The sequence below is a fragment of the Phoca vitulina genome, unplaced genomic scaffold, assembly GCF_004348235.1.
Source record: "Phoca vitulina isolate PV1807 unplaced genomic scaffold, GSC_HSeal_1.0 scaffold27, whole genome shotgun sequence".
NCBI lineage: Eukaryota > Metazoa > Chordata > Mammalia > Carnivora > Phocidae > Phoca > Phoca vitulina.
In genome coordinates this window covers 13,044,810-13,109,282 of record NW_022589730.1, presented here as the reverse complement: position 1 = coordinate 13,109,282, position 64,473 = coordinate 13,044,810, and the positions used below count along the sequence as shown (strand labels likewise).

The following is a 64,473-nucleotide window of genomic DNA, read 5'->3' as shown; positions in this document are numbered from 1 at the left end:
CCGGGACGCCTCCGCCCGCCCGCTCGGCCCGCCCGCCCGCCGGGCCCGGCCGGTGGGTGGCGCGGGCGGCGCAGGCCTCCCGCGCGGCCGCGGCGCGGTGGGTGTGCGAGGGGCCTCCTCGGGCCTGCGGCGGGCCTGGCGCGCGCTCGGGGGGCCCGAGTGGGGCCGGGGGCGCCCGGGGGACTGCACGCGGCCTGCCGGGCGGCTGCGGCAAGGGCGCAACCGCCGGGAATCAATTCGACCCTTTTAACCGAGTGTGTGTGTGTGTGTGTGTGTGTGTGTGTGCGCGTGTGCTTCGGCCCCTTTAACCGAGTGTGTGTGTGTACGTACGTGTACACAGCGTGTTGCCGGCTCTTGGCAGCTGCCAGGGAGAAGACCCAGGCCCACGCTGACCCCAGCAGTGGGACCTCGGCTGCCCTCCGGCGAAGGGTGGCAAGGGAAGCCCCAAGCGAGGTGTTTACTTTCAAGTCGCTTCCTAGGTGTGCAGGCGCAACGCACACCCTGGGGACACCGTCCTGACCAGGGCCGGACGTAGCTCTCAGCGGGCCAGTGAGTGGCGAGTCGAGGATATCAAGGGCTCTAAAATGGCTAAGTAAATGTTTTTCCTCTGCCTCTGGCAGGACTGGCGCTAGGTTGGGGCTGGACGCTGCACGGGATTACAGAGTAACTTTGGGGCCCCCGGTCCTAACCCCAGGGTGGGTGGGTGTCCCGAGGCCTGTGGGGTCGCCTAGCAGCCAGTGCTAGATGGCTGCACCTTCTCAAGTTATCTACACACACACACACACATATATTGTACACGCAAGCGCACAGTCTTTCATTCATCAGCCTGAATAGCCCCTAGGAGAAAAACACAAGAGGGCAAACAAGTTGTGCGTGTTTAACTATTTTTTATCTCAGAAAGTCTTTGACAAATAAAGCGCCAAGAAAAAGAAACGTTTACTAAAAGTACAGCAGCTTACCTAATAGGGCCAAATACAAATATATAGGATGCTGGATTATAGTGCTCATAGAAACGCGCTGCAATGTATACAAACATGTTCTGACAGCATCTTTATTTTGTCTCGTTCCTAGTCTAAAATCAAAGCATGTATTCGTGAGCAAAATAAGCACAAATTATTTTCACTTCATTTATCATACCCAATCAACCAACGTGCCAACCTCTTGCATATAGGGATGGGCGCCTCGTACAAACTTATCCCTGCAAGGAATGAAGGAAGATGCTCCTTCCTGCTTTCTAATGGCTGTGACATGGCCCTGGGGGGTGGGAGGCTCTGGCCTGGAGATGGACACTGGGTATAAGACTGACCTGGGATATATGTTCTCACAGAGAGAGTAGAAACCTATACTAATGCCTCCACAGGATAGTTTAAGGATCTTCTCAGAAGCTTGTCTTAGACCCCCAAAATTACTTAAGAGGAATTGAAAACCTTAGTGCTGAGACCCAGCATGTGAGTGAGGAAATGAGAGGACAGAGCTGGAAAAGAGATTGTACTTCTGCAAAGGGGGCCCCCAGAAGGAAATGGATCCCCCATTCCCAGAGAAAGAAAAGCCTCCTTATTTTTTCCCCCTCCTTTGCTCCCACAGAGCCTCGCCTGACCGATTTTCTCAGACTTACTCCTTCGGTGGCATCTTGGCCATCACCAGCCATTCTCAGGACCGGTCTGCGTTCCGGTCCTTGACTAAGATTATATATTCCCCAGGAATGTTCTGAATTCTCTTTATATCGAAAAAGTGAAACCATTCCTCCATTCAGACTTGGTTATTAGATCCCACCTTCAAGTGTGAGGGCAGGTATTTAGGAAGTGTGTGGATTCACTGTCTCTGGGTATTGGGGAGGGAGTGGAGGGAGCCCTGGCCTGAGTCAGGAGTCCTGGGTTTGAATCCTAGATCTGTGCCGGAGACCTTCCAACAACCTTCCACCCGTATGCACTATGGGCTTTTCACTTCCCAAGATGCCTTCCACTTTTCAGAGCCAATGGACTACCCTGCCTGCAGCTTTGCCTGGGTGGATTCTAGGAGTAGGGTAGCACCAGGAAGAGAAAAGAACAAGATGCAAGGAAGGGAGATTGTATCAAGAGCCTGAAAGGCCTGTGTTTTCCTTCTTTATTCTCCAGTCTGCCAAACAAAAAGCTTTTTATTGCCAGTTTTCGCCACCTACTGGTTGATGTTTAATAGTATCATTCAGAAAGTTCTCTTCATCCATCACCAATATAAACACTTCCAAAGTTTATGAAATTCAAAAAGGACATTATTCTAATCTGGGCATACATGTTTTATATATAGGCATGTAGTAAGTCTTACTATTAAACTCTTATTTAAAATGAGGATACAAAAACCCCATTCATTAACTGAGAAGGAATTGACAACTAATAGATAAGAGTTAAAAATATAAAACACGACCCCAAACCATTTAGGCAAACTAAAGTGGAAATAAATCCGTAAAGGAAATGAACTGACCAGAGGGAGTAAGAACAAAGGGTTCACATAACCTGCATTAAAAAAAAAAAAAAAAAAAAAAAAAAAAACACTGCTTAAAAAACAGTATCTCCCAGACAAGCAATCCAAGAACACTAATTTCCAGTTTCAAGTATCTTCTATATTATCATTTCCAGCTTTACGGAGATATAATTGACATAGCTTATATATTATGAACTCTTACACTAAATAGTGTCACGTGTGTTCAGATGGGTTGCATTTGTTGTTGGTCATTATTATAGAATAATATTATAATACTAATTCCCAATTAGCATTAGGTACTAATACTAACAGTAATACTGTTCCCAGTGCGTTAATGCTCCAGAGCCTGTCTTCTGCAATAGGACTGATTGAATCTGATTTGTCCACTATGTGCTCTCAAACCATCCTTGTCATTACAAGCAAACACTTCTGCCAAATCTAAACCAACAGGCCTTGGTTTAACTGAGAAACCTAGTTAACTAATTTATGGTGGGTTCTAAACCTCAAAAAATGTTTAGAGTAACTAAGCAACAACCTTTGAAGCTAGGCAATGAACTGCAGATGAATCATTCTGTTGTGTGAGTTTAATAGCAGGCAAGTCATGTTTCCTTCTGGTTCACAAAGGCAAGTACAGGAAATTTACTCGTGGCAATTTTTTCCTTTCAAATCCATGACTTGGCATTTAAAGTGAAATAAAATAAGAGCAGGGAATTAAATTTTTCAAATGGCTACTGCTCTCGTTGGATCAAAACTGCAGTAATAGGCCCAAACAATGTGATAACACCATAGTATGGAGGGGAAATAGGCAAAGAATTTACATTCTTCTGTGCAATGACTTTTATTCTCTTATGTGATTTAGCACACAGCACAGTGTCTCCCGGATATTACTTACTGATGAACATGTTTAGAGAAATCAAGGTTAATGTTTTTGTTTCCTAGGGCTGCCATAACAAAGTACCACAAGCTAGGTGGCTTCAAACAGAAATTTATTCCCCCACAGTTCGGGAGGTGTGAAGTCCAAAATCAAGGTGTCAGCCGGGCCAGGCTCCCTCTGAAGGCTCTAGGGAAAAATCTTTCCTGGCCTCTTCCTAGCTTCTGGTGGCGGCGGGCAGTCCTTGGGGTGCCTGGGCAGGCATCTGCGTGACTCTGATCTGCCTCTGTTGTCATGTGCCCTTCTCCGTGTCTCTCTGTGTTCTATTCTTGTAAGGTCGCCAGCATACTGGATCAGGAACCGAATAACCTCATCTTAACTCAGTTATCTGTAAAGACCCTATTTCCAAGTAAGGTCACATTCACAGGTACTGGGGGTTAAGACGTTGACAAAATCTTTTAAGGGCACACAATTCAACCCATAGCAATATATATCTAATATGGGATCTTCCAAACTAATGAGAATGGTTTACTCCAAGGCTCAGGGCTCAGCAACTCCTGAATTTCAAGGGGCAGCATGATCTTTTTAAAGCTCAAATCTGGCCACTTTATATTTCTGCTCAGAGTTCTTCAGAGGCTAAAATCACAACTCCTCTACATGGCATGATCTGGTGCAAATCTACCACCTGGGCACCACCCTTTACTTATGCGTTCCCTTCTTGCAGCCACATTAACTCTGTGCTTTCTGGAATACACCAAGATCTCTCGTGCCTTTTGCCTTTGCACATCTGCTCATCTCCCTGAAATGCACCCAACCTTCTCAGAGTGAATTCATACTCATGCCTCGAGTTTCATCTTCAGACCTTGCCCCCAGTGAGACCACGCCTGACTTGCCTGGGCAGTCCTAGGAGCCCACTTGTGCCACACGGGATAGGAGCATAAAAGGCAGAAAACGGGTTTGAATGTGGGCTCCATCACTTAGTAGCTGCTACCGTGGACTAGTTACTTAACCTCGCTGTGCCTGTGCCCCTCTCTGTGAGGGGATATGGAGAGTACTACTTGCGGGTTAGCATATGATTGAGATGAATTAAATGTGATGTGCTCACAACAGTGACCGCCACGGGCTAGGTTTTTAATGTTAATTATGGTATCTTCATCATAGCTATTGTCAGATTCACAGGGTAATTTCTGGCATATGTTTTTCTCTGTAGATTATGAACTATTTGAGGACAGGGACTGTATTTTTCCTTTGGGCTTTCCCAGCCTAGAACAGTGTCTGACATTCAAACATTTGTGGCATAAAATTCAGAGGCCCCCAAGCTGAAGAAAGGAAGTCCAGGAAGACTTGTAAGAGCCTTGAGAGAGATGAAGGAGTGGGGAGGGAAGAAATAAGAAATGTAATCACCACCAGGGAGGGATGAACTGTTTACGCAGAGTAGTATCCCCAGGGGACTGGATGCCGGGCTCAGTAAATATATGTTGAATGAGGGGAAATCGAGGGTATAAAATCAGGAGTGGAACACAAGAAAATTTTTTTTCCTTTTTAAACACCCAAACGTAAAAACTATAGAAGGGATATCATATGCCATTTAAGGTATATACACTGCTCAAATTTAGAGAAAGCTCAAGCTTGCAAACCAAGATGTCCAAGCAATCTCTTCACGATGGACACCAAATTTTCCCATTTAAAGATTGAGGAATATTAAGGTGTGTTATTTCATCTATCGGTCTTCCGTGTCCTTCAGAACCTAAGAAATATTTCATTGTTAGTATATGCAGGTTTAAAGTGTGGGAAATCTATTTGTTTTTATATGAAATGTAATTACATTAAGAAATTTTACTAAAGGGGCGCCTGGGTGGCTCAGATGGTTAGGCGTCTGCCTTCGGCTCAGGTCATGATCCCGGTGTCCTGGGATCGAGCCCCACATCGGGCTCCCTGCTCAGCGGGGAGTCTGCTTCTCCCTCTCCCTCTGCCTGCCGCTTCCCCTGCTTGTGCTCTCTCTTTCTAATAAAAAATAAAAAATCTTAAAAAAAAAAAAAAAAGAAATTTTACTAAATTCCACTTTTCTTACCCTTTTACTCATGTATCCCATATCTGAGTCACACAGACACAGAGCATATTTGAAACAAGAGCTCAGAATGCCAAGTACTTACTCTGAAAATATTAGTTCCTAAAAAATGATCAAAATCAAGCCCTGTCAATGTTTAGGATGCGAGGTTAGGATAATGTTATGAAAGAGGTTTGTGTTTTGCTTAAATGACTCTTAAGGAACTCAAATTTCTAAGGGAAAAAAATACATTTTCACATCTGTAAAACTTGTTCCCCATTTTATTTTTTGTTGTGATTCAGAAATACAAGATATGAAAATCAGGTTACAATTTTGCCACAAAAGCTTCTAAAGTAGCAAACACAAGTTCTAATATATATCAAAATAGCCATGTGCATTCTTACAGTTTAAAAATGTCTTTAGAGTTGTCCCATCAAACATGTAAAATATAATAGCTATTATCTCCTCTTCAAAATCTCAAATCTGCCATCACAGCACTGAACTAAACAAGACTGAGTCCAGAATATGGAAGGTTATGGTTAGGAGGTACTTTTTAAAGCTAAGTTACTAACAACTAAGGACATGAGAAAGATACAAAGCATCGTATGTCAAAAACTATGAATATTTAAAAGTGTCCTCATGTGAGTGAGACATGTTTAAATTAGAACATGAGGTAATAAAATTAAATCTGTTGATGATATAACTCAGTAAAAAAAATTATCATGGTATTGCCTTCTTCTAGAAAGACAAAGACATACAATTCTTTGAATTGAAGCAACTATTCCCAAATGCTTTTGTCATCTAAATATTAGAAACGCTCTCCCAGTGTTCACTTCCAAGAATCAACGATATATGGTTTAACCAACAGATTTATAACTGGACATATGTAAGTATTAATGCAGAGGCCATTATTAACAGCATTTTTCATTTTTTCTTTTCAGCCATGAAAATTAAATTTTAAAAAATAACAGAAAAGAATAATTCCCTTGACTTGGTTTTTGTAAAAAGAAATGGGGATTGTTTCTTATACCTTTTTCAATTATGAAGGGTCCTTGAACATATTTTGGAATGTCTATGGATGAACGACATTCAGTATTTTTTGAATAAATATACTCACAAATACGCTATAATTAAACAGTAAAACCAAACCCAGCAGAGGCAAGCACTTCGGAACCGATACTCAAACAAGAAACTGTTGTTGGTCACAAACAGAAAGCCAACATTTCAACAGAACTGTCATTAAACTCCTTCTGCCATGGGTAAGACATACCCACTTCTGGGTACAGTACAAAGTGTTGAATCAATGACCCCTTAAAAAAAAACAAACAACAACAACAAAAAAAAACCCAACAGTTTCCTGAACAATCTGACTCAGGGTTTTTTTGCGTTTTTTTTTTTTTCATTCCCCTGAGCAAAAAAAAAAAAAAAGGCAAGTCAGTGTAAAAAATGTACAAAAACTGAGCCAAAAAAGATAAAAAATAGAATTTGCCTTTGTAATATTTTCATGTTTTGGATGAAGTTGGATCTTTGTGTGGTGCTGCTGAATGTCTATAATAATCCCTTATCTAAACCATTCAGGCCAGACGTGTTTCAGAATTCTTAATTTTTCAGATTTGGAAAAAGGTGATATGGGGCATGTACTGGATATTACAAAACATCTCCATAGAATCTGGGGCAATACCTATAATCAAACCCATTGGTGTTTCTTTGGGAAAAATTAATGAAGAGTTGATGAAATGGACAAATCAAAACTATAATACATCAGTTCAAGTCAGGTTTTGCTATCAAATGAATAATGGCACCAAATTTAGGAAAAGAGGGGGGAAAAAAAACACAACAACTTAGTTTTCAAAGCTTTTTGGATACGGAGCTTTGGCCCTTTAACATGTCTGACAAAGAAGCCCATTCCCTGATGGTATGATCTCCACAAAATCTGTCTCATGCCTGAGCTGCAACTGGGTTGGGGAAAGTATCTCCCACCACAGAACGGGGGCTCTTAAATTTGTTCAGGTAGCAGATTACCTGGGGGTGACAGTACAATCTGTGAGGAAACCGTGAAAAATGTCTGTTGCAATAACTGTGGTGAAATAGTTAATTGGACTAAACGAGACACCATCTTGGGCTAGACTTTCATCTAGACCAGCAGTTGGAGGTGCCAACATTCAAGGAACATTCATGAGAAAAAAATAAAAAATAAAAGTGAGAAACATCCAGATATTAATGTGTAACTGTTTTCTGCGAATTAGGGAAATAGAGCCATTACTCTATCTTAAGAGGCTGCGAGATGTGACCTAATGTAGTTTGCAAACAATGGCTATAGAAGATGGAGAGATTCATGAAACTATTATGGCATCAACCACCCCCATAAACTGCAATGAAGTAATTCCAAGCAACTTATATATTAAATAATTTCTTCTTTGTCAGTGTTAAAATATGCCATTCTCAGATCCTCATTAAAAGGATGCCAAAGATTAAAGCCATTAAATATCTTACTTCAAAAAAAAAATTAAGTCATTTTAAAGTCAAGAGGTTCCAAAACTCAAGAGCAAAAAAAGGTTTGCTATAGTTTTCAGGTCTTTAATCTTTTGTAGGCATGGTATATGCATACTGTGTGTGCAAGAAGGAGGGGCATAACATTACTATGACGGGGACTGTCCCTAAGTCGGGAGCACATACAGTGACAGGATGAAGCAGGGAACATTGGCCAAAACCCATCAGAGGCACTTAAATTGTGGAAATCCACTAACTGAGCCACAGAGCCTGTGATGTGAAAACAACATTCACGGGGCTGAGAGGATTCGAGGGCTTGTTTTGTGGGAGCGATGACTGGGCTTCCTTAACATGTGGCACGGAGAGAAGGTTCACTGGTTAAGTGGGAATCACAGAGAGCATGGGTGATCATTTTCTTTCAAAAATGAGTATCTTCAAAATCGGCCTTGTCCTATCTTCTTTTTCTTAATGAGGAAAATGTAAATATATGATCATTGGCCTTTCTTAAAAGCTACATATATGCTACCAGAAGAATGTCACACTTCTTAATTTTTTTTCACCTGTTTTAATTCATGAGTTAGTTTAAAAAGTCAAGTCAAAAAATTTTAACTGGTCTTTTTTTTTTTTTATAAAAATATTATAGCAGTATCAGCAAAATAGGAGGGAGAGATGAGAAGAATGACAAGACACTAATGGGATGGGTGAGCTCCGTGTCATCATGGCTGTTGAAGAAATTGTAAACTTTTAAGCTTTTAAGATTTTATTTCTCTTCAGAAAACATTTTAGGAGGCTGCCTCTCCCCAGGAATGAGTAACAAAAAGTGCTCTACGCATTCGAGTCTAAAGAAGACAAGAAAGCATTATTTTTCCTACTGGAAAATCTCTCTCTCCTGTCCTTCCCCTGCATTGCTCTCTCTCATCCCCCTGTATTTTTATGGGATCAAAGAGAGAGAGAAGCCGCGAGTGTCCACCAGAAGCACAGTGAGTTATCATGCATTCAGACTCCAGCAATGTGTAAAACTCCTCTTGAATAAAATACACCATGTTAAAAAGAAAAAAAAAAAGGCCCCAGAAACCCATACACTGCCTTTCGTGGAAGGTTAAAGAAAGTCCCCAAGGCCCTGGACTTAATGAAGAAAAAAAAAAAGAATAAATAGAAAAATGTAAATGATCATTCTGGAATAATGTTCTTTACCCTGCTCACATGCTATTTGTTCCCATAGGGTCCTCACCTCTCCGCCCCAGAGAATCAAAGGTCTCCTGTTCCATATTTGCATAGTATTAATAACATCGCCTAGAGCTGAACGTCTATCCCCTCGCCCTGCAGCCAGGTTTCTGAAGAGCACTGGTCCAATCTCACATAGTCAAAAGCAATACATACGTGTCTGTAGGCCAAAAACTGGGTCCCTTTTAGCAGCAAGCTGTTCAGATTATTTAGAAACAGTCTTTTCCCAAGGGTAAGGATTAGGCAGTTTTGTCTGCAATTTCCGATTTTGCTCTCTGCATCATGCAGCGACGCACTATGCTGTCGAAACTTCCGAGGTAAAACAGTGCGATGGTGCGGAAAAGGCCCATGGTGACCACCTGCAAGACACAGACAGACCCCTGAGCTCGTCCGACAGCACGACACCGTAGCTCACTTCAAGGGGTTTTAATATACTCTCTAATAAAGGGTTTCTAAGGCACATCTTCTAATCTGCTCCAAGGATAAACATGATGAAAACTCCCTAAGTGGGGCCCTGGGTGGCTCAGTTGGTTAGGTGTCTGCCTTCAGCTCAGGTCATGATCCCGGGGTCCTGGGATCGAGTCCCATGTCCCCTGAGTCGGGCCCCCTGCTCAGTGGGGAGTCTGCGTCTCCCTCTCCCGCTGCCCCTCCTCCCTGCTCGTGCTCTCTCTCTTCTTTCTCTCTCAAATAAAATCTTTAAAATAAAATTTAAAAACTCCATAAGCATCAGGAGAGCACCAAGGACAGAAGCTGTCCGCTCTGCGCCCTGGCATGTGCCTGTCAGAGCTGCATCAGCAGAATATTTGCCCAATTAATAAATTCAAATTATACAAAGGACAAAATAGTAGTCCTTGGATTCTAATAGCTAGAGAAGATCCACTCCAGCATCCCAAATATCCAAACTCCCATCAAGGCTTTTTGGTTTAAGACTTACGTTCTGATCAGAAAAGTCAGACCCTATGCTAGGTGCTAGCACCATGGTGAGAAAGACACAGTGCCTGCCTGCCATGAGCTTCGCCAATAATTAGAAAGACAACCAACCGGAGGAAGGCAATTACTGTGTAAGGTTGAGACAGTGGATGTCCATTAACCGTCAGGATTCCTGCCAACACGCTCTCAATGCAACACCTCTGAGTGGAATTGTTTTCACAGCACAGAACTACAAAGAAAAGCATTTTCAAATACACTAGTTCTCAAATGTTGCCTCCCATGGGCCCTTTTTCAGAAAAGCACTAGAAGAAAGGCCACATTAAGGGGTCAACGAAGAAAGGCAATGTCATGTGACACAGGAGACAGGGGACCCAAAGCAGATGAGAGGCAGAGGGGACCCGGACGTGGGACAATCAGTCCCGATGGGTGGCTTGGAAGGCTCCAGAAGGATTGCTTCCAGAAGGGGAAACTGATAGAGTGATATTTCTGAGAGGAAATGAAGGCTGTCATTATTAATAATACATAGAAAAAAGCCAGTAACTGTTTCAGGAAAAACAAAAGGTTGTACAAAAAGGAAAATTAATTATGTATAATACAGAGTTCAGCTGTGAAGAGCATTTACATAGCCATAATAATGATGATCTCAAATACAGATCTAACCAAAATCACAATATAAGTAAAAAGGGAGGGCAGGACCGGAGGAGAGGTGGCCGTAAGCAGAAGGGGGAGGGTGTGAGGAAGAGCTAAATCCTCCTCTTTCTTGGTGGAAGCCCATGCCTGACCCCAAGCTGAGAAATCTGTGGAGGCGGCCACGTAAGTCTACACTCCGGACGCACTCTAGATGGAGGTGTGGAGGTGCCCATGTAAGTCTACCTTCTGGACGCACTCTAGATGGAGGCGTGGAGGTGCCCACGTAAGTCTACCTTCTGGACGGACTCTAGATGGAGACGTGGAGGTGCCCACGTAAGTCTACATTCCAGACGCGCTCTAGATGGAGGCGTGGAGGTGCCCACGTAAGTCTACACTCTGGATGCGCTCTAGACGGAGGCGTGGAGGTGCCCACGTAAGTCTACACTCCAGACACACTCTAGATGGAGACGTGGAGGTGCCCATGTAAGTCTACACTCTGGATGCGCTCTAGATGGAGGCGTGGGGGTGCCCACGTAAGTCTACAATCCGGACACACTCTAGATGGAGATGTGGAGGTGCCCACGTAAGTCTACACTCTGGACGTGCTCTAGATGGAGATGTGGAGGTGCCCACGTAAGTCTACACTCTGGATGCACTCTAGATGGAGGCGTGGAGGTGCCCACATAAGTCTACACTCCGGACGCACTCTAGATGGAGATGTGGAGGCCCAGTCCACAGAACAGTGCAGCTACATCTGAGAAAGGCGAAGGGGGGGCAAGTGGCATTGGGGCCGCTGTTGTTCCCACAGAGCCTTGAAAACACTGGTTCTCTGAAGAGTACGCAAGGATCACTTTGAAAAACGAAAGAACCAAAGGGAAGCTGGAATAAGGCAAAACGACGGGGACAGCGAAGAGATCAGTGGTTGCCAGGGGGCTGGGAAAAGGAGGGAGGGATGAGCAGGAGGAGCATGGGTGAATGTTCGGGCTGGGGAACGACTCCGTGTGACAACGTCACAGTGGACACGTGTCAGCAGACATACATGTCAGCATACACTTGTCAAAACCCATGGGAAAGATGTGTGACACCAAGAGTCAACACCAATGTAAACCATGGACTTCAGTCAATAATGGCGTCTGCACATTGGCTCACAACTGTGCCAACGCACCGTGCTAATGCATGCTGGTAACGGGGGAGTCTGGTGGGGACTGGGAGAGGGTGTATGGGAACTCTGTAATTTCAACTCACATTTTCTATCAACATAAAACTGCCTTAAAAAATAAAGTCTATTATTTAAGAAAAAAATCAAGAAAAAGCAATTAGAACACAGCATACCAAAATGCTAAAATAGTTCAGTCTAAGCAATTTAACGGTCTTGGAGTTTTCTGGAAAAAGCAACACTTAAGGTGAGACCTGAAGGAAGACTGGAAGTTGGTCAGACAGAGGAAGGCTGGGGATGGAGGGACAGAGACGAAGTCGTGGAAAGAGGATGAGGGGCAGGAAGGTGAGTGAGGTCGAAGGTCAGAGGGTTATATCATGTGATGAAGTGGAAGCCTTACTGGGGAGGCACTGATGGTTGCCCTGCAAGGTGGACTTGCAGTTCAGAAAGCCCGCATGCAAATGTGATGGCAGTCACTGCACCCGGGCCTGGGGCAGGTGCTGTGAGCCCCTGGGATGGGGGGCCGTGGCCCGTAGAACAGAGCGGCTGCCCACTGCCCCAGCTGATTACTGCCAGCTGAGAATGCAGACCCTGTACTGTCGGGCCTCTGATTTCCCACAAAAAGTCCGAAATCTGGACTTTTTGTGAAAATCTAATTTTAAAACCATTTTATTTCAACACACACACTCATATACCAGATGAACCAAACAAAACATTCTATAGGCCCATGGGCCCCCAGGTGACCTCCTCTGAATCACAGAGCGTGAGACCCAGGCAGGGAGCTGACTGCAGTGTCCCGGGCCTGAACAGGGGGAACAGCAGTGGGGCTGGGAAAGGAGGGGAGCCAGGACTGGAGGGAGGGGAGATGAACCTGACCCCTCACATGAGGGGCAGGAGGGGGTCCAGGATGACACCCTCTTCCTCGTTGGGCTCTTGAGTGGACATGAACATGGATCCCGATAGTGGAGACAATACAGACTCGGTGATGGGGAGGTCGGGACGGGATGCTGGGAAACACAGCTTTATTGCAGGCATGTGGAACTGGAGATGTGAGGTCACAGCCCTGGGAAAACACCTTAGAGAAATTTATACAGAACTGGAGTGGAGGAAATAGCTATGGGCTGAAGTTTTATGTCGGGCATCACTCATGTGGAAACGGGAGAAGGGACAAGATGGCCACACAGAATGCGTGGACTTAATGCATTTGCTCTACTCGGGCACCTGAGGTTCCCACTACGTGCCAGCCACGGGCTGTGAGGGGCCGTCCTCAGAGAGCTTACATGGAATACAGCATCTACCTCTAAGAGAGAGTCAACAGAGTCATGGAAGAGAAGAGTGAAGGAAGTCCACACACAAGTCATTCGGGTTTTTAGTCTGGACACGGTCTACTGCACACAGCTTAGTACTTGGTTATAAACTACCCACCAGGGTAGACAGCCCCTTTTCAGGCAGCCTCCCAGCCCTCCCCCTACACTCCACCACCCATCACCAGGTCTGTGCAGAGCCAGCCCTCTATTATTACTTGTTCTATTACACTGCATTAGTACCACCTCTCTGTCCGTCTCTCCCACTAGCCTGTGAGCCCCTGGGGGGCTGGAGAGGTTGCTCCCCCCCGATTCTCCAGCAGCAAACATAGCACCCAGCGCATCAACCAGCAGTTAACTTCCGTGTGGCCTGGAGGAACCAGAGCTCACCTAAGAGCAGGGTCTGCATTGAATCCTGGACTTGGACCTCCCTAAGCATAGTTGCCCGTGACCTGACTCACCTAGAAGAGGGGTTCTGGTCTGATGCCCGGTACCCTACATCACTCTACCGCAAATCCTCGGACCAGTGTCCCTCACATAAGAACCTGAGTGAACACCCCGACAGCAGAGACAACATTCCCCCTCTATATCCACGGTGCCCAGAGCGCAGAAGACTACTTCCCTCGCTGAACGCCCCAGGTGCTGTCTTTCACCCATGTCCTAGTTTCTTATCGCTGCCACTGCAGTAAAAGTCCTTCACATCCCCAGATAAAGTTACCAAGTCTTCTGTTAACCTTTTCTCATTGGGTTTTAATGAGAGGCACTGTCTGTCTGTCAGCCCGTCTGTCTGGTGGTGTAAGCATAGCTCACCTGCTGGAGCCCTTCAGTAATAGAAGTTACAGGTGCCATTCCACAGGTCAGGGATGACAGCATGTACCCGTCTGAGCCAATGGAACTGTTAAAATTCCCTTGCTAAAATAGAAGGAGGAGAAAAGAGGCAACAGTAGTAACCAGAAAAGGAATCAACACATCAAGACAATGAAGTGTGCGGGGCGCCTGGCTGGCTCAGTCGGTTAAGTGTCCAACTTTTGATGTGAGATCAGGTCATGATCTCAGGGTCCTGAGATCGAGCCCCATGTGGGGCTACACAACGGGTAAGAAGCCTGCTTAAGGTTCTCTCTCACTTCCTCTCCCTCTGCCCCTCCCCTGCTTGCTCACACGCTCTCTCTCAAAAAAAAAAAAAAATTAAATTAAAAAAAAGAAACAATGAAGTGCGTCCACTTTAGGTGGCATACGAGCGTAACAGCTTACGTCAAAGCTGAGCCAACAAACATGGCCTTGGGAGATGGGCCGGAATGGCTACACAGGAGGTTCTCACAATGTGGGTCCATGAACACTGGGGGTCCTGAGACCCTTTCAGAGGATCCAGGAGGACAAAATGATTGTCATAATAATACTAAGACCTTAACTGCCTTTTCACTGACATTTGCGTTGATGGACAAAACTGCTGGCTCATTAGCACAAATCGCAGTAGCGATGTCTCTCCACGGCCACCCACACTTGCAGCAATAAGTAAACGGAAATTTTAAAATCTTTCAAAGATTTTAAAAGGTCAGTTTTACTTTAAAATGCCCTTGATAAAGCTATAAAATTAATCATTTTATTAAATCTCAACCCTTACAGGCAAGTCTTTATACTCTAGGTGACAAAAAGAGAATACACACCCAGTGCCTTCTGCTGTGTTCTGCACCCAAGGGGGACGGCTGCCCTGCAGAAAGGCCCTCCTCCAACTGTTTAAGTCATGAAACTTAATCTATGTTATTCAGACTTGGGTATTTGGAAGACATTTTGTGGAAAATGAATAAAATGAGCCTGTCACTTCAAGGAGAATTGGCAGCTTTTATGGTCAATGTTAAAATCTGAGCTTTCAAGGAAAAATTAAGATTTGTGAAAACCTATCTACCATTGTGAGATTGTCAGCTTCCCAATATGTAGACTTTTATGATCAGACCAGCAGTGTTATGAATGGATGTAATTTTTCTGATAACTCAGTGAACCCATATTTTCCAAATGACTAATGCATAATGTTACAAAATCATGAATGGGTACAAAACATGAGAAGTGCAAAGACCAACGGAATTTAATGTAACAGAGAACAAAAAGTTCATTAATGTAGTTTCCAACTCCACGCTGTAATTAACCTTTAAGAAACTACTATTCATCCAGTTTGGGTTTAATATCAAAAAAGAATGTCCACAATTATCTGAAAAGTCCATTAAATATTCCTCCCTTTCCTAACTACATATCTAAGGGCAGATTTTCTTTATATCCTTCACTCCAAAAAACATATTACAGCAGACTGAATATGGAAGCAGCCGTGAGAATCCAGCTGTCTTCTATCAACACCAACATTAAAGAGATTGGTGAAACGTAAAACAAAGGCACTCTTCACACTAATGTTTTATTTTGGAAAATTATCATGGTAGAAAGATTCCATTAAAATGTAATGGGTTTACTGTGGCTACTTTAAATGGATTAATAAATAAGTATTTTTTAGATTATGCAGTTTTGGAGCACCTGGGAGGCTCAGTTGGTTGAGCGTCTGCCCTTGGCTTGGGTCATGATCCCAGGATCCTGGGATCGAGTCCTGCATGGGGCTCCCTGTTCAGCAGGGAGCCTGCTTCTCCCTCTGCTTTTGCCGCTCCCCCTGCTTGTGCTCTCTCTCTCTCTTTCTCTCAAATAAATAAAATCTTTAAAAAAAAAAAAAAGACTATGCAGTTTTAATTTCTAATATGGCAACTATGGATAAATACAAACATGTAAAGAAGTCTCTGGGACTGTCAACAGTTTCGTGTGCAAAGTGGTCAAGAAATGAAGTTTGAAGACCACCAGACTAAATGAATACTACCGAAACACAAAGAGCTATTTCAGATCATTGAAAACACTGAGTGTGTTTGCTGTGACTTGAGGAGAGCAGGAAACACCATCCTAATCCACCAGGACCATCTTTCTAGGCCTCCAAACACAGTCAGGGCACAGCGCTTCCAACGTCTGTGTGGATCTTCAGAGAGTTGGGTGGTCGGGTGTTTCTTGTATTCTGCTCAGTCTGGGCTCGTGCTCACAGTGCATGCGGCCCTCAGGGCAGCTGCACGGCTTGCTGACACCTCATTCTGAGGGTCCTCAAATTTCCTACATGCGGTGGAGGCCTAAAGCTTACCGACACCCCTCATTAGTGCATGTTGTTCTACGTGTGGGTCAACAGGATGTCATCAAAAGTCTGTGGGGCATGTATATGGGTTCTACAAAATGGCAGGCACATGGTTTCCACTTTTGACTCCAAATAAACTCAGTAGCCCGGACACACGTCCTTATTAGTGAACATTTGGGAAAATGATATTGGGAAGCAAGAAGGTGGAAGAAAAAAGTCCTTAATCAACGAGTCCGGCATTTAATAAAGTACCTAAACTCATCTACAATGGCAAGTACTGCGGGAAAGCAGAAAGAAGGCGGCGGGCCATCGACAGGATATAGGACACATCATTTACACACAACAGGGAAGTCTCGTGTTCTTCTGAAAGAACCAAAGTTCCCAGGCATCCTTACTCATCAATCTGTTCCTAGGGTTAAGATATATAATTAGTTTCCAGGAGCCTATGAATTAACATGGAATCAATAAAGTATCTCAGGGGAAAAAACAGTCCAATATTAGATATGAATCTGACCAAAAAGACACAGTAATTTATGTTTTGAAATAAGCCCTGGGACAAATATAGTATTTCTTTTCAGAAATCTAGTACTAAAACTATTAAGAAAGAAAATAAGGATTGTACTTACTATGGCGTCTTTAACAATTTGTTTGGCCACTTGCTCTGGTTTGCAAACAGATACGGTCTCTGAAATCAGACGAGTCTCCAAAGGCTAAAGGTGGGAAAAAACAGACGTATCAATACCATTATCAGCCATTAAATTCAAGAACAAATAATTCTCACAACCGTCTCTCCCCTACTTTATAAAGAATTCCAGCTTTCTACCTTTGAGCAGATTCCTACTTTTAGGAATCAGGTCTGTCCAGATTCTAAATCAGTTTCTACCTGGTCCCTGTATAAAATTCAATCCAGTGGCTGGAGTGAGACAAGGAGGCCCCTGCCGCTCTCCGTGGGACAATGTGTGGTCTCGGCTCCAGCGATGACCACCAAAGCTAGAATGAGACCACATCACGGGTCCAAGTCTGGGGGAATCCTCACTGCGGGCCACCTGACCAGCTGTGTTTATGCAGAGCCTAGACCATGCGCCCTGAGCAAGTTTGCCTTACGACCAGCATCTCCGTTCTGACCAAATATTCCCAGGCCAGCAGAGACAGAGCTGAGGCCCTGGGCAGAGAGAGCCCCAGCCCAGCCCCTGTTCAACAACACAGCTGTTTCTTAGAAGACCCGCAGAGGCGGCAACAAGAAGGAGGATGGGACAGAAAACACTGAGAGGCCCTGGGCATGGCTGGGTGCTCATTATCGCGCTGGTGCATCAGAATCCCAAATCCGAGGTGGCTAAAGGTCCCTCTCAACGGCCACCTAGTTCAAAAAGCCTTTCCTGAATTCTCACCTGGCAGTACTTTCTCATCTCTGCATATTTCTGCCTTAATAGATATTACAGCTATGTGTATATTTGCATTTTACCTCCTAAGTCCCTTGTGGGCCAGGGCTTTTCTTTTTCTTTTTTCTTTTTTAATCTTCTTTACAGTGACATGAACATGTGCTCAGAAATTCTTTAAAAGGGAGTTTCAATTAGAAGTTCTAAAAATAAAGCCTTAAACTGCATGAAACTGTAAATTTTATTTACCATGTAGGCTTGAGAATATTAAAATAAAAACACAGAATGTATTTTCTTAAATTAGAAAAGCATAGCACTTCATAAAAGTAAAACATTTCTTGATGAACCTGAATTAAGAGCAAGGCTCTTCTGAAGGGGCCGTTCCTTCTTCCAGACCACCAGGCAGGCAAAACGGGGTCAGACACACGTTAGATTTAAAAGCACTATGGCGCCCCCTAAAGGGCTTACACACCAACACAGAATTTGATTTATCCAAAGAAGTCGGGTCAACACTGTACTACTGGAGGGAAAAAACCCAACTTAACATCAAAATCAAATCTTCACGGGGAAATCACCACTCGTTGTCAGCTTTGGCTTCCAACGAAAAGACTGTTAACAAATGTTGCAAATCCGCTTAGCAGACCCCTGCTTATTCTAAGACAGGGCATTTGGCTTAAATTTACTTCTTTGCAATAGTGGTAATCTTAAGAGGCAGAGCCAAAGAGAAATGAATAGGGAAAAAAAAACTTCTAAATCATAACATCTTTTTGCAAATATACAGTCCGTGGAGCGTAAGGGCCAATTTTCATGCCGCAGAGCCTCACACTTACTATAAAGGAGAAGAAAACCAATCAACACCCATTCAAGGTAGTAAGTTCGGATCGATTCCTTTCTTCTCCACTTGATTCATTTGCTCGCAGGGTGCCCCACTACACATCAAGGCAAAGAAGAGGCTCCTTGGAACAAAGCGCAAAGCTTGCATTCAGCTCAGCATGACTGTCATTATATATAATGTAAATGTCCAGTGGTGATAAGCATTATAAAGAAAAATAAAGCCAGAGGAAAGGATGGTGAATATTCCAAGGGAGTGATGTATGAGATACAGAGGGTCAGGGAAGGCCTCTCAGGGTGAAGTCTGTAGAGAGACAAAGAAGCAAGGGGGGAACACCTGGGGGGCTCAGTCAGCTAAGTGTCTGCCTTCGGCTCAGGTCATGATCCCAGAGTCCTGGGATCGAGCCCTGCCTTGGGCTCCCTGCTCAGCGGGGAGCCTGCTTCTCCCTCTGCCTGCCACTCCCCCTGCTTGTGCTCTCTCTCTGACAAATAAATAAATAAAATCTATAAAAAAACAAAAAGAAGAAGCAGCAGCAAGGAATTAAGCCACTTGAACATCCAGAGAGAGAGGAAAGCAAGAGCAAAGCAAGACCAAAGGCTGGGCAAGCTCAAGGAACAGACGGGGCTCTGGTATGGCTGAAGCCAAGAAGAGGAGACAACGCTGTGGACAGGTGGCCAAGGTCCAGACAGTGCAGGACCCAGTAAGCCTCAAGACCTCTGGATTCTACTGTAGGCATGATGGGAACCAGCGAAACCACACTCACCAATACATAACATATTCCAACGTGTGCTTTGTAATGCTAATTTTAAATGAGTCAAAATTACATTAAATTACATTAAAAATTCAGTTTTATTTTTTATTTTTATTTTTTAAAGATTTTATTTATTTATTTGAGAGAGAGAGAATGAGAGAGAGCAAGCACATGAGAGGGGGGAGGGTCAGAGGGAGAAGCAGACTCCCTGCTGAGCAGGGAGCCCGATGCGGGACTCGATCCAGGGACTCCAGGATCATGACCTGAGCCGAAGGCAGTCGCTTAACCAACTGAGCCACCCAGGCGCCCCTAAAAATTCAGTTTTATGATGGGGAGTCCCACTAGCCACATTTCAAGTGTTCAACAGCCACAATGTGACTACCATATTGGAGAGTGCAGACATAGAACATTTCCATTCTAGAGAATTCTATTAGACTGTGCTGCACAAGAAGGGTCTTTTTGGGTTTGTTTTTGGCTTTTTCTGCCGCAGAGGGGTTTGAACAGGGGAGTGACAAGACTGACTTAGGCTTTAAAAGGATTACTGGCCCCTGTGTGAAGAACCGACGGGGATGGGGAGAAGGGGGCAGAAGCAGGCAGACCAGTTTGAAGACTATTAAGAGCAGTTCAGGCAAAAATATCAGCAGCTATCATTACTAGGATAGTACTGATACTTGCAGTTTTTTGTTTTTTGGGTTTTTTTTTTAAGATTTTATTTATTTATTTGACAGAGAGAGAGAGACAGCGAGAGAGGGAACCCAAGCTGGGGGAGTGGGAGAGGGAGAAGCAGGCTTCCTGCAGAGCAGGGAGCCCGATACGGGGCTCGATCCCAGGACCCTGGGACCATGACCTGAGCCGAAGGCAGACGCTTAACCATCTGAGCCACCCAGACGCCCCTTTTATTCAGGAAAAGTTCTGAGAGGAGAACCAAGAGGATGCTCAGTCAAGTGGATGAGTGGTGTGGGAGAAGAACTAAGGCTGGCTTCTCAGTTACCGGCCTGAGCACTGGGTGGACGCTGGGCGCGAGGCAATGAGATGAAAAGTTAATGAGCGGAATGCGGGAATCCTAAGATCCATTTTTGAAATGATAAGTCAGGATCGGCAACCAGGAGTTTAAGTTCAGAGGAGAGAATATTATTATTAAAGAGTATCATCTCATTAGTTGAAAATACAGGCCATACGCAACATCACAAAGAAAATACCTTATTAATTAAGTAAGCCTTTGAAGATTATTAGCAAAAATCATGGCCTTGGAAAATACAGGCTGCATTCTCTAAGACCCCACATGAAAGTTCCAGAAAGTCCAGAGGCCTCTACCTAGCACGTCAATTGAAAAGAGCTCAATTTTCTCACTGATGAAAATGACTCCAGGCTGATGGGTGGAAAGTCAGAAAGTCAGAAAATTGGAAAAGGGGTTTACAATGTCAAAGGCTCAAAACAGACACGGGCCAACACTTACCTTGGTTTTGTTTTCTTCTGCAAACCCAGGGGTATCTGTGTCTGGCGGGTAGGCAACTGTGACATAGACGTTATACGGCTTCACCTGCATTCCAGAAACAACACGTGCCCCTTCAGTAAACAAGGTACGATTCCGCTTCTTCCCTCATTTACCTGCCCTGGCTGCCGGGCACACGCAAGGAATACTGCCCTAATTCTCTCAGAAGCTGGCCAGACCAACAAGGTGATTCTGCAAGTGGAGAACCAGCCCTGATGGGGTCCGGAAACTCCTCTCCACGAAGGTCATTTAGAAAGAAGGGCAAAAAGTCCACCCCAACAACTTCTACTTCAGAAGGCAGCTGGCCCCGAGGTACAGAGATTCGCCTCCTTCTAAGTTTTGCCCACCCCCTGGCCAGGTGAGGCCCTGGGAGCGGGCCGGGAGGAAGGTGGGCAGCTAAAAGGAAGTCTACTTGTCCCCCCCGCCCCCACCATGACACCACTAGGGCCCTGTGTGCGAGCCAATGGGACAGGTCCGCTCCTCTGCCATCAGACTGCAAATCTGGCTTCCTCAATGGCTGCCTCTGAAATTCTTATTGATTTCATCTACAAAATACATGAAGATCATTCAAAACCCTTTCCCTAGGCCCTTCTTGTGCCACCCCAGACCCCGGCCTACAACTATATGGATCCCCTGAGAAGTTGGCGTGATCAAGAACTCCCCATGCAACCAGCCTCTGCCCATTAGGGAGTCAAGAGGTCAAGAGTCACTCTGCCCTCCACCACAGAACCAACCAACATGGCTGAGTCCCAGGTCAGACCAACCGAGCACCTCCCCGAAGACAACCTCATCCTTACTTAGATACAGAAACTCTCCTTCCCAGCTTGACACGGGCTCTTAGGCTTGTTTACCTCACCACCAGGCCCCCACACTGAAATTCGCTACTCATAAACACACCCCCAACAAGAAGATCCCAGAAGAGTCTCCTGCTAGTCAGCCAGGACACACCCTTCCCAAAGATCCTGCTCCTCAGCGGCCCTGCTCCACACGCTCATCTGGCCCTGATTCTAAGTGGCTCTAGGGCGATAGTTCATACCATCGAAATTGCTGCCCTATTTTATTTGCTGTTGGCTCACTGTTTAGCCCCAGGACAGCACCCAGGGGAGTGAGAGTGGACAGGCAGCTGGTGGCAGGGAGGCCACCAGGTATCTCAAGGAGGCTGAGGAGTGACAAGACTGCTTCCTCACGTAACAGCCTCTGAGAGCATCCCAGGGCCCCATCTTGTCACCGAGGCCCTTTCCTCCCTGGGTCCCTCCGTGAGGCAGAGTTCTAAGCCTGTGGGAAGAGCTGCAAGGGTCGGGAGAAGCACGGAGGCAGAAGATCCTGGCCAGCCACCCTGAAAAGTCCAAGAGCCGAGGGTGATGTCTTTGCTGGTCCAGCTCCAGCGCACTCAGGGCGTGAGAGAGCCCATTCACTCAGCACCGAAGGTCAGCTATGCTCATAAATAGCTCTGCATTCAGGCCAGGCAGTGAGGTTGATGAGCAAGCAATTTCTCCTCCGCTTGTTTTTGAGAGAGTGACTTTAAAAACTGTCTCCCACGGCCTTGCCCTCTGTGGTCCACAGACCAGACAAAAACACCACCGAAAACGCCAAGAAGCGGTAACTGGCCCACAGGAAGCCTGAAGCCGACCCTGCTCGGACAAGGCCGTTTCTCTGCTGCTTCTGTGCCCCTTCCTCCTGCGACACGTCAGGGCTGTGGCCTCAGCTAATAGGAGACGGTACGTCAAAGCCTTGGTTCTCAGATTCAAGGTTATGGCTGAAAGAGCCTTTCAGAACAGCTCTCTCCTGGGGTGGGCACAGACTGTCAGGGCTGGGAGGAACCAGTCCCGCCCCTTTCCGGGGGCTGGTGTCATCCCTACAATCATGAAGCCAAATGACTCTCTCCACCTAGGGCTGGAGACCTCCAGTGGCTAATCACCTAATCATTTTATTTCTTCATCCAACACACACTTATTGAGGGGCTACTGTGTGCTGATACTGGTCTATGAATGAAGATCTGATGTCAGCAATTCAGAGAGAGTCTCTGCCCTCGTGGAGCTTATGGTCTCCTGAAACTCTGGGTCAAATAATTGGTAAAAATCGAAATACACCAAACTATATCTTCACTTTCCTTTAATCAACTAATCCCATAACCCCAGCGGAAAAGGAAAGGCAGTTAATTTGGCTTTGTGCGTTCTTGCTAAGACAATGCTGACTCCCAGAGATCACCACTTTCTCTAAGAATTAATAGGCCGGGACTTCACTAGCTGATTCCCCCGCTGACCTTACCACTGTGTGTTTGCCCTCCTCCCTGCTGACGGACCGTTCTCCGTCCTCCCACTCTGCCCACTACCCTCCTTTTGTCAGTTTCTTCCTTCTCCCTGGTCTCCATTTCAATCAGAAAGCCAACCCTCTGCTCGAGAACCAATTTGTCATCAAAATAATCCCACCCAAAATGTGTAGTTCCTAATTCCATCAAAACAAAGGGCGGGGGGGGGTGCTGGAGAGAGAAGCAGAGCTGTGGAGGAGAAGCGCCAGAAGGTAAGCTTCAGCTTCCTTTTCACCACCTTCGAGGGAGGCACAAAGACTAGTTTGCTTTTACTTGGTCTCTGCTACCACATCTTTGGCTATAACCCATGTCAGAAGTCTGCTTTCCAGGGGCACCTGGGAGGCTCAGTTGGTTAAGCATCTGCCTTTGGCTCAGGTCATGATCCCAGCATCCTGGGATCGAGCCCCATGTGGGACTCCCTGCTCAGTGGAGAGTCTGCTTCTACCTCTCTCTCTCTCTCCCTCTGTGCTCTCTCCCTCTCTCTCAAATAAATAAAATCTTAAAAAAGAAAAAAGAAGTCTGCTTTCCAAAAAAATTAACTTTTAGAATCTTTAAATCATATATTTATGCCTAAAAGACCGAGTTAAAGAAAAAAAAAAGACCAAAAAATGCAACGAAGCATTCTTTCAAACGTATTCATTATACACAGAACATTTCTAGGGTCCTACTTTAGTTTGTAGGGCAAAGGGTAGGGTGGACAGGAAGGCTTAAGAGTTAATTAAACCAAAAAGGATTATCAAAAAGTACTTAAGAGCCTGAGCAATTCTATAAGATCTGTTTCATGCACGGAAAAAACCTTGGCAAAGCCAATGGAATTATCCAGGTTTCTAAACACTGCACCATACGTTTGTAGGGAAACAATGGTTTTGATGCAAGTCTGCTATGAACAAAGCTAGATTTTGATTATTGAATTTATTTCCCTCGTGGTACATGTTAATTTCATTTTGTGTTTACGAGGGGACACATTTCATGGAGTCTAAATATGGACTGAAGTCAAGCAGACTTCAAGTCCAGACCAGCTACAAGACGCGTGTGAATCATGCTTGTCACAAAGACGCTTCAGGGACTCTGTCCGCACTAGCAACTCACTTTCTTTTTCCCTCTTCTTTAGTAATGTCTCTGTTCTACCTGAAGTGAAACCAGGCCACCCAGATTACACACTTTGCCCTCAATTAGTGAATCCTGAAGTAGTTCTGCAAGACACAACTTAGGAACAAAAAGCCCTAATAAGCAGATTTTTCATTTCCAAAATAGTCCTTCCCTTAGCAGGTGTCTGAGACCAAAGTGGAGGGCTGAGACAACTAGCCAGATGAATCTGGCAACTTCTGACCTGAATTACAGACACATCAGCTGCTGCTGAAGATAGGCAGAGGGAGCCAGCAGGCAAGGACTTCGTTACTATTTTTGTTGCAAAATAACGATCTGGCTTTCAGCAACTCAATGAACTACTGAAAACTCAGCGTTCTTATCTGTAAGGTGGCAAAACAACATCTGCCACACATACCTCATAAAACTGTTATAAAAGTCAAGTGGTTATTCGCAAAGGGGCTCTCAAAGTAAACATTGCAAAAGAAATACTGGTATTCTTGTTTTGAAATTTCAGTCATATGTGCCTCATTGGCTAAACGTATCATAATGACCCATTATTAAGAGCATTAAGCAAGTTGATAAAAAGGAAATTTGGGGCTGGTTCCTTTTTGATGAGCATGGCATAGTCGACCAGTCCCTAAGTGGCCCATCAGGATTGTGTCACTGACTGGACAGCTCATGTGTACTGCAATGATTGTCTAATAGCTGGGTGGTAAGGCACTCTGTCACACACCATCGAGGGCTCTTCTGCGGATTTTCTAAATCAGGGGTCAGCAAACTATGGCCTGTGGGACAAATCTGGCCCCCCCCACCTGTTTTTATAAATAAAGTTTTATTGGAACACAGCCATACCCATTCATTCACCTATCGCTAACGGCTGCTTTCCTGCTCTCGGGAGGCTGGAGGAGTTGCGACAAACACCATCCTCCCCTCAAAGGCTAGAATACTTACAAGCTGGCCCTGACAGAAAAAATTTGCTAACCCCTAATCTAAATCAGTAAACAGAATCCCCAAATCACACTCTTACTAGGAGAAGGTGGGTCACAGTGAATTAATTCTCTTCTGGGCTTTTAACATCACGATGTGGCGTTATATTTCAGTCTATATCACAACAGGAAGAATTTTACCTTGCCTTTTCGGTGTGTGAATTGGGATAGATATGTGTGGTGCTCTCTAAGCATCCCCACCTGACAATAGTGCAGAGGTCGGCTTCACACGATCGAGGCTGTGTGAAGGTTGTCACATCATGACAAACACTTATTTTGATGCTAATCCTCCTTCACAACATGCTCTATTAACTGGGAAAATAAAAAGCGTTCGCTCTCATCAATATTTCTTTAGGATATTAAAATGTAAGTATCAGGAGAGCCAAATGATATTTTTAGTCCAACCATCTTGTTTTTCAGAAAAGGAAACAGACCAAGTTAAATGATTTGTCTAAAAGCTGAGAGCTAGACAGTAGGTGATTTAAGCTTTTCCCTCAAACACATGCTAAGTTTATTATCCAGTCATAAAGGACACATCTTCTTGTTATAGGAACACCTCTAGAGAATAAAATATCTGGTTAACCTGATACATACTCACATAGTATTAGGCCAAAAATACCATGTAAATATAGTAGTACTTTGTGTATTAAATTAAGCAAGCAAAACACCTCACACCCATTTGGCTTCTATCATAATCTTTATGCAATGAAAAATGTTAACTGCAAAATGCAAGGGTTGAGCCGATTCTCTTTCACTGATGTCAAGTCTACAAATGTCTAATTCACTGCAACAACATGTGTAAAGTGGCCACAAACTAAAGGGGAACACACATTGCTGAGTTAGAAGATAGAAATATAAAAATTGAACACAGCATTTACCTCCATCTGCAAGGCTTCAGCCAATCCCCTGATGGCAAACTTGGATGAAGAGTAGGCCGTAAAACCGAATAATCCCAACTGTCCTGCCTGGGAGGAGACAAAGACGATCCTGCCCACCCGGCGCTCCTTCATGGTGGTGATTACTGCTCGGCTGGGGTACACGCTGCCTAGGTAGTTGACGCTCATTAGTCTCTGCAGGGAACAAAGAGCCATGCAAGAGGTGAGCAAGGTCAAAGCCTCGAGGCTGCGCTTCGCAGAATTATAAATCTGTCTGCTCTCCAGATTTGAGTTCTTCAGTGGAGCCCAAGTGACTGGGAGCCCAATGGATGTGCTGAAGGCATGAATGATGAGATGAGCCTGTAAATGAGCCATGATGCTCACGATCTACCATCTGAAGCCTCTTTCAATCTAGTCTTGTATTCTCACCATGACCGCAGTGATGTCTTTGCTGAAAACTGGCCAGGATTAGTTTTCTCCTTACCAAAAGTACACTGCGTCTTGCAGGTAATACTTCCAGAAAGACAGTTTTAGGAAAAAGCCCCCAGATATTTCTAACCCTACTAGTTCTAAGCTACAGAAAGATCATAAAGAGACTAGGACAGTGGTTAACAGCATGGACTGTGGGTTGAAGCCTTGGCTTGACCATTTACTACCTATTTGATGATGAAGAAAGTCAGACACTCTACTTATTTCTGCAGCTGAACCCAGGGCTCATGCTGGTACCAGCTCAGAGGGCTGTTGGAAGAACTGAAAGAGGAAACACAGGGCAAGAGGCAGCACCTCTGACCCGCAGGAAGTGCCTGACCAACGCTGGCTCTTAGATTATGACGGGTAAGAGCTTACATAGGTACCGAGAGTCTACTTCCCCTTCATCCTGGGAACTCTTAAAAACCTTATATTTTAACTTGGAAATCTAAAAGTACTTGCATCAAAATGACTCTATATTAAAAGTCTTGGAAAAATACTAGATCTATCAGCATGTGAAACCAAACACTTCATTGAGGAACTTTGAGTCAACCATGGAATGTTAACTCTACAGAATGTTACGTAGCTTTTAGAGATGGTGACCAGAAACACCAGGAGGATGGAGGAAATAGTTGTTCTGCAAGTTTAAAAAAACATAGGACATACAATACTATATTTACACTGTGACTGTAACTAATTCAAATAGCAAATAAAAGTACACGTGCACAGGCGCTAAACGAACTATAGAAAACTGTAAGTGATAGTGGGGCGCCTGGGTGGTGCAGTCGGTTGAGAGTCTGACTCTTGATTTTGGCTCAGGTCGTGATCTCATGGGTCATGAGATCGAGGCCCATGACAGGCTCCACGCTCAGCAGGGAGTCTGCTGGAGATTCTCTCTCCCTTTCTATCTCCCTCCCCCCTCCCCCCACGCTCTTCCCCCCCCCAAATAAAAAAATAAATAAATTTGTAAGTGATTGTGTTAGGATGCTGGGATTCCCACTTTTCCCAAAATGTCTTTTAATATCACTACATTACTTTGATAACAAAAATGCTCTAAAAAAGTACTGAAAAAAGACAGCACACTGAACCCAAGTGTTAACCTCAGCTCCCTTCAGAGATCCCACTAAAATCTCAGTAAAAAGATAATATTTTTTTTATTTTTTTAAAGATTTTTTTTATTTATTTATTTGAGAGAGAGAGAATGAGAGACAGAGAGCATGAGAGGGAGGAGGGTCAGAAGGAGAAGCAGACTCCCTGCCAAGCAGGGAGCCCGATGCGGGACTCGATCCCGGGACTCCAGGATCATGACCTGAGCCGAAGGCAGTTGCTTAACCAACTGAGCCATCCAGGCGCCCAAGATAATATTTTTTTTAAAGGCCAACAGCCTACAGGAACATAGACAATAGGAAAGAAAATAATAGCAAGAACATTCTAGAAGCTGAAAAACAGAATGGTGACCGATAACGAACTTAGCAGAAAGCTGAATGCTAAGCAAGGAGCAGAAAAACTGAAAAGCAGGACTGCACCAGAGAACCCCCAAAGGCTCGAACAGCACCAAAAGCACCTCTGGGGACAGGAGGCTAGGCATGGGCCTAAAAGAGAGGTGTATCAGCTAAAAGTCTGTCCATTTATTTATTTATTTATATTATTTCCTTTTTAGAGAGAGCATGCGGGGGTGCATGAGTGGAGCAGGGGAGGGGCAGAGGCAGAGGGAAGCCAGCGCAGAGCCCAATGCGGGCTCGATCTCAGAATCTTGAGATTACGACCTGAGCTGACATCAAGAGTTGGATGCTTAACTAACTGAGCCACCCAGACGCTCCTGAAAGTCTGTTTAAAACCTAGTCAGACAGATCCACAATTATAATTCGAGATTTCAATACCCCTCTTTCAGTCACTGAACAAGGGCACACAAAATCAGTCAGGACACAGAAGGCTTGAACAACATCTCAGCCAACTGGGCCTAATCGACACTGACAGAACACTCTACCCAAAACAGCAGAATGCATGTTCATTCCCGCACACATGGAACGGCCACAGGAGAGGCTGTATGTTGGGCCAAAAGCAAGCCTCAACAAATTTTAAAGGATTCAAGTCATACAAAGTATGTCTGCTGGCCACAATGGAATTAAATCAGAAATCGATACGGAAATTATTTCTGGAAAATCTCTCAAATATTCAGAAACTAAGTAACACACTTTTAGATAATCCAAGGGTCAAAGCAGAAATGAAAAGAGAAATTATAAAATATTTGTAACTGAATTGAAGTGAAAACACAACATATCAGAATGTGTAGGCTGCTGCTTCAGCATCATTTAGCTGGAAACTCATGGCACAACCACCTGCATTTGAAGAGGAAGACTCTCACATCGATGACCTCAGCTTCCACCGAGAAAACTATAAAAAGAAGAGCAAATTAAAACAAGTATGCAGAAAAAAGGAAATAATAAAAATAAGAGAGGAAATAAATGAAATAGAAAACAGAAAAACAACAGAAAATTAATAAAACCGAAAGCTGGTTACTGAGAAGATCCATAAAAGTGATAAATCTCTAGTCCCACTGGTCAGGAAAGATAAAGGACACAAACTATCAATATCAAGAATGAGAGAGGTGCTATGACTACAAATTCTATAGATATTAAAGGGGTGATGAAGAGCATACGATGAATAACTCCATGCCAATCAATTCAATGACTTAGATGAAATGGACAAATTCCTTGAAAGACACAAGCTACCAAAGATCACTCAAAAAAGAAATAGATAAGAAGATACAAATGTAGGGGCGCCTGGGTGGCTCAGTCTGTTAAGTGTCTGACTCTTGGTTTCGGCTCAGGTCCTGATCTCATGGATCGTGAGATCAAGTCCTGCACTGGGCTCTGCGCTCAGCGGGAGTCTGCTTGGATATTCTCTCCCTCTGCCCCTTCCCCCACCTAGTTCTCTCTCTCTCTACCTCTCTCTCTCTCTCTCAAATAAATAAATAAAATCTTAAAAAAAAAAGATACAAATGTAGCCCCACATCTACTAAAGACATTGAATTAAAGTTAGAAACCTTCCCACAAAGATAAGCTCAGCCTTCACTGGTAAATTCTGGCCAACATTTAAGGAAGGATAGTATCAATTCTACACAAATCCTTCCACAAAAGTGAAGAGGAGGGAATACTCCCCTACTTATGCTAAAAGGCTAGCATTACCTTTACACAAAAATCAGAAAATAACATTACAAGAAAAGAAAACTCCAACTAATGTCCCTTAAGAACACAGAAAGGATTAATAGCCAAGTGGGGTCTAGCCCAGGAATGCAAGGCTGGTTTAACACTGGAAATTAATTAGTGTAACTCACCATATCAACTAAAAAAGAACTCTGTGATCATCCCAATAGATGCAGAAAAAGCACCTGACAAAATTCAACCTCCATTCCTTATAAAAACTCTCAGCGGGGCACCTGGGTGGCTTAGTCGGTTGAGTGTCCAACTCTTGATTTTGGCTCAGGTCATGATCTCAGGGTCGTGGGATCCAGCCTCCTGTTGGGCTCCACACTGGGCGTGGAGCATGCTTAAGATTCTCTCCCTCTCCCTCTCTCTCTGCCCCTCCCTGCCCCCAACCTGTGCATGCTCTCTCTCAAAAAAACCAAAAACAAACAAAAAATCTCTCAGCAAACTAGGAATAGAAGTTTCTCAACTTGATAAAGGGCACCCACCCAAACACAACAAAAGAGAACAGAACTACAGCAAACATCATACTTAATGGTAAAAAAAAAAAAAAAAAAAATGTTTTCTCCCAAGATCAGGAACACCACAAGCATGTCTGCTCTCACCACTTCCATTCTGTACTAGATGTTCTCGCCAGTACAATAAGGGTACCCAGATGGGAACGGAAAAAAGTAAAACTGTTGCAGATGACATGATCTTGAATGTAGAAAATCCAGTGAGCACCAGAATTAATAATGGACTTTAGCAAGACGGCAAGATCAACACACAAAAATCAACTGAATTTCTCTACATTAGCAATGAACACTCAGAAACTGACATAAAAAATACCATTTATACCAGCATCAAAAAATAGGAAATACAGAAAAATGAGGTGCAAGACCCATACACTGAAAACTACAAAACACTGCTGAGAGAAACAAAAGAAAATTTAAATAAATGGAGATATATCCCACATTCAAAGGTTAAAAGACTCGATATTGTTAAGGTGTCAGCTCTCTGGATCTACAGAGTCAAGGTCATCCCAATCAAAAAGTGAAAATAATTATCACTAACAACTACAGGTAGATAAAGCAGGATACAGCTCCAAGAATCCAAAAGAAAAACGATTATACAGGAAAATTAAGAGAGGTGCACTGGCATTCCCGAAGACCACGTCCAGTTGCAGTAATTCCTGGGACGGCCTCATGGACTCTGCACCTTGTCGTACCCGTGACTCAGACTTATGGCAGTGAGAGGGCACGAAGCACAATCAGCAAGGGCAAAAGGCACCTGGGGCAGAGCCCAGAGGAACCAGGCGCGAGTTTCCAAGAGGCCTCTCCCCGGGGAGTCACGTGGCACGTGCGGAGGTCCTCCAGCCATGAGCTGTAACCACACACTCAACCATCCTGTCCAGGGACCCCTGTGATGTGAACTCTGTGAGCCTCAGTCAAGTTCAAAGGAGACAAACAAACAATCAAAACAAAACAAAACAATCAAATAAAAAAATGAGAGAGAATTCACGTTACATGGAAATGAACTCTTCTCTTCAGGAAACGCATCAAACCCAGCAGTGTGGGTTCCAGCAGGACTTCCGGCCGATGAGCACAACCCAGGCCTTGACCAGAACACCGCAGGGGACCAAGACAGAGGAGGGGGAGGGCAGAGGGGCAAGTACTGGCCGGAGGGGGACGCGTCCCTCCTGGGAAGGGTGGCCCGCTACCTGCGTGCAGGGCAGCCGGGAAGAGGCCCTGTCCCTGGGACAGGGACAACAGGCTTCGGGTTACCAGTCCTTTCTTTTGAGAAGTCTGGTTCTCGCTGGGGCGGGACCGCTTCCAGCGGCCGCTAACAGCCACTCAAGCTGCTCAGTGCTGTGCCCGTCTCCGTCCTCCGGCCCCTCACTCCGAGTTTACCCACGACTGCCCCGCATCGCCACCTCCTGCCCGACTCCCGCTGACACCTCCCACACAGCTCCCTGACACAGCAGGCAGGAAGACCCTGTGAACCCCGAAACGCGGGTCACACTGCCGCCTGACTGAGCTGAAGCCCCTTCAGAGGATTTGGACTAAGCCAAATTCCCCATGGTGGCCTTCGAGGCCCCAGGACTTCTGGCCCCTGCTCCGCTCCACATCGCTCCAGAAGCTGACCCCTTACCCCCCAGTCTTCCTAATCCTCCACCCCCCCTGCCCCATACAGGCCTCCTGGTCCGTTCCTTGAGTCTGCCCTGCACATTCAGTCAGGGTGAGTCTGCGGAGTCCCCCTCTGTTAGCCTCTCTCTCTCTCTCTCTCTCTCTCACGTGCACACACACACAAGCACACACTCATGCACACACACACTCCCTCATGCTCACACCTTTCCACACACACGCACACCTGACTCCGCGGGCCACCTCCGAAGTCTCACCTCACTGGGTCACGCCTAGGCTGATACAACTATTTTCCCCAACTGATTCTTAACCCAGCTGTTGAAATCATCTTCAACATCTCCCTCTGATAACTTACGGTCAAGGCGTGCAGGCCAAGACAACCGCCTTTTATGCCGAGTTGATAAAGGAGCCTTAAAACACTCGAGTCCCAGAGAAGGCGCCCCTCTGCTTACAGCTGCATTTGGACGCTCCCGACTGGACTTTAAATCACAGAGCTTACAGCGCCCTCCCAGCCCGCCAGAAGCAGGGTGTCTTCATTACTCCCCTAGCACCCTCCTCCACGAAAGGGGGATGTAATCGACCTTCGCGGAGTAAAGCATGCAAAATCCACTATTACAGCGAAGGCTAACGGAGCATGAAGGAAAAGAGAGTTGATACCATGTCAACTAAAAAACCGTTTTGTACTTCAGAAGGATTGCAAATCTGATGTCCATTTATTTAGAGCTGACAGAAATTACTAAGAGACGCTCCCTGGCAAACCTGTTTAAAAATGTAAACCAAAATAGGATGCGTTATCTTTTTGTCTTGATTTCAGAACTCCAAAGAGTCTGCTCTTGAGCTTTTCTGGTTTACCACTGTTAAAAGCCCTGACAATCGAGATGAAAATCCAGCATCTCTTGGCTTACAGAGAGCTCTCTTGAAGAGAGGACCTTGGTGAATCGTCACCATGATGCATGTCCCATTTTACAGCTAGGGAAACCAAGGTCCAGAGACTCGTCTAAGCTCTTAAGGTTGGATGGTCATGGTGCTGGAACCAAAACCTCATCCAACCTTCCCCTAGCCTTATAAAGCTTCTATAAATCTGAATGTGTTTTATCTGTTTCGTTTGCAAAGCCTTCCCCTGTGGCTCTGTTCTACTTGTAGTGTATGAGTTGCCCAATGAGCAAAAAAGCAAATGGCTACTTACTTCAAAAGTACTAACTTCAAGATCTTCAAATTTTCCCGAAAGTGACATTCCTGCACAGTTCACAAGCATGTCTACTGGGCCCAGTTTCTCCTGTGCCTGGAAAAATTTATCAGAGCAGGCGTTAAGAAAAAGAAGAGAAGAATCAATTTTGTGGCAAATCAATGCCAATAAATAAAGTCTATACAACTATTAAGGCTACAGCGATGATTTATCAGTTCCAAGGCACACACCAAAATGGGAAGAACCAACTGAAAGGCAAGTGAATTAATTCCAGTTAGCCCAACCTCTTACTTGTTTTATGACATTCTCTACTTGGCTGTAGTCTTGAGATACGTCAACTGATATACAAAGCACCACCTGTTAGGAAGAGAGAAAAAAAAAAAAATGATCAAAGCCACGCAGGTGTCTAGAAGTATTTTTTAAAGAATTTTTTTAATGTAAAGACGATTCTTGCCAAAAGCTAGGAAGTCTGCTTTTGTAGGCACAGATTGCATTGTTGGAAATCTGCTGAGAGCGCAACTGCAGGGCCTAATTTTCTTGGCAGTTTTCACAGAAAACTCTCTTGCGCAAACGCAAAAGCATGTCTTAAGAAATGTTGGTCAAAGTACACATTTTCAGGCATAAAATAAAAAAAGTTCTGGGGGTCTCGTGTACAGCATGGTGACTACCAACAGGAATACTATATTGCATACTTGAAATCCACGAAGGGAGTAGATCTTAACTGTTCTCAACACACACACACAAAATAACTGTGTGAGGTGATGGGCGTATTAATCAACTTGAGGTGGCGAGCGTTTCACAACGGAAATGTGGATCAAATCATCACACTGTGCCCCTTAAACACATACAATTTTTGTCAGTTATATCTCAGTAAAGCTGGAAACAGAAAGGAAAAGAAATGTAAAAAGCTCCTCTTGGAATGCCTCTGATCCACAGTGACCGAGAGCAGGTCTGAGATCACGTGCGGCCAGATGTGGGGGGAGGCCTGGACCGCAAGGAGGCACGTGGAACTCTAGGAGCAGGGCCATGCTCTGTGTCTGGATCTCAGTGCTGCTTTTACACGTGCACATATCTGTCAAAAGCCATCAAACTGTACTCTTTACATGGATGTGGTTTACCGGACATCAATTATAGCTCTGGGCGTTAAAAAGAATGCATAAATTACATAAAGAATAAATAAAGTGTACATAAATTGTATCTTAAGTTGTTAACATCTTAGGTCGTTAAAAATAAAAACAATAAATCTAATAAATAAGCTTAAAAAAATACTCCCCTTGGAGCAATCCCAGGGCTCTGAGGGCCCTACTGGGACTCCAGAGCGTCAGGTGATAAAGAGATAAGCAAACAATACCTACTCACAAAAGCCACCTTAGCTTGAGTCCCGGCTCAGAGCCTGAGCCTGGTGGTCTTTCAAGGCCAAGGGTCGATCGGGGCCTGTGGGAGCTTGAGGTCCCCGACTCTGGACTGACCGGCCACTCACAGGGGTCAGCAAAGCAAGCCGCAGAGCCCAGCCGGCCCAAACCTGGCCACGCTCAGGGGTTCAGAGCACAGAGATGGCAGGAAGAGCCCAGCCCGTGCTGGCCACGGATAACAATTCCATTCAGTCTTTGGAAAGGAAGAAGGGAAGTAAGGGAAGAAGGAAGGAGGGGGGGAAAAAAGCACATATTTCCGTGCTTACTTTGATAGAAATTTATAAAATAGCAGTTCAGAATACTAACGGGGACTAACAATGAGCTATTGTTTTAATTTCCCTTTTTGGATCATGTTTTCAAATCTAGAGCTTAACCTCTGACATTAGAATGTTCTGTGTGCCAAGGGCGGGGAGGGGTCGCGGAGAGAAGCAGAAAGGCATTTCACGACTTCTCCGTCTTTCCATGAGTTCTTCTGGGTGGAGAATGGCTGCCAAGCTAGGGGCAGACAGAATGAGTGTGCACAGGAGGGCACGTCCACATCCACACACGTGCCCGCGTGCGGCTGCAAGTCGAAGGGGGTGCAGTGCGGTGGAAGAAGCGGGCGCAGGCTTGGCAGGCCAGGCTTCCAACGCTGCCCCTTCATTCATAGCTGGGCAGAACCTGCTCCAGGAAGGGTGTCAGAAGCGAGTGACGACAAAGGTCCCTTCCAGCTCTGAGAAGATACGATGTGGGGAAGAAAGCCACGACGTGAGAGGTGATTGCCTTAGAATCTGATGCGGCAGGCAGGAAGTCTTATTTGAGGCAGGAAGGAACCCTATCCGAATGATCTAAATTCCTAAGAAAAGGAAATGCCCCCTTCACAAATGTAATAACCTGGAATATTCCAGAGGAGCGGCCCTTGGGTTTTATTCCTGTGATCGGGATTTTTATATGAGTCTTTTTATACAGTATTAGATCATTTACTATAAATAAAAGCTATCCCACAGACAAGTAAAATTTTAAAAAAAAGGGTTCACAAATCACCAGGAAAAGTGTCCACAGGGGACTGCTTGTGCTAAGCTGTGCAGCAAACCCCTTCTGTGCTGGTAGAAGGAGTGAGCTCCCTCTGGCCCAGGCCAGCCCTGCCTATCTTCCCTTCCCCGATGCAGATGGCAGGAACTCGCCGCATGACCTACAGCCTTCGGACAGCAGAGGTGGGCGCAGAAGTCATGGTGAAGAAGTCCAGGGCACCGAGATGGTGCTGACAGCAGGCCTGGCCTTCAGCCAGGAGCACATGAACTCCGTGGTTTTACAGGATACTTCTTTCTCTATCAGAACTTACACGAATACGAAAAAAAAAAAAATGGGGAGATTTGCCAAGCTGGCAGCTTTCCAATGTTCACAGGCTTCAGAGAAGGGGGCACAGAAGCCAAGGTACTGGAGAAAATCTCACATGTGTACACAAGGAGATGTGGATGAGGACCTCTACCTGCGCACAGAGCGCCAAAGCAGAAGACCTGCCGACAGCCCACGCACGGGGAAATGACTGCGTGCACTGTGGGTACCTGAGACTCTGTTACAAAAAATCAGGCCGATTTATTTTTCATGACATGGAAAGCTCTCTAACATATTTTGGAGGGGAAAAAGAGGCAATTAAAACTACAGTGAGGGGAATCTGGGTGGCTCAGTCAGTTAGGCGTCTGACTCTTGCTTTCGGCTTGGGTCATGATCTCGGGGTGGTGGGATCGAGCCCTGCACCGGGCTCCACGCTCACTTGGCATGGAGTCTCTTGAGATTCTTTCCCTCTCCCTCCCCCACCACTCCTCCCCCTGTGCTCGGGCACTCTCTCTCTCAAATAAATAAATAAAATCTTTTTAAAAAAATAATTAAAAAATTCAAAAAAAAAACCTACAGTGAAATATCATTTCAAACCCATCCGAAAAGCAAAAATTAGAAAGCCTGCCAATACCAAGTGTTGGCAAGGATGTGAGGCAACAAGAGGCCCCGAGCACTATTGGTGGGCATGTACCCGTTCCAGTGAAGCTGAAGATGCATGTGTGCTGTAACTATTTCTCCACACTTCCATTTCCAGGCACCGTCCACTCTCGCACGTGTGTGCAGAGACATGGAGAAAACCTTCAGTAACAGCAAGAAATAAAACTAACCAAAAAACTGGAAACGAAATATCCACCAACAGTAGAACTGATGAACAAGAGGTCTTCTATATATATCCAGGAAAACGCTATCCAGCAGTAAAAAAATGAATGAACTATGACTTTAGGCAGCAACACAGAGGAATCTCAAAAGCAGTATCCAGTGAAGAGATCAAGTTGCACAAAAATACCTAAAGAATGATGTCCTACAAATCTACACAGACAGAAAGTAGATTAGTGATTGCCTGGGGCTGTGGGGGTTGGGAGGAAGTGGGGAGTGACAAGGTCCAGACTTTCTTTACAGGATGACAGAAAGGTTCTAAAACCGATTCTGGTGCTGGTTGAGCAACTCTGTGGCTAAGCCAAACGTCACTGAGCTGTACACTTTAAATCGGTGAGCTGAATGGTATGTGAAGAATGCCTCGAGAAGGCTGACAAAAAAAATAATGATGCCATAAAGTTCAAAGAGACGCAGAAATAAACAGTATATTATTTAGGGTCACGTGCACCATCTAGTCAAATTATAAAGAAAAGCAAAGGACGAATCAACATGAAAATCAGGTTGCGGGCTGCCTCTAGGAATGAGACCGGAGGATATGGGCAGCTGATATGGGCTCCCAGGGGGGTTTCAGGGGCCCTAGTAAATCTCATTTCTTAAGCTTGGTGATGAGTGTCATAGTAACTTGTTATTATGTTTTATACTGAAAGATACATATATGTATACACACAACGTTTTATTCACCCAAAAATGCCATAACCCCCCCAAAAAATTTAGTACCCCTTTCCCCTTAAGTGTTTGTATGAAGTTACCTTAAATAAATAACTGAAATAAAATCATCTTCTAGAAAAACATTATTTGATCATTGGTACGTGGAAGTCAAAGTCTGTACATTTTTGGTAATAACCTGAACTCACAGACAATTTAAATGATTTTGCCTTTTTAAAAAAACAGTCTAATATGTATTTTAATTAGGAAAATCCTACAGGCTTTATGTGAACTATTCACAGTTGAAATAACACTTTCCTTTACACAGCTGTGCTGATTAGTACAGAAAATGTATCACGAAGACTGATCATACCTGTTTATCATTAATAGAGTGCTTTTCAATTTCTTTCTTTGCCTGCAGCAGCTTGTCCTGAAAGCAACAGAGCACAATTAGTTCTGGTGATTGTCTATTTGTCTGCTTGTTTGTTTAAATGGGGCAAGAAAGCAATTATTTGTGTAAGTATTTATTAAAGTCTAGAAAACACGCACGACAGCACCTTTATTGCATCGCTGTGGGCCACAGTCTATGAAAGAAAGAAGCTGTGAAGTTATGCTCGGCTATGATTAAGTGATAGCAAGCGTTTTCTGAAAGATAACAGAAAAATAAATGAACTGCAAAATCCCAATTAACAGTACTAATTGCTGATGGGCACCATCTCACTGCTAATAAATGTTTTGATCTGACATTATGTAGTTGTGACATAAAACAAGAACCACCACATGGTCGTGCAATGCTTCCCAAACTTCAGGGTTCGTGTGATTCCACGTCAAGAGTGCTTTCGTAAGAGACTGTCCAATATTTTCCTCCTCTCCCATAAAAGCAAATATAGTAAAAATCACCTTTTAGATAGATTGAGAAAACCTAATCCTGGCTACTTTCGAGAATAATCTTAAGACAAGCAAAGCCACCCTGTAACTGAGAGATTCTTCCAAGGTCTCAATTTTGTTTGCTTGACTCATTTTTCAACAAGAGAGATATATCAGTTTACAGTTCTTAATTTGTTCTAAAAGTTGTAATTTAAAAACATCAGGATAGCTAGAGAAGAACAAAAAAGGAGGGGAATCTTTCGGAAAGACACGTGGGTGTTCCGAACGTGGATGTGTCTATAATAAAATAATATTCTATTAATAGACACACACAACTTGCCTTGTCAAAATTGGAATAAACAATTATATTAGAAAATAAAGAATTTCTGGAAGCCAGAAGGCTCATCTGCTCATTCACGTCTAGCAATGCAAGGACCCACAGAAAGAGCTTCTGAGCACCTGAAACATGGGGCCACCCCTGGTTCCTTTTCACCTATCTTCTTTCAAATATCAGCACTGTTTAAATTTCACATAATGCCATTTTATTAAAGTTATGTTTTCTGGATGCCTGGGTGGCTCAGTCACTTAAACGTCTGCCTTCGGCTCAGGTCATGATCCCAGGGTCCTGGGATCGAGTCCCGGATCGGGCTCCCTGCTCGGCAGGGAGTCTACTTCTCCCTCCGCCCCTCTGCCCCACTTGTGCTCTCTCCCTCACAAAAATAAATGAATAAAATCTTTAATCAAACAAAATAAAGTGACGTTTTCCTTCCCATCAAGTGGCTTTGATGCCAAAGCGAATTCATTATTAGAGATGTCAGGACACAAATGAGAGGAGGTACCAATTCTGCCTTTCTTGATTTTAAGAAGAAATCATGAACATCAAAGCCTAATTGTGTGCCAATATTTAGGGCGCCTGGGTGGCTCAGTTGGTTAAGCGACTGCCTTCGGCTCAGGTCATGATCCTGGAGTCCCAGGATCGAGTCCCGCATGGGGCTCCCTGCTCAGCAGGGAGTCTGCTTCTCCCTCTGACCCTCCCCCCTCTCATGCTCTCTCTCTATCTCATTCTCTCTCTCAAATAAATAAATAAAATCTTTAAAAAAAAAAAAAATTAAAAAAAAAAAAAAAAGCCTAATTGTGTGCCAATATTTAAACATTTCCCCCCGAGGCCCTCCATGGCAGCTGTGCACCCCCACCTGAGTGGTTGGTCACCCCACTGTTGCCCTCCTTTGGCATATGTGAATCCAAAGTCCCCAAGCAATGATGCCACGCTGGTGTCCCCATCCCTCCATCAACCCTCCCCTCATGTCTTCATTCTGCAACCCTGTTTTGAGCACCCGCTGGGAGCCAAGCATGACGCCAGGCACGGAACAGCGGCAGGTGGCCCATAACACAGGCATGGTGGCCTCCCCCCCACCCCACCTCCCTGGAGCCAGAGGCCTCCACAACTGTTCGTGTGAATCCAGTGTCATTGCTTTGGCTGTGGAAACAACTTTGTCAAGAATAACAGACCCCGCGGGGGGTGGGGGGCACGAAAAGAAAAGAAAAACAGACCCTGTGTTGACTTGACACGGAAAAACAGTTTTGCTGCAGTGCTGGGGAGGAGCAAGACTCCCCTGTGGAGTCTGGGTTTCATTAGAGATGTACATCATCTCGGTAATAAGCAAATTACAGAGACACCTGCACGCCCTTCAGGACTCGGCTATCAGCTGGGCCATCGGCTCTGCCTTCTCCTGCGGGCAGGTGGACGCCCTCCCTGGCTCCCTGCGGCCTCTCCCATCGCCACCCGCAGCGCCTCTGAGGTTGCCTAACAGCTGTCGAAACTAAATAAATATTTGTGGAACTGGCCTGACTTCAACCAAGAAGTCTTTGCCCCGAATCTGAGAAATAACCAGTGGTCCAAAAATCACACCTGGAACCAGAGATACGAGCCATTTCTCGCACAGGTTCCGGAATCCCAGGACACGCACACCGCCTCTCTGGCTAATCCAAAGCCGAGTAAGGGAGTACCAACACGCCCAGAAGACTTACCTCATTTCGTGCCACCAGAGTTATAAACGCTCCTTGTTTATAGCACTCGATAGCAATACACTTTCCAATGCCACTGGAGCCTCCCGTAACCTAAAAGCAAAAATAATAAAATCTTCTTAGCTCTTGAAATTGCCCTGCTGCGGGAAGTTTATTTCACACAACTATGATGAGCTCTAAAACCCAATCTACAAGAACCAGATTTTTAGCTATTGTAGTTTCTTCGTCCCAGACTTAACGAAGGAAGTGCAGACATGAGAGATGTTACTGTCAGCGGGTCCTGCTGCCGATTGTTTTCGGTACTGAACTATAAACTGCACACCTATATTTTTCTGCATTCACTGGAAGGAAAGTGCCCTATAAATTGAGCTAATAAATAATACATTAGTCTACCTCTGGTTCCAAATTCAAATGAATCTTATTTCCTTACTGCATATTTCTTATATGACTCTCTCCACAAGAGATGCGAAGAAGAGCTACCTGCACAGATCTAATATTTTCCATGACCACTTATTATAAAAGAAATACATGATCACATGGAAATATTAAAAGGCAAAGTTTTCCTTCTTGTACTATTCTGCCCCTCACAATCTAGCTCAGCCCTACCGGCTGTCTTTGAGTTCCACGCTCCCTCCAACCACAGGGCCTTTGCACATTCTATTTCCCTGCCAGAAATGCTCTTCTCCCCTCTTTTCATCCAGCTGGCACCCATTCACCCATTAAATCTCAGCTCAGGGGCACCTGGGTGGCTAGGTCAGTTAAGCATCCAACTCTTGGTTTCAGCTCAGGTCATGATCTCATGGGTTGTGGGATCCAGCCCTGCTTTGCCGGGCTCCGTGCTCAGCGGGGAGTCTGCTTGAGATTCTCTCCCTCTGCCCGTCCCCGCCCCCCAAATAACTAAATCTTAAAAAAATAAATAAATCTCAGCTCAAACATCACTTCCTCAGGAAAACCTCCACTGACTGCCCCTTCCCTAACCTCAACCCACTTTTCAGCACCGCATCCTTTTTCCTTTACTTTATGGCACTCACATATTCAAACAGCCATGCATTTATTTGTGTGATTATTTGATTCATGACCATCTCTCCTATCGCTGCCTCACACATGCCATAAAAATACCAACTCCATTTCTGCTCCCACTACATTCCTAGCACTCAGCACAGTGCCTGTATATAGGAAGGACTCAATAGATACTTACCTTCGTAAGGCAATATTATCTTTCCAGGCATTTTTCCTATGCAAATTATATAATATGGGGCAAGAGAGTGGGGGCCCGGGGTTGTCAGGTGAAGGAAGTGGGGAAATATCAGAGAGGCATCTGACCTTACACGGTATCATATCCTACTTTAAAAAAATATATATCTGGATGCCTGGGTGGCTCAGTTGGTTGGGTGTCTGCCTTCAGCTCAGGTGATGATCCCAGGGCCCTGGGATCAAGTCCCACATTGGGCTCCTTGCTCAGTGGGGAGCTTGCTTCTCCCTCTGCCTGCTGCTCCCCCTGCTTGTGTGTTCTCTGACAAATAAATAAATAAAATCTTTAAAAAAATAGGATAAAAAATACATATCAAAATATGTCAAAAAACTAAAAGGCTTCACTATATTACATTAAGGAGCTGTATTAAAACTTAGTTCACAATTTCCCTGTAACAGACATTAGGATTATTTCAAATATTTTACTGTTAGATATAAATCATGCTGTAGTGAACATCCTTGACCCCATCTCAATGATCTTAAAATTATCATAAAGCCACTCCTATACAATGTACCAATCTCCATGGATGCTTAGGCTCCCCTAGTTTTCTTTAGCCCCAAGTCCTCACCATTGAAGAGACTTCCTTGGCAGATAATTAACCAATTATCTCCAGAAGGTTACTGTAAAAATCTACCTGCTGCCCCAGCTAACAGATGCCTCTGAGGAGCTCTTCGCTGCTGAGATATTTCACGGGTGGCCTTGGCTTTTTAATTCTCACCAGCCATTCCAATTCCATAGTAATTAACAGGCCCCTGGCCATCGTATGATGGTGTTGCTACTGCCTCGATGTCCCTCCACCCAACATCCCCTGCATACCTACCTATCCAAATCCTACCTAGCCTGCAGAGGCCAGATCCAAAGTCCCCTCCTCCAGGAAGCTTTCCTGACTCTGTCACTCAGTCCTGTCCTTTGCCTATCACTTTCCACTCTGTGTACACGTCTTAGCTCCCTGACCAGACTGCAAGCTCCTTGAGGATGAGCACCAAGTCCAATTTATCTCCCCCACTCTGAGCACAGAACCTGGCATAAGCAGTTGCTAAATAAGTACTCAGCCTACATTAATTTGCAGAAATGGTGCATGGTTCCATTTCTCCGAAAAATACAATGCCGAAAAAAATTGGAAGTAAAGTCTCCCTATTTGTTATTCGATAAATCAATGGAAGTTGAAGTTACGAGGTTACTGATTAAACGTACATGCTCTAAAGTGCTATTGCTGTGATTGCTGTCCTTTTTCTAGACTGTGATAGGTAAGCTAGCACACAGCCAAAAGACCGTTCAACCTGATCACTTCTAAGTTTATTCCATAAGAGCAAGGGTAAGACTTCAATCTTTCGGTCCTAGCTCGTGAGAAACTAACCTTCTAACGAAGCTGATGCTTAGAAGGTATCTAAGAATATTCATCAGCCAAGTCCAGGCTGTGTTATTCTGAATGGTAGAACAACACGGAAGAGATGGCTGAGAAAGTGGGAAATATGAATGCAGCTGCCTGACAATTGGTAAACTGGGCCCAGATGTGGGACACTAAAGATAACAGCCTAATTTCCTTTCCTTATCACTGCGTCTTAACAATTCAATGCAAAATATTATTTAAATGTTACTATCTCTTTCATCACATCATACACCTCTTTTTTTTTTTTAAAGATTTTATTTATTTATGAGAGAGAGAGAGCACATGAGAGGGGGGAGGGTCAGAAGGAGAAGCAGACTCCCTGCCTAGCAGGGAGCCCCATGCGGGACTCGATCCGGGGACTCCAGGATCATGACCTGAGCCGAAGGCAGTCGCTTAACCAACTGAGCCACCCAGGCGCCCACATCATACCCCTCTTATTGAGGGCAAGAGACAGGGTGGTTTGTGGCAAGAACTGCTCCCAGCCATCTCCAAAAAGGAAGGACCTGAATTTTCCAGTTCTCCCCAAGTCGATTAAACAGGTTTTAAACCTAAGTACAGATCCTGTAATACTTGTGCTGCTTTATCACTGTCATTAGGGAGATAACAGTAGTGTATGCGAACTGTTCTAAATAGAAAACAATAAATAATTGTGACCTAAGTCTGTTCATGCTTTCACATAAGCAGACATTCTAAATGTTAGCTCCCTCTAACACCACCTGGTCCGGTCCTAACAAATCTCAAGAAAAAGAATGGTGCTTTCCCTCATCTTGTGACATTAAAAAAGAAGACAGATGGTGACATCATGTGAATTATTCATGTCATCCTCACATTATTTATAGTGGCGTATTAAAATGGGATGGTGAAAATAAGAAATTTTCTTAGTTTACCCCAACAGACTGATTATCTTACTGGTGGCCTGCGGCACAATGAAGCTGGAACGACTGGAGTCAAGGTTAAGCGAAACTCCCTTATAAATACCCAATCGAAATGCTCATTCCTGCTTTTGGCTTTATGTTTCCTTCCAAGTTAGGCTCTGCAAACGTAACTTCTGCAAGATTCCAACTTTTAAAGCCATGCTTCTGAGGCAGAAGTTCTCTTGGAGAGGTGACACTTTCAGAATTTGGCCTCACTGTAAAGTTTGGCTTCTCTCGCTCCCTTCCGAAATGAATTTACACTAACCTCATCTACCTTGCACATCAGGAACAGCAGGAGTTGGAGACATACTAATATTTTTACAGAGGGCAAGGTAAAGAAAAATACATTTTCTCATTCACAAATGCTTGTCCAGATTTAAAGCCCACAAAAATAACCGACCAGCCCAGCCCAGACAGCTCGGTGGGGAGGCTCCACCTCAGCCGAGACACGCATATGGCACCTCCGGCAGGATTTGTGCTGCCCGCTTAGGAACCAACTCTCCTTATTCAACAACCTCCCACCTCGGGTGCCTCGGGGTTGTGAGATCCAAATAAGAAAACCGAGGAGAAAGCCACAGCGAGCGGCTGTGCTGGGCGCAGGTGAGGAGGCATTCTCTCTCAGTGGAAGGAGGGTGCTGCCACCTGCAGAGAGGGGACACTAGCTTCCGGTAAGAAACGAACCCAACCATCCGCGCCTCCTTCATCCCTCATACGCTAGCAGGTCGGTGAGCTCGTCCATCTGCCCCTGAAATGCTGGCAGAGCTCGGCCCTGAAACAGCAGTCGGCCGACCCCGGGCTGAGCTCCGACAGACCAGCAGTGTAGACCCGACAGAAGCGTCCCGACACCGCTCAGCCCAGGACCGCCAGCCCCCTGCGTTCGGGGCGGTTCCCCGCCCTCCCCGCCCCCCGCCCCAGGTGAGTCACTTCCTGGATTCCTCTGGCAACTGCTCTTTCTGTCACTCGCACAGGCCGTCGTCCCGGTCCCAGCTGCCTCGGGGGGTCCCGGCGGCTGGGACCCCTTCTCTGCCGCCCGCCTCCCCGCGACCCGGCCGGGACCGCGCGCCTCGCCCTGCGCGGCCACCGACCGCGGTGTCCTTGGCAAACTTTCTCAGCCTCTCCGCTCCTCAGTTGACTCATCGGAAAACCGAGCGCAAAAATATCCACATCCCACGGATGCCCCGGGGATTAACGAGCGGCTCCCGAGCCACCGGGCGCCCCGGGACCCCGCTCTCCGGCCCCGGCGAGGGCCAGCTGCGGCGGAGGGCGGGTCCCCGCGGCCCCCCGCAGGGACGGGGCCGGGCCGCGCGGCGGCAGGTGGCCCTCGGCGGAGAAAGGGACGCCGGCGGCTGGGCCTCGGTCGCGGGCCGGCGCGCCAGGGGGCGGGCTCGGGGCGGCCGAGCGGGCCGGGCGGCGGCGGCGGCGGCGGCGGCGCAGCAACAGGAGGCCACTCACCACCACATGCGCCCCGGGCAGGGCGAGGGGCTTGGGGCTGATGAGCGGTGACACCATGTAGAGCAGCAGCACGAACGCAACGAGGAAGGCGGCCGCCAGCAGCAGCATCGCTCGGCGGGGCCGGGCCGGGCCGGGCGGGCGGGCGCGCGGGGCTCGGCGGCGCGGCGATCACGCGCGGCCGCGCGCAGCAGGAGCCGCTGTTTGGGTTCGCGGCCGGCGCGGGGCGGGGCGGCGGCCGGAGGGGAAGAGGCGGAGCCGGCCGAGGGCGCGACCGCGGCGGGGCGGCGCTTCCCGGAGGCGGGCACCGGGGGGCCGGGGGGCTGGGGGCCTGGGGGCCCGTGCCCGAGCTCTGGGACGCGACACGCGACCTCCCGGGGGACGGGGTGCCCCCGAGCGCCCTCCCGAAGGGCCGGGGGGACGCTCCGGGGTGGGGTCGGGGTGCTTCTTAGGACCGCGGAGGCCGGTTTGCAGGCCTCCCGGAGCTGCGTCTGGGGCTGGGAGCCGCTCGGGCCCGGGTTCCGCCCTCGCGCCGGGCGGCCGCCGGAGCCGGGGGACGCGATCCCGGGCGCTCGGAGCCGCGGCGTGGGGCTCGGCAGCCCCTGTCGCACTGTGCGAGCCCTGAGATCAAGCCGACGTCCCGGCTCCATGTCGGGCCTTCTCGGCGTCCTCAGAACTTGGTCGCAGCCCACTGTCGCGTTTCACAGCCCCGGGAAAGCCTTGCCGTGGAGTTTAAAAAGCCACTCTGATCGAATTTCCTTGAGCTTAAGAGTTCATCTCCTTTCCCAAGGCTGCGTTCAAAGCAAAACAAAACAAAAACAGCTTTGTTGAGCTCTAATTCACATCCCATACAATTCACCGATTTAAGGCGCATAATAAACGGTTTTTAGCATAGTCACAGACTCCGACCACCACCGCGATCAATTTTAGGACATTTAGTTACACACACACCCCTAAGATATCTCGCACCCATCAGCAGCCACTCCCCGATTCCTCCCAACACCGCCCCCCCTCCCCCCCCGCCCAGTCCTAGGCTATCACCCATCTTTCTGTCTCTGTAGATTTGCCTAAGCCGGATATTTCATATAAATGGAATTCTGCAACATGCAGCCCTTTCTGTCAGGCTTATTTCATATTGTTTTCGAGGTTCACCCATGTTGTACAATACAACAGTACTTCATTCTTTGTATCACCAACTTGTATTCCCTTGTATGAATATACCACATTTCATGTACCAGTTCACCAACTGATGGACATATAGGCTGTTTCCACTTGGGGGCTATTAGGAATTCTGCTGTGAACATTCATGTACAAGATTTTGTGTGGACATATGCTTTCATTTTAGGAGCAGAATGGCTGGATCTACGGTAACTCTATGTTTAACCAGAGCTGCCAGACGTTTCCCAAAGCAGCCACATCATTTTCCAAACCCACCCACAATGTATAAGGGTTCCTGTTTCTCCAAATCCCCACCAACACTTGTTATCATCTGTCTTTTTAATTATAGCCTTTCTAGGGGGTGTGACGTTTCCTTGTGGTTTTGATTTCCATAAGGTACATAGATTTGCTTGCTTACTTGCTTTTCCTTTCTGTTGTTGTTTTTAGAAATATGAAAGAACTCAGGGGCAAAGGAATTGATCTATTTTTTTCTTCTTTCTTAATTTATTGCCCAGAGTTAGGCAAATGACAAGGTTTGAGGGCACAGTCCCCAAGACTTCTGACACCAATTACAAATTTGGGGGTTGCCCCCAAAATGAAAAAAAATTAAAAATTAAAAACAAATTTGGGGGTTCCCAAACCACCTTCACTTTTGATAATTCTCTGGAAGGCCCCACAGAGCCCACAGAGAGCTGTTACTCTCATGGTTGTGGTTCACGACAAAGTCAGCTAAGGGAAGAAGTACAGAGGGCAAAGTATGGAGGCCTCCACATGCAAAGCTCCGGTTGCTGCCTCCCATGGAGTCAGGACATGTGACCCTCCCAGCATGGGTGTGTGATAGTAGCACGGAGTATTGCAAACCAGGGAAGCTCATTTGGTGTCCAGATTGTACATTGGAGCTTCCATTATGTAGGCATGATTGACTGCACATATGGCTGAACTCAGTCTTCAGGTCAACCGATGATGCATGATACAACTTTCCACCTAAATCACATGGTTGGTCTTTCTGGCATGATCAGCCCCACCTCAAAGTCCAGATTGGCCTGCCCTCATCTAAACAAAGGCACTTCTATCAGGTATGGCACAGATTACCTCCAAGAAGCCAAAGACAAAGGCTAGACCTTCTCTTGAGGCAAGCCCACATTCCTGACTACACAGGCCATTCCCTGGCCTTTATCCAAAGCTCTCCTACAGCAAAACAAATATATGTCCTAACATTTGGAGGAGGCAGGGTAGAGTAGGAGGCTCTTAACTCAATTTCCCAATAGATTTGACCAACAATATCAGTAGTACAATCTTACTGATAAGCCAATGTTATACCACATCCCACCAGATGGGCAGTAGATATAACCTGAAAAGTAAGAGTCAAAAGATAGTGGCATATCACTGGAATGTCACTCAGTCATCAACAACTGGTCCAGCTCATCATCACATCACATGTCTCCCAAAGCGAGCCCACTCAGGTTTGCAGGTTTCCATTCAACTCTATCAGTTTCTAGAAACAGGAGTGCTCTCCATCCCCTAAGACATCTGGTATACCTGAGCTCTCATAGGAGACAATATCATCTCTTGCTCTGAACCTCCTTCAGGGTGTTAATGTAACACTGGATTTTACTTGTTGCATAGCCCATTTATTTGTTCTTTTACCCTCAGCTACTATTTCTCCTTCTCTCTGTTTGTGACTTATTTTTACTCAGACTTTCTCCCGTTGGAAGGAACGCTAGGTTCAGCCTAGTTCTATGCTGTTCCAGATTCCTAGCACTGCTACTAGTTGAGCAAAAGCCTCCCCCTTGGTCCATTCCCATTCATATAGGGTAAGGTGACACAAGTACACAACCTGTGGGCTTTCTCAACCGCCAGGCAACACAACTGCATTCGCTATCAATCCCAATTTCATCAGATGGAGTGAAAGCATAACCGCCCCCACATCGATGTCTTGGAATTCTAGTATTAAGGTTTAAAAATATAGTTACAGTTTCTTGCTTGGGGATCATCCTTGATTCTAGCACCTGCATTTGAAGCCCCGGTCCTTGGACTCACTGCATCAGGGAGAAAAATAAAAGAGTTGAGGCAATGTGGAGAAAAAAAGCCAAAGGTATGGTCATCCCATCTTCTCTCCATGGGAAGAACTGCATAGTCATACCAGCATTCTCCTCACCCCTCTCCAGATTCCCCAGAAAGAGAAATCTGTCGGAGTGAGCAACACACTCATGAAGACATAGAAGTCAGCCCTTCATGCCTTTATCTCTCTCTCCCCATTTTATTTTATTTTATTTTTTAAAACATTTATTTATTCATTCCAGAGAGAGAGACAGAGCAGGGATGGGGAGAGGGGCATAGGAAGAGAGAAACTTACACGAAGATTTGCTCTGAGTCTGGAGCCTGCGGAGGGGCTCAACCTCATGATCCTGAGATCAGGACCTGAGCTGAAACCAAGACTCAGATGCTTTACCAACTGCGCCAGCCAGTCACCCCTCCCTCCCCCATTTCAGACAACAAATGTTTCAATTGCCTGTTCCAATTCTCTGTTAGACCTTTACTCAAGATGATATGAAACATGATTCATCCATCTGATGTGATATCTCTTTGCCCATTGTTGGACACTGTGGGCTGTAAAGTGTGTTCCTTGGTCTGAAGAAATGGAATTAGTGGTCCAAATTAGTGCAATATCTTCTAGTCCAGTCCTTTTATAGTATTTTGAACATTTGCACCTACCTCTAGGCATGCAAAACCCAGTCCAGAGTGTGTCTCTTCCTGTCAAAACCCATTTGTAACCTTCCAGGACTACCAGCATCTGTCCAAGCACCAGCTCTGTGTTGGGCCTTTCTCCCAGGGAATCTGCCCCACAGCCATCTGCAGCCTCTGTCATTTTTGGTGGTCCATAAAAAGGTTCTTATTGGCACTTTGTGCTCCAGAGGGTACAAGAGGACAATGTCTAGATTCATCCCATCTCTGCATTGCTGCACCCCGCCCCCCATATCCATTCATGTCATGGACTCAGGTGGCCACCTCAAATATGTACAACAGGATATCCACCTGCTGGTTCCAATCACCTCCCAATCCTAAAAGGAGGTTCTTCTAATGAACAGTGACATGCCCTACTTCAGTGTACCCCTTGAATGCCCATAGTGATTTCCATAGGGCAGTGCCCCTTACAGCATCCCTTTAATAGAGGCAAGTTTTCCATTGCTCTTCTACTTAACCACATGGCTAGGACATTAGCCATTGCCCATGAACTGGTTCAAAACCCAAACATAAGGATCACACCATGTAATTCAGCGCACTGAACTGATTTGTTTTTGTCTTCTTCTATCAGAGTGGCAGACTCCAAACACCATGCAATCTAATCATCTTGAAACTGACATCTGTAGACCAAGCAGCTCTTTTTTGGTTCATAGAGAGCTCTTCCTAGGGCACTGCCCAAGTGGCTACAGGTCCAGCAATTTCTCTGGTGGTTCCAAAGTCAGCCCTAGGGGAAAAAATTCTACCTGCTTGTGAACATGCGTGCACCTCCCTTGTCCCCTGGTACCATGTTCCTGCAAAACCAGTTCCATTTTATCATGGAACTCTTCTAGACATTGCTTTTTCCATGAGAGTGTTTCTTTGACATCACCTGAGACATTATGTGTATTTCAGGTTTCCAGATTATTTTATGTCCTTCAGTCATCGGGCAGTTTCAATTAATGTCCAGTGGCAAGCTAGTAATTGCCTCTGAAATGGAAATCCTCTGTTTAAAATCTCAGCAGTCATTGACAGGTGGTGCTCACAGCCTTTTGCCATAAGCCCCAGTCTGAGTAAGGATCCTAGGACTTCTTTCTAGTGGTGTTAGTAGTAATATTTCCAGGTGTGGAATATGCATCCCCCAAAATCCAAATAAACCAACCAGACCCTGGTCTTACAACATGTTTTATCTACCAGGTATCCCATACTGTTTAAAATAAACAACCTATGCGGGCTTGGGCAATGTTACTGGTTCCCACTTAGGAGGGTCAGTCAATCTTGCCTGAAGGACAGATTTGCCTGCCTTCTGTTTTACAAGACTAGGTAGAGGAAACTCAGACACAAAATCCATCCCCATAGGACATTCACATAAAGGAGACGCAAGCACTTCTCATAGAGTCTGTTTAAACGTCCCACATTTCATCCAGACTTTCACCTAATCCCATCAACACCTGCAGCTCCGTATCCTCCCAGCCCAACTGCAGTCCCTGTTAGAACTTTACCTACAGGTTTTAGAACCATCTAAATGTCCATCACTGGATGAATGAGTAAAGACAATGTGGTAAAAATATACACAATGACATATTAGTCGGCCTTTAAAAACAAGGAAATCCTGCCATTTGTGATAACATGAATGAACCTGGGGGCATTATGCTAAGTGACTATAGAAAGATTTCACAGAAATACAAATATTGCATAATCTTACTTATATGTGGGATCGTTAAGAAAAAAAAAGTGAAACTCATAGGTACAGAGAGCAAAATGGTGGCTTGATGGGGAGGAGATTATCAAAGAAAGAAAGAAAGAAAGAGAGAGAAGAAAGAAAGAAAGAAAGAAAGAAAGAAAGAAAGAAAGAAAGAAAGAAAGAAAGAAAGAAAGGAAGGGAGAGAGAAGAAAGAAAGAAAAACGGGGAAAAGGAAAGTAGAATATCAATTTCCAGAGGCTGGGAGGAAGGTAGCATGGAGAGTTATTGTTTAATGGGTACAGAGATTCAGTTTTGCAAGCTGAAAAGAATTCTGGAGGCCAAGGTCATGATGTTTGCACAACAATATGAATATACTCAATGCTACTGAGCTGTTGACTTTAAAAAATGATTAAGATAGTGAATTTCATGTCATGTGTATTTTATCACAATTGACACTTCCCCCAGCTGGATACACTGTTTAATATGCTTCTGTCAAAATCCCAGCAAGATTTTTTGTAGATATAGGCAAGAGTATTCTAAAATTTATATGTAAAGGCAAAGAAACAAGAATAGCTAAAACTTTTTTTAAAAAGAATAGATGGGGCATCTGGGTGGCTCAGTTGGTTGACCATCCAACTCTTGACTTTGGCTCAGGTCCTGGTCTCAGGGTCCTGGGATCGAGCCCTGTGTTGGGCTCCGCACTCAGCAAGGAGTCTGCTTATCTCTCTACCTCTGCTCCCGCACCATCACACATGATCATGCACTCTCTCTCTCTCAAATAAGTAAATAAGTAAATAAATAAAATCTTTTAAAAATCTTTCTAAAAAGAAGAATAGAGTTCAAGGAATCAGTCTACTTGATTTTCAAGACTTATTATATAGCTATAGTAATGAAGGCTGTGCCAAACTGGCAGAAGGACAGATACATAGATCGATGGGACCCAGAAACAGACCCACACAAATACACCACACTGATTTTTTACAAAGGTGAAAAAGAAATTTAATGGAGGGAAAGGTAGCCTTTTTAATAAATGGTGCTGGGACAATTGGGTACCTATAGACAAAAAGATGAACCTCAACCTGAACATTCCACCTTCCACAAAAATTAATTCAGATGGCGTACTAGTTAATTTTATACATCAATATAACTAGACCATGGAGTGTCCAGATATTTGGTCAAGCAGTGTTCTGGGTTTTTCTGCAAGAGTGTGTATAGTGAGATAAACATTTAAATCAGTAGACTGAGTAAAGCAGGTTGGCCTTCCCAGTGTGGGTGAGTCCCATCCAATCTTGAAGGCCTATACTGAACCCAAGGCTGACCCCCCACCACGTAACAGAGAATTATTTCTGCCTGCTGGCCTTTGAACTGGAATATCGGCTTTTTTTCTTGCCTTTGGACTTGAGTTGAAATCTTGGCTCTTTCCAGGCCTACAGCTTACCAACTCACCTGTAGATCTTGGAACTTGACAGCCTCCATAATCATGTAAGCCAATTCCTTAAAATCAATCAGTCAACCAATCAATCTTCCATCGGTTCTGTTTCTGGAGAGCCCTGACTAATGCAGAAGGAATCATGGACATAAATGTAAAACTATAAAACCATTAGAAAAAAAACACTGGATTTTCAAAGAATGACAACTTTGGTCAGTCAGGCAAAAAAATTCAGGTCACTTATTTATAAAAGAGATCAGGCTAGTTTCAGATTTCTCCATGGTGACATTCAACACACGAGAACAAAGATACATCTCTAAGATCCTCAAGGAAAGAATGTTGAGCCAAGGTTTTGTACCCAGCTAATCTGTATTTCACCCATTGAACATGTAATAAATAAGGAAATGTTTTTCCCATGAGTGTTTCTTGAGGAAAGTATTAAGGCTCTTAATCCATTTGGGCTGCTATAAAACAATACCACAGACTCGGTGGCTTATCAACAACAGAGTTTATTTCTCACAGTTCTGGGGGCTGGGAAGTCCAAAATCAAGGCACCGGCAGATGCGGTGTTTGGTAAGGTCCCACTTCCTTGTTCACAGACAGTGTCTGTTCACTGTGTCCTCACATGGCAGAAGGGGGAAGGGAGCACTCTAGGGTCTCATTCATGAGACCAAACTCACCTGTCAACGGCCCACTTCCACATGTGATCCTGTTGGGCATTGAGATTTCACATATGAATTTTGGGGGACACAAACATTCAGTATGTAGCCAGCTAAAAGATGACTGGAGGGGTGCCTGGGTGGCTCAGTTGTTAAGCATCTGCCTTCGGCTCAGGTCATGATCCCAGGGTCCTGGGATCGACCCCTGCATCGGGCTACCTGCTCGGCGGGAAGCCTGCTTCTCCCTCTCCAACTCCCCCTGCTTGTGTTCCCTCTCTCACTGTTGTCTCTCTCTGTCAAATAAATAAAATCTTAAAAAAAAAAAAAAGATGACTGGAAAAGAGTGGTACTACCTTTTGAAAATTTCAGAAATGAATATATTTAACAGTAGAACAAGGACTAAAACAAATGTAGGGGCTAGGGAACAGAATACTATGTAATTGGTATATACCTTAACAATGGAAAAATAATAAAAGAAACGCATTTTAGGAGGGGAAGGAAGATGTAGAAGGGAGGAGTGACTTTATGAATGGTGTCATTTATAACTTAAATCCAAAGATACCATTTCAAGCTGACAAGTCAAGTCATAGAAGTATAAACATTTAACACCACGAAGGTAAACATGAAGAAGTATTGATTCAAATCAAGTGAGTTGGGAAGGAAGAGGAAGTATGTACATTTTATTGTTGTTTATGGGAAAGGGGCAAGACATTATCAAAGGAAGTAGAGGGATATGGAGCCAAATGAGGTATAATTATGGAGGCAAACAAAACAATACCAACGTTCCTAAATGACAGACCTGAAGAAACGAAGAGGGAAGCTAACACTCCTGCCTGGTGAGGGGATCACGTCGTCTCCTGCCACTACAGCACGGGCTACATCCGGGGCACAAGCGTTCCGCGTCCCGCAGGGCCGGTTGGCGCCCCTCAGGCGTCCTGCCCTTGTCGCTCGGGGCTGAGATCAGGGCGTTCAGCAGCGCTCCTCAAACTGTGTTGAATGTCCAATTTCCTTTCTAATTTCCTTTCTGTGGCAAACCAATGAGGAAAATGAAAAGACACCTAACCAAAGCAAACACGTGCAAAATGCAAGCCTTAATGATTGACTGTGAGAGTCCACAGACTTAAAAATAATAAATATAGTCATAATATAGAGAAAAAGAATGACGAAACTGTTAGGCTCTCTGTTAAAAGTAGGCATAAAAGTGGTTCATCTGGAGAATTATTTTTGTAGTGAACTCTATTTTCCAAAGATGGCTGCCACAACATCTCCAATCCCACACGCTCTTTTATTTTATTTTTTTTAAAAGATTTTATTTATTTATTTATTTGACAGAGAGAGAGTGCGCGCACAAGAAGACGGAGTGGCAGGCAGAGGGCAGAGGGAGAAGCAGGCTCCCTGCTGAGCAGAGAGCCTGTCGAGGGACTCGATCCCAGGACCCTGCGATCATGACCGGAGCTGAAGGCAGACGCTTAACTGATTGGACCACCCGGGTGCCCCCATGCGCTCTTTTATAATGTGACACTCATTCCATTGAATGGTGGGATCTATGTCCCCTCCCCTTGAAACCGGGTTGGCCTTCGGACTGCTTTGACCGATCCACTGTGGCAGAAATGACACTGCAGGACTTACAACAGTAGATTCCAAGAGGCCATGTAGCTTCTCCCTGGTTTTCTTGGAACATTAAACCTGAGAACTCATCCATGATCCTCTGAGGAAGCTCAAGCAGTCTCTGGAGATGTCCTTGTGAAGAACCGAGGCCTCCAGTGCGCAGTCCTGGCTGAGTTCCCAGCCAATCGTTAACACCAACTTGCCAGCTGAGTGCGTGAGCCATTTTGAAATGTCATTTGAAATGTTGACACCTCACCAGCAGAGATGAACCATCCACGCTGAGCCCTACTCCAGTTGTAGATTTTGACTTCTTTTTTGCCTAGTTCTGCTTCCACCCCCTTCTGTTCACAGGGGATGATCTGTAGTAAACATCTTGCCCCCCAAACTCCTCTTGTTGGCTTCTAGAGAACTCAGCTTGTAACAACACATAACACCCAACCCTTATCCTGGCAACTTCCCTTCTTAGGTATTAGAAAATGTAATTTGTACTTTCCTCAAATTCTAGCATTTGAATTATCCAAAAGGTTAAATAAACCTGGTTAGAATTTAGACCCAACTACAAAAAAGCTTACATTCGGTGTAAGAGTTATTTAGGAAATTCCCCCAATGATACTCTTTGTTGCTACATATAGTACTAAATGGTGCTTTTCTGCACATGAGTAGGAGCTCTTTTCTCAAAAGCTGTAGTGTAAAATATGTGTGACTGTTCATTTGAAAGGTTTAGCAAAGAAAAGTCCCAGCCAACTAAATTTGATATTACTTCTGGTAACTCCAACCATACTTCCAGTCTACAAACGTGGCAGGACAAGAGAAGGGGGAAGCAACTGAGGCACTTGACTCAGGAACAAAGTTTGGTGGGATTTCAAAATAATCAGTCATCAACATAAACGATGTTTTAAGACAATTGTAAAAAAATTAATGCAAAAAACATCCATGGTGAAAAAATATCAAAATTGTTGTAAAGATCGTCTTAACATGACTGACTGATGAGTAGCAGAGGTTGTTGATGGGGTTACATACCTGCGGTCATCATCCCAAATCACCTCATTCTTGGTCCTTAGAAATTGTTGATGACAAAATTTTTTTTTCTGATTTGAAAAATAACAAATACACTTCACATCCATTTGGATGACTATTAAAAAAAATTGAAACAAAACAAAAATGGACAATAACAAGTGTTGGTAAAGATGTGGTGAAACTGGAACCCTCATGCATTGGTGGTGGGAATGCAAAATGGTGCCATCACTGTTGTGGTTTCTCAAAAAGTTACACTTGGAATGACCACATGATGATTCACCATATGATGATTCTATATACCTAGCAGTTCCACGCCTAGGTATATACCCAAAAGGGAGTCAAACAGATCCTTGAATACCCATGTCCTTAGCAGCATTACTCACAATAGCCAAAGGTGGAAACAACACAAATGTTCATTAGCAGATAAATGGATAAACAAAATGTGGCATATATGTACATACAATGGTATATTATTCAACTTGAACAAATGAAGTTCTGATAACATGCCACAGCATGGATGGGCCTTGAAGATACTGGGCCAAGTGAAATAAGCCACATACAAAAGGACACATAGTGTATGAGTCCATTTATATGAGGTAGTTAAAATAGGCAAATTCATAGAGGAAGAAAGTAGAATAGGGGCTGGGGGAGGTGGGGAAGTTATTATTTAATAGAGAGTTTCTGTTCAGGTTGATGAAAATTCTGGAAATGGGTGGTGGTGATGGTTGCACAACTGTGTGAATGTACTTAATGCCGCTGAATTGGACACTTAAAAATAGAAAATCTCTCACCTCGCAAGGTCTGAGGGTTGGAGCCACCCACACACACCAGTGGCCAAACCTTAGAAAGGATGGCACTGAGGCTTCCAGCCTTCTGCAAAGATTCTTCTATTGTGTCCCTGGCATGGAAGGGGATTGCTGAGGAACGTCCCTGGACGTAAGCAGTAAGAATGCCAGTAATAGACTTACTTGGTACACTAGACATTTATCTCCTGTCTGAGCACCAGAGAAGCCTCTTGGCCCTTCCTGCAATCCTTTGGGGAAGAGGCCTGATAGAGAATTAACAGCAGATTTAGATTTGATTTAATGATGATGTAGAAAGATGGTATTATTATTTGCCTATTGGAATGTGTGAACCAAAATTTAGACTTGGCCTGCATGAGCGCCCAGATTTTCAACATCCCCTAAAGTAATAAAAAAATGTCAAAGGTTTTCCCCTTACTTTGCAGTCAAACCTAGAGCAGAAGGAATCTGTGAGAACTAATGTTCTTAGAGGAAAGATGGTGCTCGCATGTGTGCAAGCGTGTGTGTGTGTGCGTGTGTGCGTGTGTGTACTATCCCCTCGGAGAGAAGCGGCGGCTGATAGCAGCCTGCTGTTCTGATTGGCCAGTGCTGGGCTCCGTACTACACCTCTTAACCATTTTTACACCACCCTATCTACTGTCATGCGGCTGCTACCAATTTCTTCCATTTTCAGTTTTAATGTTTTCGTTTATTAATCCAGAGCTCTGTTGCATGTTGATACTTTTTCATGTAATCCCTTTTTCAATACGGAATTTTCAGAGGTTTCTCTAAAATTGTCAGTGGATTTTTAAAGGAGTTCTTTATGGCCTAAGACCATTATATGTTGCAATGAAGAATACGGAAGCCTTTTACTATTGCACTGTGTGATGTCTTAGGCCATAAATAATTCTGTTAAGAATCCACTGACAATTTTTTTAGAAGTCTTTGGGAAAACAGGATAGAAGTCTTGGAGTTCTGGCAACTTTCCAAGACACAACTCTTCCCATATCAAGGATTGCCTACATCCAAATGTCTTGCCATGATGGCCGGAATAGTGTTCAGTTGTATATAACAAAGGCAGTTCCATGATCTTGTTCATAGACTACTTGTGGGTCTGTGTTAGTGCTTGGGAAATAGTCAGTGATGGATTCTACCGCTATGTGTCTTTAAAACTGGCCCCAAGCTTCACCTCCTTCAGAAATGATCTTTAATCCTTCAGTCTTATTTATTAGTCACATTTGCTCTATATGACTTCAAAGTAAGTTGTAGACTTCAGGGACTTTTCATTTCTCATCCTTATATGTGTATGTTTCGGGACATGTCATCCAAAAATAACGGTGCAATACACACCAATATAACCACAATACAATTATCCCACCCAATATAATAACAATGCCATAATATCTGATATCTAGTCCATATTTGTATTTTTCAGTTACCTCTTAGTTGGTTTTTACAGCTGTTTTCTGCGCCCCCCCCCCCCCCCCCCACAAAACCAGGTTCCAGTCAAGCTTCACATATTACATTGGGTTATTGGGTTATATGTCTTCAGTTTCTTTTAATCTAGAAGAGTTCCCCAACCTTTTATTTTGTTTGATGGTATCCACTTGTTGGAGACCAGGCCAGTTGTCTAGTAGATGCCCTATATTCTCTTTTGCCTGATTGGTTCTTCCTGATGTTATTTCTCTGTCCCTTGAATTTTCTGGAACCCAGCAGTTAGGTCTATGGCTTGATTAGATTCAGATCACACATTTTTGGTAGGAACACTTCATACGCTTATTTTGTATTGCATCCTACCCAGCAGCTCATGTCAGTTTGTCCGCTACAAGTGATGCTCAATTTAATTGGACTTCTTGGGTAAGGTGGTGACAAGCGTACCTCTCCATTGTAAAGGCCACATTCCCCTCTGTAATCAGCAGGTCATCTGGGAGTGACACCATGAAATGTTGGCAGATTGTCACCAATAATTCCTCCTATTTCTGTTAGCATGTTCTGCTCCTCCCATCAAGAGGTAGAAATCCGGGGCGCCTGAGTGGCTCAGTCATTAGGCGTCTGCCTTCGGCTCAGGTCATGATCCCAGGGTCCTGGGATCGAGCCCCGCGTCGGGCTTCCTTCTCAGTGGGGAGCCTGCTTCTCCCTCTTCTTCTGCCCTTCCCCCTGCTTGTGCTCTCTGTGTCAAATAAATAAATAAAATATTAAAAAAAAAAAAAAGAGGTAGAAATCTTTTTCATCCCTTGAATCTGGACTGGCCTTGTAAGTCAGTTTAACTAATTATAGGGTGGTGGAAGTGGTTTATCCTTATTTTGGGGCCTGGGCCTTAAGAGGCCTTGTAGCTTCTCTTTTTGCCCTCTTGGGTTCAAGCTGCCAAGTAAAGAAACTCAGGCTGGACTACGGAATGATAAGAGACCACAAAGAGGAGAGAGGTCCCCCCAGCCCAGCTGGAGGCACTGGAGATAGGAGTGAAGCCATCTTGAATTCTTCAGCCCAGGTCAAGCCGCCCGAGCCAAAACCACGTGAAGCCGAGGCAAGCCCTCTCCATGGAGCTCTGCCTAATTTGCAGTCATGAGAAAAAAAATAAATGGTATTTTAAGCTGACATTGATTTTGAGTGGTTGGTCATTCAGGAAACATAGGAAACAAATGCCAGGTAAATATTCTGTGTTTCATGCGATAGTTTTAGCATCCATTGATATTTGCCTGAGTCAATTATTTCTTTGGGGTTGCCAATGAAAATTGGTTACACTCTGCTGTTCTCTCTACAGCAGAGAGAGAGAGAGAGAGGGAGGGAAGAAAGGGGAGAGAGGAAGAGGGACAGAGGAAAAGCACTAGCTTTCTCTCAACTTGGTATAAATTACTCTTCCTCCTAAGAATGAAGGGTGAATGAATGCTTAATCTTTCCCATTATTAGTTTCAGAATAAAAAGTTGAATATTCACCCCCCAAGGACAGCAGATAAGGTTCTCTGCCCCTCTACTTCTAGTCTTCTTTCAATGCTTGTCCTCCATAGTTGCATGGTCCCCCACGCGTATCTGTCACTGAACTCAAAAGCGTTGTGCTCTAATTGCTGATTCATTTGTCTGTTTAGCTGAATTATGTTTCTTGAGGGCAAGCACATTAGAGGCGAAGCCAAGTATGTATAAATTCTAAGCGAAACGAGACTTCTGTCATACCCCTACTTTTTTTCTTCATGCATATTATCTTACATGGTTTCTATCTGATAATTTTTTTAACCATGCAATTGCTTTGTCTTTTGGTGATTTTGATGTTTTTTCATTTCATTTTTTAATCAAAAGAGTAACTGCCCATGGTTATAAAAACAAACAGTAGAGTGGGCCGGTTATATAAATCAGCAGTTCCTGACCCTCAAACCCTCAGCTCCACCAGGGGTAATTAGGTTTGGTTCTTGTAGATCTTTTTTTTTTGAAAAATGGCCACAATATCTTTCAACTCAAATGCCTTTTTCACAGTGTTCCCTTGTCTCCCAGTGACAGGTGGGATCTATATCCTCTCCCCTTGAAACTGGAGGGCTTTTGTGACTGTTTGAACCAGTAGAGTATGGCAGAGGTGACGCACTGCGACTTCTGAGACCACCACTGAAGGGAATATAGTTTCTACCTCTCTGGGATACTTGGATCTTGAAGCCTCCATCCTGACCGCCCCGGGGCTGCCATGCTGCGTGGAAGCCCCCACTAGCCCATGCAGACACTGCTTGGAGAGGCTGTCCCGCTGCCCCCGGCCGTTTCAGCGCTCTGCTATTCCAGCCCCAGCCCCTCTCCGATCGCAACTGTGCACATGGCTCCTAGCTAGACCCCGTGAGCTCCTGATCCACAGAAATCAAGGGAGAAAAATAGTGCTTTAAGCCATGATGGTCAGGCCTCTTGGAGGCCAGACTTGGGGAGTTTTTTGGTTATACTAATGAAGTAGCATTTACTTCATTTACTTTGGTCCCAAGGACCCCAGCATCACTGAATTATTGCTTATGATCTCTGAGGGGAAGATCATTCTGTCATGCCAGCTCTATTACCTCATGTGCTGACCAAGTCCACTTGGATTGTAATGGTTAATTGACATTACTTGACTTCTGCAACCAAAGGATCTTTCCAGCTCCGATGAAATCAAAGAGCCAGTAAAATAACTGGGAATGCATTTCTTTCACCTATCAAAGGCTCGGTTAAGGGACTGGGTTATGGATCTTCTCTGGGAACAGTGAAGCCTTGTGAAGGTTCTTACACGGTGAATCCACTCCAGCATTTCTATTTCCTAAAGATATTGGGTTCTTCCTTTTACATTATATATTAAGGGAGTTCCGAGTGGGTCGATTGTCAAATTGTTTCTTCAACCAGCCAAACAATTAAAACCACTCCCAGTAGCTCAAACCAAAATACTAAATTCAGAGTCTCTGTTGACTGAACCCACATCAATAAGATCTGATCATTTCTGAAACTAGGCTCTCCTTTTCTTGACTGATGACCAAAATACTCCATTCCCATCCACAGTGCTCCAGGTTATGTCCTGAGACTCAGAATCCTTCAAATCCTCATAAATATACACATCCCAATACTATGCACCCTGCTCTTTGCCTCCCAAATTTCCTTACCTTCACAGTAAAAAAACAAAAAAACCCCCACAAAATTGAATCTGAATTCAACTGATATCACTTGGTAACTGCACAATCATGTATTAAGTTTCACTTGGCTATTTTAGTACTGTGAATGCAAGAAATGTTTATAGTCATAGAAGATCCCTGGGTTTCTCTTCCTGCCCTGACCTCAACTAGCAGTCCTTGAAGTTCTCATGCCTTCATTTTGTTCTACAGCAGCTACGAAGGAGTTCCCCAATGTCTTGTCCTCGCTGGGCACTTCATTCCATGGGATCACAGACCATAATGTAATTAGCTGTCCCGCCACAAGCTACCAGATTCCCATCGGGTCAGATGCTATTGATGCTGCTATGACCCGGTTTTTAATGTCCTGACATCTTTGTGGTGCTCAAGATAGATGGACCTGGATGGCAGCACCTGATTAACCACAGCTAGTCAGGTGTCCCTGTGATGGCTGCCTCGTGCTGAAGAAAAACAGGATGTCCCCACTTTGGTTCTGTAGTGGGAGGCTAGGGGCATTCCCAAAATCAGGAAGGCAGTTTGGATGAATAGCACTCTTCCAAAGTCCATTTTGTTTGAAGAATTATCTATGCTGTCCTATTTTTTCACTCTCTTCTTAAAAGCTGTTCTGTTACTTTATAGGGCTCCAAAAGAGGGAGACAAATTCCTGTGATCAGTTCTCAGCCCAACTGTAATTCTTCCCTAAAAACTTTTGCTTATTTTGGGAAATTAAAATATTTAAAGATGAAAACAAAGGAAAAATTAACAAGCATCCATACTGCTACCACCCAGATTTAGCCACCGTTAATTTCTTGATGTATTTGTTTTCATTCCTAATTTTCTTCTTTTTTTTAAAGTAAAAACATGGGAGAGGGGCAAAAATAATACATGCTTATTGTAAAGTATTCAAACTGAGAAAAACATACAAAGATTCATTCACTCAATAAATATTTATTGAGCACATCAGGCACCAGGCACCGTTCCAGATACTGAGATACAGCAGAAAGAGAGAGAGAGAGAGAGAAAAAACAGACAGACAAGAAAATCCCAGTTCTCACAGAACATACATGTTAGTAGGAAAAATTACAAATAAGAAAAATAGTAAACTATACAGCGGGTTACATGATAAGTGTTACAGAAGAAAATAAAGCAGGGAATGGGTATAAGGAGCATCAGGAGGGATTGCAATTTTAAATAGGATGACCAGGGAATGTCTCACTGAAAAGGTGACATCTGAAAATCTACCTGAAGATAAAAGAGGTAGAGAAAATTAAAAAAAAAAAAATCAACCAAAATCTCACTACCCACAAATAATAAAATGAACATAAGGTGAAAATAATTTATGTTTCTATGTATATGTACAGATACCTGGGTGAATGATTATATAGATAAATGGACAAAAAACATACAGCTAGGAGAAATACACTATTATAAAAATGGATTCAAACTGTAAAATATTTTTTCTTTTTAATCAATAAATTAAGCATCTATTTTTGTTTTTGGAGATATAGAATACATACATAGATGTACAGAGTGACCTACATACCACCCAGATCCAGATTTGAGATTACATTAAGCCTAGAATCAACTCAGTTAGAATGGATACTTTGCTAACAGTCTTCTGACTCATGAACATCTCTCTACTTACTCAGGTTTTCCTTTGTTTGTAATGTATCCTAGTTTTTTATGTGAAGGTCTGCATATATTTCAGACTTATTTTGAGGTATCTGATGCTTTCTGATACTATTGTAATTGGTATTGTTTTCATAATTTCAATTCCTAATTGTTGCTCAGATAACCACCATGATTTTATTAACTTTGCGTCCTGTAATCTTATTAAATTCAAAGTTGTTTATATTAATTTGGATTTCCTACATATACAATGTTATCTGAGAATAACAATTTTGTTTCTTCCTTTTTAATCCCTAAACTTAGAATTTCCTGTCCAAAGTTGGAAAGAAGTAGTGATAGCCGGGGAGTAAAGTTTTCCGTAATTCACAATTAAGTATGATGCCTGCTACAGTGCTGCTTTTTCTTTTTTTTGGCAGATGTCCTTTATTAAGAAGCTCCCTTCTATTCCTAGTTTGTAAAGTTTAAAAAAAAAAAATCATAAATAGGTACTGGATTTTATCAAATGCTTTTTATGACTCTAAAAATGTAACTTCTGTAAATGCAATAAATAATATTAACTTTTCAATTACAGACAGACTCGGTTTTGTGTGGCACCACGCTAACTGCAATTTGATTTCTGTGGCACGAATCCTCCCACCGTAGCAGATTTCAAGCTGCCAAAACGAGCTCACAGAACTCACAGGTACGAAGAGATGGGCACTGGTTCTCCTAAGCCAACAGGAGCCAGCCCTGGCCTACCTGATTTTAGTCCCCAGTAACCAAGACTGAAATTGATCATTTCTAGACCAGCAAGAACAAAGTCACTTCAAATGATCTATTTTATAAAAAGCCTCACAGATAATCTAGGAAGCCAAAGGTAGGACTGGGGGTAGTTTAGGAATTCTTCCTGGCAGAGACGATACAGGCCATGAGCTGGGTCTTAGGGGAAGTAACGGGATTTGGACCAGCAGAGAAGAAAGGACAGCGTAGTACAGTAACAGAAGGCGGTAAAGGGAGGTAGGGAGGCAGGAAAGCACACGACACCTATGAGAGCTCACAAAGGTGAGGTGCTGGGCACTCGCTGTTGTTCCATCTGCAACAGCGTCAAGCAACATCCGCGGCTGCGGCGTTAGAGGTGCGCCTCCGCTCCTTACCGGCGCCGGGGCCAAGTGGCCGGATGGTACTGCACATTAATAATCAAATATATATACTCATTCTGGTTTTCTGCATGCTATCAAGAAACTCAAAAGTTAATTTTCTATTGAAATTCTTTTTATTAAGACCCCTATAAGTTTCCAGGCTGAGGAAAAAAAAGTGTTCTTCAACATCTAGGGTATAGCTCACAGAGGTACTCCAAGTAGCCTCAGAAACCATCTACCCAAAATTTCGTAATAGTCCAAGTTCAGACAGAGCCTGAACATTCTGAGTACTTATCTGTCCCTAAAGAACTCATGGGATATAGCCTATGTGCTACCATTTCAGAATAAGTCTAAAATTATTTGATTCCAGAAATAGGATTAGAATCAGAAATGTAAAAAATGTAGATGTAATACAGAAAATAGAGCCATGGCAGGAAGTGATATGGATACTGAGATACACTTCTCTAAGCACATGTAAGAATTAAGTGTGATAAAGTACCCATTTATCATCAACACTATACTTACTATTGGGTCATGTATTTTGTCAAATTAAGTAAAATACCTCCTCAAAACAAATTCTGGATTTACAAAAAATTCTGAATTTCAACTATGATATAATTATGTGAATTCACCTAATGATATAATTAATAGCAATACTATATAATTCTGAGGCTGATAAAGAATATAAATTATTTTATAAGGCAGCCACGAAGAACTGTTAGTCTGCCAAGTTAACTCCCAACCCTCACATTAAAGTTGAAAAACAGAATTTTCATGTATACATTCTCAATAATTTCTAATGATATCTTTGATCTAATCAATTTAGATAATATTTTCTCCTATACAAAAGATCCCAAAATAAAGAAGCATACACAGAATATAGCCAATAGTAGGTTATATCAATTTACTTCACATAAGAACAGCGTATTTCAGGCCTATGATTTCCATTTAGTATCAACAAAAACAATCTG

At 44.5% G+C, this 64,473-nt stretch overlaps 1 protein-coding gene across 1 annotated transcript; it reads right to left on the bottom strand.

Moving 5' to 3' along the window:
- Window positions 1-5,634: 5,634 nt before the first annotated feature.
- KDSR (3-ketodihydrosphingosine reductase) lies at window positions 5,635-45,250 on the bottom strand. The gene is made up of 10 exons (XM_032422746.1): window positions 45,100-45,250; window positions 40,095-40,184; window positions 37,573-37,629; window positions 33,241-33,306; window positions 32,950-33,045; window positions 25,970-26,161; window positions 20,673-20,756; window positions 16,884-16,967; window positions 13,920-14,021; window positions 5,635-9,448 (listed from the first exon to the last, which is right to left on the bottom strand). The coding sequence occupies exons 1-10, from the start codon at window positions 45,205-45,207 to the stop codon at window positions 9,329-9,331; spliced, it is 999 nt and encodes a 332-aa protein (XP_032278637.1). The 5' UTR covers window positions 45,208-45,250; the 3' UTR covers window positions 5,635-9,328.
- Between the last annotated feature and the right edge of the window lie 19,223 nt (window positions 45,251-64,473).

What these genes read in the sequence shown, in the direction of transcription:
- KDSR (XM_032422746.1), bottom strand. Translation starts at nt 45,207, where the DNA reads ATGCTGCTGCTGGCGGCCGCCTTCCTCGTTGCGTTCGTGCTGCTGCTC. An exon ending in ACTCTATTAATGATAAACAG is followed by an intron (nt 33,307 to 37,572) that starts GTATGATCAGTC and finishes TCTTCCTAACAG; the next exon opens with GTGGTGCTTTGTATATCAGT. An exon ending in AAATTGTTAAAGACGCCATA is followed by an intron (nt 14,022 to 16,883) that starts GTAAGTACAATC and finishes CTTCTATTTTAG; the next exon opens with CAAGGGAATTTTAACAGTTC.